Raw genomic sequence first — 51,888 nt, forward strand, 5'->3', positions numbered from 1 at the left:
ATAGTCTAAACTAGAATATTGTATTTGGTTAGAGATATTATAATAATTATATTAATGAATCCAGTTAGACATATAGTAGTCATAAAATATATGGAAAAATTGTAAAATTATTATATGCATATATTGTCACAAATTAATATGCATATATTGTCACAAATTAATATGCATATATTGTCACAAATTAATATGCATATATTGTCACAAATTAATATGCATATATTGTCACAAATTAATATGCATATATTGTCACAAATTAATTCTAACAGTCCAGCTAATGATTTCTAAACAAAGCATTGCGTAATTCCTAAAAGTCTCATTATTGATTTAATTCTTTAGTAAAAGCATGCTGGAATTCCCACTAGCGTGTATTCCAAATAACAGTAACAGTCTAACCAGAGTTCTTCCTGTATTTTTATTTTCCCAAAGATATACATAAAATGTCAACTTTTTGGAAAGTCGATAAAGCCTTTTTAGAAATTCGTGTCCACGCAATGTCCTTCCATCCATGAATGTACAAGCTGATTAAAAGAATTGTAATAAAAATAGTCATCAACACTTATTTTATTTTTCTTTCTCTACACTAAGAAATAAAAATAGAATCTGTTGTTGATTATTTCATTTGATTTTAGTAGAAAATATGCGTAAATGTTATTTCTGAGTTATAAGTAAAATATAATAATGACAAACGAATCGAAAAAGTCATTACATCAGCAACAAGGACACAATATTCTAGTCAAACTTATCTTAGTGAGCTGCTTACACTAACATTATGTCAGCCCAAAAGTTAGATTTCGTTTCTTAGTATAAATAGTGTAGATCATTCACTGTGGATTAACTCTGCCCTGAGATAGGTAAACAGAAGTTAAGAATCGAGCGCCAATATAGGGGAAGCGTGTCGTGTTACTCACTAAATCTAGAGAGCAGTTTGTTTTCCTTTCAACTTAATAATTGATGTAATGTTGATTTTTTAAAAACTTTTTTCACTTTAAAGTATTGTTTACCTACTATTTAGTGCAAACTTTTTCAACATATTTGAATGAGTTAAATATACAAATGCTCTGAATCTAGCAGATAATTCTTCTCGTTTTGTCAATTTCCTATATTTATGAATTATTATATTTTGATTTCTTTAATTATGCTAATTACTATCTAAAAGGCCAATGACCGAAGGAAAAATGAGCTTAGAGAAGCTTCTCACCAATATTGAAGCACAGCTTCAAGGGGACACCTGCAATGTTGAAGCTGTTGGAGAATTGATCCACAATTACAAAAGTAACAAAGTTGACTGGGAGAAGTATGCTTTCTCCAACCCTGCTGAAGGGTAAAACATCTTATTCATTTCAGTATTCATGGGATCGATTCATTATTTAACATTTACATAGGCCGTTATTGTTGAATCTTTGAAAGATAAATTATTTGCATATCATAGTTTGGAGAAAGTTTACACTACAAATACTACTCATAAATTTAGCAACCATAACAATGATAATGGAGTTGAATTAATTTTTACCTAACGTATATGAAGTCACATCTGTCTGTCTATCTGGTCAAAATCTTTGACACTTTATTTCTCATAATTCTATATTTTTGATGAAGTTAAAACTTTGCGCAATTATTCATTGTGGATGACATCCCATCAATCAATAAAAAATTTAACTAACTAGTGAAACAATTAGTGATGATTAATTTAATTTTTTATATGGAAAATGCATTTTATCAAACTTCAAGTCCACCATATTTTATTTGTTGTTGTTTTGAAGGTACAGCAGAAATTTAGTTGTGGAAAAACCTGGCCAATTCAATGCCTTGATTCTGTGCTGGCAACCTGGCAAAGGAAGCAAGATCCATGCCCACGAAGGATCAAACTGTTTCTTAAAGGTAACAAAAGATTTATGAACGAATATAGATCTAATCGAAGAGATGTAAATTTCCTTTTCTGGTTTTAATATCTGTAGGGCAGATGATGGAAAGGTCATCTGTTTCTGTGGCTCACGGTTAACGACCCTGTCATGTGGCCAGCAACTGCCTTTACTTCGCCAACTAATGCCAGGTACCGCATTAGAGTTTGAGTGGAGTTGGGGCGTCCTAAAAATTCCAAAATTCAAAATCCCAGTTATTACCGGGATTGGAACTTTCGGTTCGGAAGCAAAGTTCTTTACGACTCTGCCAGACCAATCTAATCTAAGTATATTTTTTTCCCTTCTATTTGGGGATTTTCACTAAACTAAGTAATACCAAGAAGGCTAAATGAAACACTAACATAGCTAAAAATAAAGAAGGAAAATCTTGGAAATATTGATTCTACAGTTCTAAAACTTGCAAAAGTAGTATAGGCCTTTGAACAAAAATATAGCTTATCAACACTACCTTTATTATTTACACCGGATACACCAGAAAAGTTATAGTTGTTTTTTATGATATTGTTATAAACCTGGTGGTGGCACAGATGGGGGTAGTGGTGTGTGTGTGTGTAGTCAGCCGACGCAAATCGCCCCAGGCCAGCGCTAGACGAGCGGTCAACCGTGACGAGTTACGACGATCGGCCGAGACGAGTGTCAACATGATGGTTCGGGAAGGATCGACGTCGTGAACAGAGCTCAGGAGCGTCACGAGAGTTGTAGTCATCTGACCACCTAGAAACATCGAGCGGCGTTCTGTCCTGTTCGAGAAGGCCAGTAAGGACCCTATATAAAGAGCGGAATTGTCGCAGTCAAGACGGTTCAGAAACACTGTCGACTACAGCACAGTTCAACGGTGTGGTTCTGTACGGAGCATTACGACGGTTCAGTGCGGAGTACTGTCAAGTATAGTTGAGACAAACGGCGTCTTGATCTTGGTCTGTGATCGAGTCCGACACAACTAGCCCAAGTGTGTGAAGTCAGTCCCGAACTGTTGAACCCAGTGCAAGCCCGGAACGAGACGGAGAGGCCTGTGCAAGACTTGATACGGCGAAACGGTGTTATCGGAGAGATATTTGTTATCGCAGAGCTAATTGTACTGTTCTACGTGCTGCCAATTGTACAGTATTGGCTGTTATTTATAGACATTAAACCTTTACGTTATTTTGGAGCCCTGAGTTGTCAAGTTCTTTAAGTTGGTGGTGTATGGTGCAGTTTGCAGAGAGCCTGGATAGTGAGATTCGTAACAATATAGATGAATATCTTTCTAATATATATAATTTTACTTATAAATATTGAATTCGTGTAAAAATTATACTAGTGCTGAGTATTTTTTAAAACCTAAACTGTCGGTTGACGATTTTTAAAAGTTCATAGTTTTCATTATCAACATTTTCAAATGAAACTATTTGCATTCGCTAAACTTTCCACCCAATATCTTGTTTGATATATTAAAAGCAGACGTTTTTTATTACGCTGTATGATATCCATAGTCGATATCATGTGTATATGTACTAATTGTACTTCTGATATTAGTTAGAGCTGCTTATAACCAGATGTTTGGTTATGCTCCACATTCTGTTTGCAGTCTTCAATAATTCCTTACTGTATAAAATACATAAACAACTCTAAAGAAACACCGCGTATATGTACCAACTTTAATAAATAATCAATAATTGTGAAACAAATTGTCTTCAGGTTCTTCAGGGGGAACTGAGGGAGGAGATGTTTGCTTGGCCAACTAAAGTAGGTCAGATGATACCGAGAGAAGAAAAGATTTATACCGATGGGGATCTTAACTTAATGACTGGTCAGTTTCTTTGTTAGTTTGTGTAACTTGAACCTGGGTTGTTGTTTTTTTTTTTTTATTTTATTTACTAGAATGTATAAACTTAAGAGGAGTCTAAAACATTCTAAAACAAAACTATTGCAAAAAAAAAAAAAATTATTTTAAAATTTTAAAGCAAAAAATGTAACACACTTAATAAATGCACAATAACACAGTTTATTAATTTAGCGCTTTAATTGGCTCTATGATACATTGTATAATGGGTATTAAAATACAGACGTAGACGGCGAAAGGGAAAATTTTAATCGTTCACCGTCTGACAATGATTATGTCTGCGTTGGTTGGGCTAAATATGTAGATCGTAGCTGGGGGTGCGTAACCACATGAAACATATATATATACTTCAATCTAACGATTGTAGTGTGCCTGTCGTTAGTAAGGGGCAACTAACGTCTGAATGATTGAGAGTTTCTGTATGACGATTTGTTGTGACACGGTTACTATGTGAGGTCAACCGTGACACACGGTCAAGTGTTGGGTATCGGTGAGTTAGGGGACTTAGGGGAAGTGACGAGTGTGTAAACAAGAAGGAAGAAAGTCAGCGAGTGAAGTTGGGTGTCTGTATATAACGTTGCCGTGTATATATGTTATGTTAAAATGTTTCGCAATTAAAAGGCACTTTAAACGTAAAAGGACTTGTTTCTTCACACGATTCTTTACATGGCTGCCTGGTCTTGTGGTTTGCGCGCTGGACTGACGTTTGGACTTATCGATGGTCCAACCCCGTCCGCTCCCATCCCTCGTCTTCCTGCGGGAGGTTTGGACTAGGAAGTAAATTGTCTTCAACTCTGAAAGAACACCCGAAACACATCAAACATTTAACAAATATAATCGTGGTTAAAAAAAATATAATAAATGAAATTAATAACTAGTAATAAAAAACAAAAAAAAAAAAAAACCAGTTTTGTTATGCTAAAATCAAATCAATTAAAAAATTTTTGCGAAAGACCTAATTCTCTATCAGACCTTGCGATCACCTGTTTCTTTGACCAACGGTTAATAAGCAGCGTGTCATGTGGCCAACACCACTAGAAATCGCTTTTACTTTCCCTAACTTAAATCAGTACCCATTAGAGTTGGTTGGACCCCCCTTATCTTAGTAAATTTACTATATAAAAGAAAATAATTAATTAATTATGATTTTTTGCTTGCTTCGTGTGTTGTTATCGAGCGTCTGCTTGTGTGCAAGATTGGATTTAACGATTGGATTTGTTAAAGTGATTTAAGACACTAATATGTCTTTTTTTTTTTTAAAGATGATAAAGGTTTGCACCGTGTTACCAACAACAACAAAAGCGAAATGACCATCTCTCTTCACATTTACTTGTAAGTACATCTGGTACTTTTATCATTAGCGCGTGTTTCAATGCTCAATGTTCTGTGAAATCTGGTCCCGTCTCCTCTATTTTCAACTGGGGAGTGAGGGGGTTGTATCTGGATTAATTAATTTTAAAAAAAAATTATCTTGAGTCACCATGTTCACCACCTTCACCTATTCCCTTAGACTGTTGGAGATATGAAGGAAGAAGAGTGGTCAGCGTGAAAACGCTGAGAGAAAAAAGCAGGTCTATCTGCAACTGACCTAACCCACCCATGCAACGTATGCGGCCGGCTTTTTAAAGTGAGGATTGGACTTTACAGTCATCTTCGAGTCCATAGGAAATGAGAAATGTGCTCATCTTCGACCACGAAGGAGGAGCTATATATAATCTGTTGGACCGTTGGGGCACCATACAAGATGTGGCGACAGTTTTTTCTCCATTCCTCTCTTTTACCTTGGATAGAACCTCTTTCAATGGCAGGCCAGTTCAGTCTTCCCATCACTTTCAACGTCTGTCTCTCCTTTTTTTTTTCCCTGGTACAGTTCCTTCAAGGAAGAGTTTTATTTTGCGTTTTTCGACAGTAATTAACAGATCAAGTTATCCGTCACTAAATGTCGCGTTCAAAGTCCGTCAACTATAGTGCGTCTCTAAGTTACATACGTCTAATGATAAAATAATAATGATAGTTCGTTTTTAATCTAGTTACTCCTTTGAGATTATAGCAGAGAATAAATGGTAACTGAAGCTGGTGAAAACTTAGTGTCAATGGCGTGTTTTGTATTTACTTTTATTTACCCAAAGAGCAATATTCTAAGACTGTAGTTGAAATGTCTAGGTTGGCATAGTATATTCCAGTCTCTAAATAGTATAAAGCAATCGTACAGTACACTCAATGATGCAACACTTTTTACTTGGATCACGTAGTCTACGCCTTTATGTTTTTTTTTCAGACCTCCCTTCAGGCACTGCTCCTGGTTTGAGGAGGAGACAGGACAGGAAGTACGTGCAGAAATGACCTTCACATCAATTGAAGGAAAGCGAACGGTGGGTTTAAAAATGCAATTTTACAAAGATGAATGGTATTAAATTAAAAAATTAAATTATTGTTTTTATATAGCGCTACTTGCTACGATGCTTATAGCATGCTCATTTAAGTGATCTATGATATGCAATAAGTAATTTTAGCTAATTGAAGTTGTTTTTTTTTAATTCTATTTTTCACGAAATAATTGTTTTAATAATGTTAAATTTCAGGAAGTAAAAGGACGTTACAATCCATTGGCTGGAACCTCCACCGAGCAGCAGCTTTCTATCATGTTTACTGATGTCAGCAAATGTTGTCCTGAGAAGTGTGGTAACCCAAAGTGTGCTAAACAGTGTGAAGACACTTGTTGTCCTAAGAAATGTGATCGCCCAAAGTGTGCTAAACAGTGTGAAGACACTTGTTGTCCTAAGAAATGCGATGGCCCCAAGTGTGCTAAACAGTGTGAAGACACGTGTTGTCCTAAAATGTGCGATGGCCCAAAATGTGCTAAACAGTGTGAAGACTCATGTTGCCCTGAGAAGTGCGGTGATGGCCCAAAGTGTGCTAAACAGTGTGAAGACACGTGTTGTCCTAAAAAGTGCGATGGCCCAAAATGTGCTAAACTGTGTGAAGACTCATGTTGCCCTGAGAAGTGCGGTGATGGCCCAAAGTGTGCTAAACTGTGTGAAGAATCATGTTGTCCTGAGAAGTGCGATGATTGCCCAAAGTGTGCTAAACATTGTGAAGACACGTGTTGTCCTGAGAAATGCGATGGCCCAAAGTGTGCTAAACAGTGTGAAGACACATGTTTTCCTAAAAAGTGCGATGGCCCAAAATGTGCTAAACAGTGTGAAGACTCATGTTGCCCTGAGAAGTGCGGTGATGGCCCAAAGTGTGCTAAACAGTGTGAAGACACGTGTTGTCCTAAAAAGTGCGATGGCCCAAAATGTGCTAAACTGTGTGAAGACTCATGTTGCCCTGAGAAGTGCGGTGATAGCCCAAAGTGTGCTAAACAGTGTAAAGACACGTGTTGTCCTAAAAAATGCGATGGCCCAAAATGTGCTAAACTGTGTGAAGACTCATGTTGCCCTGAGAAGTGCGGTGATGGCCCAAAGTGTGCTAAACATTGTGAAGACTCATGTTGTCCTGAGAAGTGCGATGATGGCCCAAAGTGTGCTAAACATTGTGAAGACACGTGTTGTCCTGAGAAATGCGATGGCCCGAAGTGTGCTAAACAGTGTGAAGACACATGTTGTCCTAAAAAGTGCGATGGCCCAAAATGTGCTAAACAGTGTGAAGACTCATGTTGCACTGAGAAGTGCGGTGATGGCCCAAAGTGTGCTAAACAGTGTGAAGACACATGTTGTCCTAAAAAGTGCGATGGCCCAAAATGTGCTAAACTGTGTGAAGACTCATGTTGCCCTGAGAAGTGCGGTGATGGCCCAAAGTGTGCTAAACATTGTGAAGACACGTGTTGTCCTGAGAAATGCGATGGCCCAAAGTGTGCTAAACATTGTGAAGACTCATGTTGTCCTGAGAAGTGCGATGATGGCCCAAAATGTGCTAAACTGTGTGAAGACTCATGTTGCCCTGAGAAGTGCGGTGATGGCCCAAAGTGTGCTAAACATTTTGAAGACTCGTGTTGTCCTGAGAAGTGCGATGATGGCCCAAAGTGTGCTAAACAGTGTGAAAACTCATGTTGTACTGAGAAGTGCGATGATGGCCCAAAGTGTGCTAAACATTGTGAAGACACGTGTTGTCCTGAGAAATGCGATGGCCCAAAGTGTGCTAAACAGTGTGAAGACACATGTTGTCCTAAAAAGTGCGATGGCCCAAAATGTGTTAAACAGTGTGAAGACTCATGTTGCCCTGAGAAGTGCGGTGATGGCCCAAAGTGTGCTAAACAGTGTGAAGACACGTGTTGTCCTAAAAAGTGCGATGGCCCAAAATGTGCTAAACTGTGTGAAGACTCATGTTGCCATGAGAAGTGCATTGATGGCCCAAAGTGTGCTAAACATTTTGAAGACTCGTGTTGTCCTGAGAAGTGCGATGATGGCCTAAAGGGTGCTAAACAGTGTGAAGACACGTGTTGTCACGAGAAGTGCGGTGACGGCCCAAAGTGTGCTAAACATTGTGAAGACTCATGTTGCCCTGAGAAGTGCGATGGTCCAAAGTGTGCTAAACAGTGTGAAGACTCATGTTGTCCTGAGAAGCATTGTGGCTAAAAATGAGCTAAACTGTGTCTCACCAAACGTTGTACTGATCTTTGTGTGTGCAAACGCTTAAAGTCCCATTTATTATTCATATTCTTAAAGATCATATTGGCTTTTATATTTTTTAACCTATACTGACTTTCAATTAAATTATTTGCTTTTTAAACTTTTATAATTTTTGTATTAAAAATTACAAATAAATATACTTTTTTTTTTATAATAACCTCAGATCTATAATTTTTTCCTATGTCTGATTCAGGCATTCACATTTCTATTTATATTACTTATAAAGTTGTTGTTTTTTAATTTAGAATAATTATAAATCCAATGAAGATAATTATAGGATAAAATAATCACTTATTAATAAAGATATTAAGAAACTTTGTCCTTTATTTAAGCTCAACTAAATCTTGATCTAAAATTTGAAATAAGTATTGTTTTAAAATGTATTAATGAATATTGAATGATCTATGTACTCTGATGCTAAACATTGACTTAAAAATAAAATTAGGAATCCAAATATTCTGCTTCCGTTTTTTTTTAATCACTACATGTGACATCGTGGTGTGGTCAAAAAAATTACATCATCTATTGTTAAAGAGAATGTTTATTAGTAATGGTTTAATAATTGCCAAAGGCAGTCTTTTTTTGGTGAGCTAAAAGGTGGTCGACGTAACAGAGGCGCCCCACGGAAACGCTTCAAAGACCAGCTTAGGCGTCAACTTTCCTTGGCTGACATAGAAGAGAGCACCTGACTGCATGCGGCGTCGGCGCGAGACAGCTGGAGGTCACTCACGAAGACCGCGGGATACACATTTGAGAACAAAAAGAAAATCTGCTGCCGAGGACAAACGCATACGACGAAAAGAAAATCTAAATCGACCACCTGGGGGCAATGGTTATGCTTGCCCCGAATGTGGCAAAATATGCAGATCACAGCTGGGGCTGAGCAGCCACGGGAAATACTGTATTCCTCACTAATCTTCGAACTCGAAGACAAGGCTTATAATAATTAATCTTGCCCATGCACGTAGTCTTTATAAGTACATATTGTAAATATCTTACGCGTCATGCATTTAGTCATGCATATTAACCAATGACTTAAATTCTGCCAAGTCACTGGTTTTCCTGGCTAGCTCAGGCAACCCATTCAATGCTCTAATAGCACTTGCGAAGAAGGAGTATTTGTACAAATTTGTCCTAGCATATGGGACGAGGAATGTACATCGTATTAGATTGGACCAAATGTAAACAACTTCTCTAACTATTTTACGTAAGAGAGAATATAGAAAGATACAACAAAGTGATAGTCCAGTGTCTATCGTCTCTCAAACTTGTACCGACTACCTTTCACCCCCTCCTCCTCTTTCCCATCAGCTCACGATCGTACAGTCTGAGAAGCGCTGTTTCAGTTTAAGGTCGTCTGGTTCTAATGCAGGACGCGGTGGCTGAGTGGTTAAGCGTTTGGCTTCTGAATGTTGTGTCCTGGGTTAGGAATATGTCATTTTTAACCAGAATATTATTGGTTCCACGACAATTCGTTCACTGACATTTCGTTCACCGACGAATCGTTCACGACTTTTCGTTCACGCCACTATTCGTTCACCGGATATTTCGTTCACCCGAAAATTCGTTCACCCGACACTTCGTTCACGCGACTATTCGTTCACCCGACATATCCTCACCGACAACTTTCTTACAGACAACTTGTTCACCGACAGTTGGTTCACGACAAATCATTCACACGACACATCGTTAACTGACAATTCGTCCACAGACTAATTGTTCACAGATAAAGCGTTCACTGGATAGTAACATATTGTTATTATTACTTATTATTATATATTGTTATAACCCTGCCATGCGCACCGCCATCCAACTTGATCCAAGCTAGTGCAGAATTTGCGCACTGTTAAAGACTGGACTCCAACATTAGTTGGGTAACAATTCCTTCCTCTTCACCGCAAAAAAAAAAAAATAATAAAATTCAGTCGAGTCCCTTTGGACGGATATACAGAACAGACGTAGATTTTGCTTCACTGGTTTAAAAAAGTTCCCCTTTCAGAGCTTGCGATCTATGGGGCAGATGATGTTATGGTCATCTGTTTCTTTGGCCAGCGGTTAACGAGCAGGGCTTGGTGACTGAGCGATTAACAGCTTACTTCTGAGTCCTGGGTTCGAATCTCGGTGAAGACTGGTCTATAAATCTAGACCTAGGTCTAGTCTACATTTAATTGATAACATATCAGTCCTTTTAAAAGATTAATCATGAAATGAATGGATCTAGAAATCTAGATCTAAATGTTCATTGATTGTTTTTGAATTGTTCCCTTTTGATTGACCACAGGTATACAAGGTCAGGACACTGTACGGTAAAAATATATTCCAAAATATTTTCTTACAATTCAAGGAGTGTTTGGATTAAGAAAAATAAAAAAAACATTTCAATGTGTATTTTACTACAGGAGTTAATAAAGAAATGGAATACATATTTAATCATTAGTCATTAATATATTTTTCTTTTTATAAATATGACATAATATTTTTTTACCAGAGCGCGAATCCATTAATGAAGCTAGATCTATCAATAAAAAAAAACAACTTAGATATTTTATTTTAAAAATTAAAAGATTCCCTATCAGATAAGAAAAAATAAAACTAGCAAGATCTAAAATACATGATGTCGGATTTTCAATATTTTTTCTAGTTGTTGCGATCTAAAAGGGATGGATGGACAAACAGATAGAGAGACAGACGAACGTACGGACATAAATCTAAAAGCGGCTTTTCCCTTTTCAAGTGGCCGCCAAATACTACACATATCGATAAAACAAAATGTAATTTTTGTTAACAAACACATAACGAGCGCACACCAACGAATAGAAGTAAGGGAGGGAAGAAAGTCGGGTCCCTATTTGTAAAAGGAAATATTTATTTAGCCAACAGACTTTAGTGTTGAAGTAATCAATAGATCCAAGAAACTATTCTCTTCTAATAATTCCTTCTCAAAACAACTTCAATCTGATTTAGTTCGACTATTTATAGCACTGACATAAGTGTATCTTAGAAACTATGCGATAAGAGGCCTACTTAAGGCCAGATAACAATTTGAATTGAGTCAAAGTGTTAATAACATTAGTCTACGTATTATTTAGTTGGATGAATTTTTTTTTTCTTTGATTTTTCCTACGCTCATTTCTTGAGCTCTGCGGCACGGACACGCAGTCACATGCGCAACTAGCGGAAACCCTTCATTTTAAGAAGACGAGCGGTAGGACATAACAGAAAGACGTGTGCGGATGCAACTCCACAACCTGTAAGTCTGGGCAAATTCGTACAGGTGCATCGTCTTCCCTGGTGTCATGAAAGTATGAATCAGCCTTGAAAGCAATGACTTAGCGCAGAGTGTAAGTCTATAATTAACTTGCAAATTAGAATAACTCGTGGATAAGTTTGCGACGTAATTATCTTTGGAAAAGCAAGTCTGTAATTTATAACATAACTCACCTTTTGAGACTAGACAAAAAAAAAAACAGCATATTGTTTTACTAATTAATTTTTTTAGCATAAGAGTGCTAATTATTTGCCTTAAGTGTCTTGTCATCATAATCTCTGTTGATTTATCATTAGGTAACTTTAAAAACAAATGAAACATTCAATGAAACATTCAAAGATGAGATGTGTTAGTATTGTAAATGTGTTTTCAATGTGTTAATCTGTCTGGTTGTTTACACTGTAGAGATAGAGGAATCAGATCTGTCCCATGAAACCAATGCATTATGGGGCTACAAGAACTTATTTGGAGACTGATGAAAGATCAGGATCGAGAGGAATATACTGAACTCTTAAGAACCTGCAACATCCCCGTTCAGGAATGGAGGAGATACGCGTTTCTAGGACACAGACAGGGGTGAGTGTACGCCTACACTATATTGTGTAGTATCCAAACAAGAATGAGTGGACTTTTATAAATGGAGAATCGAATACTGTGTAAGAATAAGCCATCATTGTATTTGATAATAGAGTAGTCCACTGTATCGACACACTGTATTAGCAGAGTTTAAGTCATTGACCAACATGCATGACTAGATTAACACATGAAATGCGTAGGACGAAATTATCTTCTATTCGGAAGTAACGTCTGTGATAGATAAGATAAAATTAGATTTGATAAGATAAACTTTTTATTTGTCCTACACCTTTGTCGTTATTAGATTTTTTAGACTGTCAAGGTAATTTTTACAGGTCTAGCTAGGGGATATCATTAACCAGTTTCCCCACCTAGGCAGGCTAATATATTAATTTAAGAACAAAATGGTAAACGAACTGTAAATAAATGGTCGTTTAACAATAACAATATTTAATACCAACATACGAATAGATACTGAGTGTTATTCTGTTGGATCGTTGGGGATCCACGCAAGATTTGTCCACCGTCTATCTCCATTCATCTCTGTCTTTTGCCTTGGATAGAGCCTCTTTTAATGGCAGGCCCGTCCATTCTTTTTTGTTGTCTTCCATCGATTTCTCTGTCTGCCTCTTTTATTTTTCCTGGTAATGTTCCCTGAAGGAAGGTCTTTGCTAGACCTTGTAATTTGACCATAGAGTTTTAGTTTGCGTTTTTTTTAGTTAGTAGGTCATCGTGGGGTCCCATCGCTTCAGTAACGCTGTCTTTAATCTCTTCGTTTGTGATCCAGTCTTTAAATGTGATACCTAGGATCCTTATGTAGCATCATTGCCAGGGCCCTCCTCTCTAGCTCTGCAGTCAGCGTCCAAGACTCGCAAGCATATAAGAATGTGGCCATGATCAAAGAACGAACGCATCACTCTGATTTTGGTGTCGAGGGCTATGCATTCGTCTTTCCATAAACAGTGTAAATGAAAATAATAAGCTAGTAGAACTAACTATAAGTAGAAGAATGTTGAGCTAATTCTGGATTCTGAACGTTAATGAGAGGGTGCGTTTGACTGTAGCAACAAACAGCTAGCGAAACTCTACCTTGCTGTCTTAGAACTTAACTTTCACACAAACCTTGAATAAAGCTTAAAAACCTCTTTGCTTTTCAAATAAATTTGGCATCTGTTCACACACATTTCTTTGTTCAAAAAAGAAATATGAATATTCTAATTTACAACACCATTTATATATCAATATTTCAAACAATTTAAAAATCAAACTTCTAACTGCATAACAGCCGAACAGTACATACAAAATTCTATCCCTCTATTCTTTCGTTATAACTTTTTATTCAATCATTTGAGACTTTTGTCCAAAATGTCACAAGTTTATTATGTGAGTTTGTTCCACAGCTTGTTATTTTATTGAGCTTAGAATGCAGCTGAATAGTCCTTAGTCCCAGTTTAAACACTCATTGTGACTACAGGTTTATCTAACATCTAGTTCGTTGTTTTTTTTATTATGTCAGCGCATACAGATATATCTTGCTTTGTTTGATTAGGCTGTGTCTCAAACTTGGCTTATCACGCGTGACTGTTTACGGTCATTAGACTGCTGCCTTTTCTAGCAATATATTTGTTTTTACAAAGCTTATATCAACTCACTCTGTCTGTCTGGTAGAAATTTCGAACATGAGTTTTCTCCCACTTCCCATTCTCGGATCAAGTTGAAACTTTGCACAATTATTCATTGCACCTGACAAAACTGGAATCAATCAAAACAATACATTTGTTAATTAATTATTAGTAATGAAATATTTTGTTTGATATCAAAATAAGGAGAACCAAGTGCTTCTTAATGAGAGATTTGGATGCACATATGGATTTATACCCCTTGTTACGATTTGTCTCGTTTTTTCTCCCACCTCCTATTCTCAGATCAAGATAAATGTTTCGTAATTATTCATAATTGACGACAATATAAGAATTAATAAAAAAAAAAACTAACCAATAAAATAATCTATTAGAATTAATTAATAAATTCTGTTTCATACAGAAGAAAGGGAACTAAACCCTGCCATCTTGAAATTAATGGCAGTAATTAGTGGTTCTATCCGTTAAATAAGCTTTATTTTAATTGAGTATACTTTCCCCTTTTCCTTGTTTAACTTGTTATGTTACACATTCTATTTGTTGGTCGATGTTTTTAATCTGTATCTTCTCTTTATTGTTAGGTGTAGCAGAAATTTGATTTATGAGGACAAGGACAGGTTCGCCTTGACCTTGTGCTGCTGGGATCCAGGCTATCAGAATGAAATTCATGATCACAATGATTCAGCGTGCTATTTCAAGGTCCAGTCAAGTAATATCGTAACAAGCAAAAAAACAGGAAACTTTTGTTTAAAATATTCTTTTAAAATTAAGCTTATCTAAGGGGGAAAACTCCGTACTTACAACTATATCTCAATAATGTAGAAGTTATTTCCCTTTTTCATAATTTTTAAAGAGAGTTATTTAAGGAGACACAACTCTACATATTTAGCCATTTCTGTGAATACTAAAGGATTAATTTCTCTTGTTGGTATCAAACAAAATAATTACTGACCAGTTATTAATTGACTAATGAGTTCTTTTTTGTATGGATGCATGCTTGTCTATGCCAATAAACAAAGTACCCCTTACTAGTCTTATTAACTTTGATCCAATAACATTCTTTTCTGACATCTTTCCTATAACAAAATATGAAATATCTTCTGGTAGTAAAAGGTTAATCTAGATTCTAGCTAAATACAATTTTACACAGCAAACACGCGTGTCTTAATTAAAACAAATTCTTCCCTTTTAAGAACACGATAGTATGTTCACATTGCTGGCAAAAAATAAATAATAATATTACGAGAAACTTATGTTAAAAATCAATCACTTATTCAAAAATCAACATTTACCCTTTTTCTAAAGCATTTCTAACTATTTTGTGAGCTACTAAAATGGAAACCTCGCCTGTAACAATTAAGTTTAATTATACTTGTATCAATTTTCTGTCTCTAGTGGTTTCAATGGTTAGGTAGAATGTCTTTGATATTAAATAATATTTCTATTACTATTATTATATTTCTAAGGTTAATCACTTTTCAATTGCTTATGATTTAATACTTGTGGATTATTAGAACTTACAAATAAAAACCTAAAAAAAAAAGCCCACAAAAGAGACAAGATGGCCCAAAAAAGAGGCACATAAAGCCCAAAAAAGAGGCAAAGAAAAGAGACCTAAGGCCCAAGGATTCCTATGATGATAAAGCTAAAATTGAATAGCGCAAATTCTGAGGTTTCATTTTTTAAAAAGTGTAATTATACAATTATACTAGTCTACGGCGGCGTAGTATACGCCGCTACTTTGCCGGTCACAGCAACCTATGCGACTGCATAAGTATATATATACATATTGAAGCGGCCTAAATCAAGAGGGAAAAAAAGAAAGCTGCCCTGTCCGCTAGCCCTAAATCAGAGGCATACACATGTAAGAATTGTGGCAAAGTCTGCCGTTCTAGAATTGGCTTGATTAGCCACACCAGATTCTGCCCCGTCTCAAGATTAAGCCAAAACCAGTGACTCATTTGGGCGCATCCATTGCCTTTCGAGACAAAAGGAGCCATATATATATATATATATATATGTATGTATGTGTGTGTGTATGTATTTACATATAATGTATATAATATATAATTCAATTAAGTTTTTAATTGAGTTTTAAGTGAAACAGATGAGTGTGGTCTTCCCAAAGCAAGCGTAGTTCATTATAAAAGTTAAACATAGTTATAATGAAGAAACAGAGAGGGTGACAGAAAGAGAGATATTAAATATCTTATCTTATATAATACAGACGTTACTTAAAAAAAAAGAAGATGATTACGTCCTACGCGTCATGCATTTAGTCATGCATATTGACCAATGACCTAAATTCTGTTAAGTCACTGGTTTTCCTGGTTAGCTCAGGCAACCCATTTCATGCTCTAATAGCACTAGGGAAGAAGGACCATTTGTACAAATTTGTCTCAGAATATGGGACGAGGAATGTGCCTTTATCTTTGTGTCTTTCTGAGTATTTTTTTAAATTTTGTTTTTGTATTTGAAGATTGAGGTGTGAATTTAGTTAGATAATATTTTGATAGGATGTACCCGCAAAGCTACTCGTGAGGTAGTGCAGGTTGTGTTATTTATTTTCTGAAACCATCTTGTTTTTTTATAAAGCTGACATCTCACTTTGTCTGTCTCTCTGTCTGTCTGGTAAAAAGTTGAAACCTTTTTTTTCACACAACTACAACTATTCATTGTGCATAACCAAACATGAAACAATAAAAAAATAAAATTAGTTCATTAATTATTACGTTTGATATCGAAATGAGGGGAAGCTACTCAATAAGATTTTTTTTTTCATTTTTATTAATTTATTCCCCATGTTCTGTTTGGTCACGTTTTTCTACCACACTCGGATCAAGTTGAAATTTTGAATAATTATTAACAGTCGATGACAAAACACGAATCAATAAAAAAAATTCAAAAAGTAGTTAATCAATTAGTAGTAATTAAATTATTATGTTTTATATAGCCAAAAGGGAGCTAACCCTTGTCATTTTGAAATAAATATCAGTAATTAGTGGGTGTTTCCCTTAGATAAGCTTTTCTGTTAATTTTTTTTTTCTTTTGCTTGTTTATTGTATTGGTTTTTAATACTTTAATATGCCTAATCTGTTTGTGTTAAGATTCTACACGGAATTATGCAAGAAACACATTTCCAGGACAATGAACGTAAAGCAGACAAGGAGTACGGAGTGGGTGACGTCTGTCACATGTCCAGTAGGTACCAACTGTTTTACGGAAATAATCCTTGTCATGCGTTAAATGTGAAAGATTTTTTTTTTATTAATTCAATTTTTTTTTCGTTTATATTTGTTTTTATTTCTCCCAAGGACGTGGCGGAACTCATCAAATGACGAATGTGAGTAAGACGGAACGAGCTGTTTCACTGCATCTCTACATGTACGTTTTTTGTTACATCCCGGTGTTTGGAAGATGGGCGAATGAATTACTTTTCGGCCTTCTCGTCTCTGTTACGCTAAGAGTGTAAACAAAAAAATGGCGCCTAATATGTAACATAAGTATTTGTAACAATTATCAGACTTCTTTCTAGCCAGCGTCTTTCTGCTCAGCAGATTGACTCCCTCCCCCCCCCTTTTCTGTTTGTCTGAAATTCTCTCTTTTTGTTCTGCAACAGTGCTCAGCACTTAAGTTTTGTTCTCAAATAAACAACACTTACTTGTGTAGTTTATGGTGTGGTGGCTGAGCGGTAAGCGCTTAAGCTTCCAAGCCTGTCGTCCCAGATTCAAATCCTGGTGAAGACGGATTTTAAATTTCGAGATTTTCGGACGCCTCTAAGTCCACCCAGCTCTTAGGGTTAGAGAAAACTAAACGCGGTTGGTCGTTGTGCTGGCACAGAAACAGATGACCTTTACATTCACTTCTAGATAAAGCGTCCGTTTATGCGCCAGGTAGGCTACTCACTTCTAGATTAAGTATTCATTTGTGTACCAGGTAGGCTATTTACTTCTAGATTGAGCGTCCATTTATGTGCCAGGTAGGCTATTCACTTTTACGTTTATTTCACACAGCCCTCCATTTAATACTTACCAAGTCTTCAATCAATCAAGTCCACATGGTGAACATCGTGAAGCTACATTTGTATCAAGATATGGATTTTCTGTGAGTACCTGGCATTTCTACTAACTGTATCATTTTGTCTGCTATAATTATCTAGTCTCATTATAATTATAGCAATCCGTAATTTAAAGACATGACAGTTAGTAGCTTTCTATTTTATATTTACAACCCTTTATATTTTTATTTTATATTTTGTTTTTACTTGAGATTGTCATTGGCCAAACTTCTATATACAATCAGCTCTACTGAATGAGAATTTTAACCCATTTCGTACATTTCAAGATTGCAATGAGATCAAGCTATATTTTAGCTCCTAGAATACAATTTAGGAAACATTGCAGAAAAACTGGATTTTCAATATAGTTAGCACAGAATAAAATGAAGACGATAAAAATAAGAATATGAAGTTATTGTTTCTAAGAAATCTCGAAGAACTCAAAAAATAATTTGATTCAGAAAACTGTAACCAAATTTAGTAATTAGACTTTTGAAATGATAACAATACAACATTTTTTTTTTAATTTTTTTACTATTTTAGATGGATCAAGAGAACAATCAGCTGGGTGATTTTTAACGCAATGTCATATATTTTTTTTTATTTTTGTTTTTTATGTTGATATCGCAATAATTGATAACAAAAAGTAAAAACAATTAGTGTGCTTTCTTTTTCTGCGTTTGTAATATTTTCTAGCTTTTCAATAAAAGAATTATATCTAAAATTTATTGTTATTTTTCTTGCAGTGGTTTCTTAATTAAAAACAAAACAACAAAGCAACTCTTCATAATGAAAAAGAAAGATAGCTGTGGCATTTTACTTCTCGAGAAATAATATTTTCCATTTGCAACTTTTTGCGTGACTAAAGAGACCAATCCTTGATACACAGCTGCGGTCACAGGTTGGTCATATGTAATCACCAGGCGTCGTTGTATTTTCACCTTTCTTTCTACTTCTCTTGTGTATGGGATCTGCAATCCGGGACCCTTTATTTATGCTCTCTATCTCCATGTGAATTTATCCAGTGCCACTTTGTTCAAGATGTAAGTGTCGATTTTGAAGAGGTTCATGTCGCGTTTGCATATATCCTTATACAGTAAAAGTGCCTTCTGTTAGATCAGCATACAGGATGTCTGTGGAAGTCGACCTTCTGGCATTATAGGAACGTGGAGAAGACGATATAGAGAGAAATAAAGATTTTTAAAAAGTTAGAGTCAGCTTGGTTACATCGACGTTGAAACGTATGATTAATCACAATATATCAGAAAAAAAGTTATAAACAAATTCTCATGTAACCCCATCCATTTATGAAGTTCATGAATCGACTATCAAATGTAAATCTATCAGATTAGCCTATCACAAAATATTTTCAAGCCAATGATCGAAATGTAATATCTTGGAATGCAGGGCGCGAACCCCCCGGGGAGATAAAGAGAGGGAGGTGTCCATTTCTTTTTTTCTTTTTTCAAGGCTCGCAATATCTTTATCGATCCATGGTACATAACAAGTATAATGACATTATTATGTCTGACGAATTAAAATGTTTTTAATTCTTCTACTTTTTAAATGTTGATCGTTTATGCGAGACGCGTCTGCAACAATATCGACTCAAAATATTTGTGAAGGAGGCATTTAAAAACGTCTCTTCTAACGTGATTCCTCTCGACTTTCTCGTGTAAAAAAATGGCCCAAATTCTCTTGAGTGTTGTACATCGTTGATTAGATAGCTTTTTTTGTGTGGCAAAATATAAAAATGTCGGCCACGTTTTACTTAACAGTAAGATGATAATACTGACAATCACGCCCATCACAGACGTACGTTCGCTATTTGTAACTTAAATGTTCACACATAATTGTATAGGCCAGTGCTGCCTCTTTTTCCATTACACTTCATTTTTATCAGCGACTTTTTGCAAAGCTTATATCAAGTCTGACTGGTACCAATCTTGTTCAATTATTTCTCAGATTACTTTGATACTTTGCAGAATTATATTCTTTGTCGAAGACAATACATGATTCAATGAATGTTAGGTTTAAAAAAGGATTTTGTTTACCCCTCCAGACTCCCCCCCCCCCACACATACACATACACACACACGGAGATAAAAATCCTGGTTAAGCGAATGTATCTACTCTCTTTATATGATTCTAATGATAGGTCTTTATATCAAGGCCTAGAATGAGATGCGCAAAATGTTTCTGAACATTCATTTATTAAACTCCTAAATAATATAATGCAAACATGTTCAAGATAATTATTTTCTAGTTCTCTAGCCAAATTTAAATTTATTTCTTTTTATACTTTGAAAACTTAACGGTCAAACTAGGTTTGGACAACGAACTAATAATTCTTTCTTCAACGATATACATTGATGACCCTTTACAAAACAATTAGATCAATTAGATAATCATTTTATGACATCAGTTAGGTCAGGTTCGCATCTAACTTCACCTTCACTTTCACCTATCCCTTAACATGCTGGATAGTTGGGTCACCACACAAACATCTGTCAACCTTCTTTCTCCGTAATTCTCTGTCATTTTCCTTTGATAGAATTTCATTATGGTTGTTTTTTTTCTTAAAATATTGAAACCTGCCTTTTTACCTGCCTGGGTGGACCACTTCGGGGGCCGATTTTGATTTTGTGTTTTCACACAAACTGTTTTTGTTACCTTGTTTGTTTTTTTTTGTTTTTGTTGTTTTTTGAGATTACTTACTAATTTATTAAATATAAATGTTTCTGGGCATTTAAATAAAAAGTGGTAAAATGTTTACTATTACAACTTTTGACGCAGAATATGTTAATAACTCAAATTTGAAAACCATGACAGTTTTCCTTTAAAAATCACGCCTCTCATCTACCCCTCTACACATTCACGTGGACCTGTTGACCAGAATCTCAGCCTTTCGTGCAACCCATGTTTGAGCAAAACTAGAAATGGACCTCATTCACTAATCGTAAACAAACAACATTTAGTAACGTGATCTTATTGATAAAACAATGGAAAAAACTGTCACGTGACAACCATCATGAATTAAACATGAGATCGTAAATTATATAGAAGATATAGAGCACCACGTGGCTAAATGTTGTTTGTTTACGATTGGTGAATGAGGTCCATTGAGTTTTACATACACAAACACCGTTAGACACTGTCTCTATCATCCCTTGAGAAGGAAGGGGACATTAGGCTTCTAAATTTTTAAAAAATCTTTCGTATTTCCTGGTATTTTAAAATGAACGATCCCCCCACTGGGAATGTGATCGACAAAAAAAGTAGGCCAATAATTTCAATATCTCAGTTGTCTAGCTTGATATCTATTGCAGGGAAATTAAATAACTTAAGAGAGACGGACAGAAAGAGCGAGAGAGAGAGAGAGAGAGAGAGAGAGGCAAGGGAATGGAATAGAGAGAAAGAAGGAAGGGGAGAGGGTGTGAGAGAGAAAGAGGGAAGGGGAAGGGGTGAGAGAGAGAAAGAGGGAAGGGGAGAGGGTGTGAGAGAGAAAGAGGGAAGGGGTGAGAGAGAGAAAGAGGGAAGGGGTGAGGGTTTGAGAGAGAAAGAGGGAAGGGGAAGGGGTGAGAGAGAGAGAAAGAGGGAAGGGGAGAGGGTTTGAGAGAGAAAGAGGGAAGGGGAAGGGGTGAGAGAGAGAAAGAGGGAAGAGGAGAGGGTTTGAGAAAGAAAGAGGGAAGGGGAAGGGGTGAGAGAAAGAAAGAGGGAAGGTGAGAGGGCTGAGAGAGAAAAAGCGGAGAAGAGAGATAGAGAGATAAAAAGGGATGGGGAGACAGAACGAAAATGACAAAGAGAGAGAGAGAGAGAGATCCATATAGAAGGCATATATTATTCAAGTATAACGGTTTCATGGTGTAGTCAGTTTTAAAATGATGACGTAATTTCCAATAAATCGAAGGGTCACATTTACAAAGAAATACTTCGATCATTCTTTTAAATAAATGCTTCACTAGCTTCACAGTGTCAACTCGACGTGAAGTTAGACATACATCTCTCACTGATCGGAATGGCAAGGTAATGTAGAGCAAACTTGTCTTTTATTTTTTTTACTTATTTTTGCTTTCAAAAATAGGTATCTTTCGCCAGTGGCATTTTTTTTTTTTACTTTAATAAACGGGCCTCGTTTTAACGATCCTAATGCGCCGACACATACACGCCCTCATATTTTGGGGCCTGTTATTTCTAGTAGCACTTTCAGTACGAAATTTAATGTTTACAAGGCAATCTTTGACCTGTGCGCTCTATAGGAAGAATCTGGGGTTCTTTTTACGGTTCCATCATAGGTGCCTTTTCTCTATAATAGTCATACATTGGCATGGTCGCCCGCAGGATTTATCGCACCTATGCCACCTATGGCTCAAAGCCGTAGCTTCAACTTTGTTATTACATACAGTATTACAGAAAAGAATTGTTGCCTCCCCCCGTACCTATATGATATTAAGTTCACTGTAAATATTTGTTATTTGAAATAAAAACAAAACTAACGTGAAAACTTATTTACTGTTTATCCGTGCGGCTCGTACATCCCAGCGGTCGATCAAACAAAAAAAGCAAACATTGCCATACTGTCAATAAATTTACTACTGAATTGCTTCTCGTCTCGATGGACAAGCCGGCAATGAACGCGTATCTGGCAGTTCTGATATTGTTCTGTACGTTGCAATTCTTGAATCGTTTTAGGATGAAGACAAAACAGGTTGAACTGAGCATTAGTATTGCTTGAAAAGCGAGACGTTAATAAAGAAACCAACGAATCAAGATACGGAATGTAAAGTCGAGTTCTGTAATAATCCCAAAATGCAAACTTGTGGTTTTTGCTTGGTGTATCTGTCGACTGCAAAGTCTCGGCAGCAACAACTCATTACAAAGTTTGTCTGCCAGCAGTGTCAACCTTACTCAAGATGCTATCCCTGAAGTGTTCCTCAGCATGGTCAAGTTGGTTTTTGATTATGTCATTAATGTGACTGCTGATGTGCTGTTGAGCGGCCGCTTGTGCTAAGACAGACTGAAACGGAAACTGGTTCAAGAACGGGTGAATAATTGACGACAATTACAAGAAAAATCAGAAACACGCGAGAAGCAGGCACTGATTACACATATGTGCAGATTGTCTGGTTTCACTTACAATCGTTATTTTAAAACAGTCAAAGATCGTCTCAAAGTTGTGACTTAAAGCGCGAATCAATTCGTGTTTCTCTGTTCATCGTGTCTCACACAAAAGAGGTAAATTTAGCACCAACGCTCTCGCTTGGGACAGTTACGGAAGAAATAGATAATCTTCTGGATGACACCAACAGCATTACGTATATCTGAAACGTCTTCAGGTCGATGATAACAAGTTTAAGTCCGTCGGACGCGCAACGGACACGGTCTGCTTTTAGATATTTTTCACGAATCCTAGCCTAAACAAAGTTCTGAATGCTACCCATCACGGGGTCAGCCATTGTAGCCTTGGTCGAGTAATTTAATTTAACAATGTGTAGACTGTACATAATGTATTCGCTGACACTGACGTTAGATACAGGCACTGCGTCTCTCTTCACAACAGGAACAAAACCAAATAATTCTTCTCGAATACAAACGCCATCAACAAATCCAACACTCAAACTCATCAATTCAATGCCAGAGATATTTGCAGTTTCATTACCGAAATACCAAGAAAACGCATTTAATTCATGCTGTTGCGAGTGCTCCGTCGATACAAATCAACGTTTTAGCTCAGATGGCATGGGAAGAACTCTCTTCTATCGTAAACTAGTGGATGTGTTTAACTTGCTATCTAATTAAGCACTAACAATGACCTCAAATCCGCAAGATGTAAATACATTGACCAAGATAACTGCACTACTCAATCTTGTTCAAAGAAATTTTCCCATACATCAAATCAAAAGATAGCTGGCAAGGATTTGTCATCCAAGACAAAAAAAAAAAAAAACTTTTATCATATTCTAGGCCTTTACTAAATATAATGATAACTATGATTGTGTGCAAGTGAAAACAAATCGTCACGACTAACGTGATATAGAATATTGAATTGCAAACCTATAATAAAGCGCACATGGTCGGACATGGACTACAGATGAGCCTATTCTAGATTATTACAATAAAAGCTTATCCTTATTAACTTGTGGAAGCACTGCATGTTAACTTGCTTCCTAGCAGATGTTAATTGATATGAAAGTGTAAAAAAGCTGGCTAAAATTTTGGTTATTCAGAATTCATAGGGGTGCACGTACATGGTCAGCCATCAATTCCCGATAAGCCTAGACTAGTCTACTACTACTGTACTTCAGTCACCAGCACTACTTGTTCAGTTGTTAATTAGATTTTGATTTATCTGATGGTGCAAAATATGGCTAGAATTTGGCTGCCCAGAATGCACGTTTAATATCTATTTACTAGTCGACCCGCGGCGTAGCATACGTGGCTATTTAGTGACGGGTGAACACTTCCTGAAAGACACAGTTGTACAAATTGGGTGCGTTTGGGCAAACGACTGTGAATGAATGAAAAGAAGGAACTCTGGAGAGAGCAACATTCAATTGTCCATGACTGAAAACAGGTTTTGGAAGATACAGGCATATCTTTTGGAACGTTTGGCCTTGTGCTTTATTTATTTTCACGGCAAAGGCTAATCTAACAAGGAATCGTCTGCGCATAAAGGTAAAAAGCAAATTTGAAACTGATGGAGTCAGGGATGCCGGGGAATAATGACAGTTTGTGAGGTAGCAGTTGCGATAGTTTTACACTCCATTACGTGTTCTCCCCCCCCCCCTTTTGCGCTCTCTGTCTCCGCGAAAGTTACATGGGGTAACTCTAGTCTGACTTGCAGAAATAAAAGAGTTTTCTTTTCATGACTTTTTCATCGAGGCTTAGAGAATTGGCGTGCGTGCGTGTCCTGCATGATTGGACCAGGAAGAGAATTACATACATAAAAAAATGTTGTCAGCACAATTCTATAAAACTTTAGTTGCGATCTTACAAATTGAGGTGAGAGGCATTTTTAATATTTAAAAATCGGTTGTATTTGTACTGAAGCTACTCCATATACGAGTAGCCTATTTTTCTAGTAAAAAACGACATTGCTACCAATGATTAAAAAATACAACTAAGTGTTGTTTTATATTTTAGGCATATTTTCTTTACGTGAAATACACTAGTCACAAAATTTATTCAAAAGTTATTTTGAAGCAGATCTTTTAATCTCTCTTCCCCCACAGCAATTCTAGAGTTGGCCACCTTCTGACGTAAGTAGAACAAATGTTTCTTGGGTAAGGTACAACGGTTCTATTGACGTCTTATTGTTTGAACTAACCCGCCACAAGTTAACTTTCTGAATACGATGATCAAGCAGACGACAAGCTTACATGCTCTAAATGCCTTGGATGTCTCTCACAGTTTCAGTATAAACCCGTCCCAACCCTTCTAAAACTAATTCTCTTTGAGTTGTAATGTTAGTGCGTTGTAAACGCCAAGAAAAAGAGTTGCTGAAAGTCAGAAATGCAGGACAATGCTTAGCGCCAGGGCTTCGTAACATTACAACTTGCCTCCAGACCTCTTATCAGAAAAATGGGTGGGAACGTAACACTTTTGGTTGTAAAAGTTTGAGAAACACTTAGACTTAGGCCCTTCCTCCACAAAGATCGATCTAATTTCTAAGGCGACTACCATAGCAATTCACAGCTGATGCTCACAGACATGCTTTAGATGGACGGCCTTGTTTACACTTTCCTTCTCTCGGCTTCCATGTTAAGACTTTGGTAATACTGTCTCGTCTTGAATAATGACATGACCAACAAATCTTATACGACGTTCGGTCACCACCTCCCATAGAAAGGGGAATTCCCTAGCGGGAAAGAATATCTCTAAGATGATCTCGGTATGGCTTTTCCTAGGATCCTTCTCAGTAATCACTGATGTCACAATTTTGTACTTGAGAGGTCTTCATGCTAATTGGTTAGTTCGTTCAGATAGGTCGTAATTTTTAAAAGACGACTTCTGCTTTTCCTATTGGCATGCATCTCCATCACTTTAGATAACTCTGCATAAATACGCATTAACTTTGAGTGCGTCTCTATCAAGGCTCTTGTATAAAAATAATTTTCCATTGCAAAAATTAAATAGCTAACGATGGGGTTGTTTTTTTTTTTTTTTTTTTTTTTTGGGAGGGGGGGGGTGGAGGGTGGAGGAAACCTTATAGCGATGCACCAGTTGTTTTGTTTTTCGCCGGAGGTTGAGAAATGCTGCTTTTTTTATTCTCATTTATATATATATATATATATATATGAAATATATATGTGTGTGTGTGCTGTACGCACGTTTTTGCATAGGGTTAGGGTTTACTGGGCGTTAGGGTTCGGAAAAAAATCGCCCCCCCCCCACTTGAAAGTTCTGGATCCGCCAGTGATTAGATTCAGATCTAGTATTTGAAATGTTAGGTACGACTGAAAGAAAATGTGTATTAATTACTTTCTCAAGCTTAAATTTTATGAAAATTCAAAACTGTGTACTGTAATTAATCTTTTTTCCCCTCTTTCTTCATCTTATAGTGATATCACATTTTCTTTACCATACGGCTTTTCATAAAGATTATTATACAAAATCTTGGGTAATTTCAGTACTACCAGTCGGTATATAAAGGCCGGCTTGACTACAAAATCTATTGGCTGTAAGCTTAAAATTAAAGTTCCTTAGGAAGACAATGCTAGTTTGTCGTGTATATTTACATCTCATTGCATTCTAGCCATTTCTAACAGCGTTTATTAAATAGATGACTTATACTTTTATACATTTAATACAAGACTTCAAGAACTCATTTTGAGTCTCAGGGAAAAGGTCATACAACGTTCAGATGGCATTGATGAACTGTTAACCAACTTCCAGATTACATTCGAGGATTGCAAAAAGTATGCTTTTGTCAAAGATTCAAAAGGGTAAGAGGACACTTTGTTTGTAGAGTTAATTTAGCAAATACAAAAATGTTCATTTGGTGATATGACAAAAATCACAAGATGACTGCATGGATTTAATTTTAGTTGTTACTTTAAACACTTTCGTGTAATTTATTTCAAAAAGCTGTTTTAAGGTACTATTATATATCTGAGGCTCCGTTATTGTCGAAACTGATACCTGGAACGTGAAGTGATTCCGCCGGCGCCTAAATGGCCTCGGACAACCTGTCCACTCCTGGCCTCCACGTGTAGCTCAGATATTGGGTCAGGTGGAACTCTTTAGCACTAGCATGAGGAAAAATAGGGTATCTTGCGCCTAAAATGAGAAAGTTGAGGCAGGAGGGTCTCGTAAGACTCTTGTTAATCTAGGATGGTTACAATATGGTAAAGGTGTCCGACCCAGGGCAGCTGTCTAATGGTAAGTAGTACTTCTACAATGTCTATACCGCCTTTTGCACTTAAATAAAACACATCAACAGAACCTAGCAGAAGTAACCATTAATTCATTCGTTTATTACAAATGTATAATCAAATTCTATTAATAAATTAATCTCCTAATAGTTCCAGCCACTTATACGGATCCATCCTAAATTTTCGAAAAATAAATTACACCGTCGAATCCAGTTAAAAGGGCAGACATATCAAGCTCAGAAGTGATCCGATTAATCTGATTCGACTGCATTGCTTCCTAGTTTAGTTGACAGACTTTTATATTTAAAGGTGCAGCCGAAATCTCATTTTTGATGAGCCTGAAGTGTGTCGTCTCACTTTGAGTGTATGGAAACCAGGTTTTCAAAATAGAATACACGACCACGGCCAATCTCATTGCTACTTCAAGGTAAAGTGGATTTCTATATACATGTAATTGTGTATGTTTAATTTTATATGTAAATTATATATGCTACTTATTGATATTTTAACCTTTCATTTTGTTTTGTCACCTACCCTGCCTGGTCGTGAGGTTTGCGCGCTGGACTGTCGTTCGGATTTATGGACGGTCGAGGGCATGGGCGTAGCCAGGGGGGGGTTTTTGGGGTTCAAACCCCCCCCGAAATGAAATCCCCCCCCCCTGGGGGGGGATCGGAATTTAGTGAATGATTTTTTGCTTTGATTTTGTTTATTTAAGTTGAGATTTTAATACTAAACCATCAATTGCCCCAGTACAACCAATGGGGTTTGGAGTTTAAAACCCCTTACCAGGTGGTTTTGAGTTTAAAACCCCCTACCAGGGGGGTCCGAGTTTAAAACCCCCTACTAGGGGTTTTGTGTTTAAAACCCCCTACTAGGGGTTTTGAATTTTAAACCCCCTATTTGGGGTTTTTGCAGTTACCCCCCCCTCTTCTATAAAACAAAACAAAACAAAAATGCAAACGAAAATCCACTAATTCCAAGAGCACAGTTAAGGGAGATTTTGATTTTAAAACCCCCTCCAAAATTTACGATAAACCCCCTCTTCAATATATAAAAAAGTTAATTACGCACTCAAAATGTTATGAGCGTAGCTAAATGGGTTTTGACTTTAGTTTAAACCCCACTTCAGCGGGGTTTGAAGGTAAAAAAATACCTCTTTAATAATAAAAAAACAAAGCAAATTATACACTCAAAATGTTTTGAGTGTAGTCAAAGGGGTTTTGAGTTTAAACTCCCCTCCAGTGGAGTTTGAAGCTAAAAAGTACCTCTTCAATATAAATAAAAGCAAATTACTCACACTAAAATCTATGAACGCAGCCAAAGGGGTTTTGAGTTTAAACCCATCGCCAGGGGGGATTTGAAGCTAAAAAATACATCTTCAGTGTAAGAAAAAAAGCAAATTACGCACTCAAAATGCTATGAGCGTTGCCAAAAGGGGTTTTGAGTTTAAACCCCCATTCAGAGGGGTTTAATGCTAAAAATACCTCTTCAATATATTAAAAAAAAAAGCAAATTACACACTAAAATTATTTGAGCGTAGTCAATCCAATAGGGGGTTTTGAGTTTAAACCCCTCTTCTACAGATGGCGTTTGTTTAAAGTTTAAAACCCCTCCAGATGGTTTTGATTTTAAGATCCCCCTACAGAGCATTTTGAGGTGGAAAACCCCCAACAGATGATTTTGACGATATAACTTCTCTTTTCAATATAAAATCTAAAGCAAACTACAGTCACTTAATTCCAAGAGCGTATTCAAGAGTGGTTACACATTTTACCAGGGGTTCCTTTAATAAACTGTAGTGAATAGTCATCTGCCGAAATTGAAAAATACTAAATGTGGCTCAACAAAGATGGCTAAGACAGATTTTAGTAGTCAGTTATAGAGATCGGGTTTAAATCAAGGAAATCCTATGCCGAACTGGGAGTCGAACCTTTAGTAAGATTGTGAGAGAGCGACGCATGAGGTTTGCGGGACATGTTCTCCGACAAAATGAATTACGCATAAGAAGAGTTGCAATGATATCCTAGTACAACTTGACGCCACTCATTCATTGAGGTCCTCATGGCAGGTGGGAAGAGGCTTCAGACATTACCAGTGACAGATTTTTATGGAAACAGCTTGACGTCAAATGCTCCGAACGGCGCGGTAGGGTCTAAGTCAGTAAGAATAGCACATTAGGTTTTTGAAATAAAACTTTTTAATAGCAGGAAAATGCACTGTAGATACCTCAGAATATGCATTTTGTTGGCTTTCATTACCAGAAATAGTGATTGGCGGCGGGGCTTCGCCCCGCGCTGGGGGAGCTCCTAGCGCTCCCCCAGACCTCCTTGCTAGTATTGGCGGGGAATCTACAACTTTTCCACTAACTCATGGAAGAACCTATTCTAGGGCACAATAAACGTCTTCCGAAAGAATGAATGGTCAGAATGCAATAAAGATTATTTACACACACACACACACACACACACATAAATACATATAAAAAAAAAATCTCGGGGGGGGGTCGGGTGGGGGGAGAAAAAATCCCCCCCCAAACCCCCCCCCGAAAAAAAATCCTGGCTACGCCCATGGTCGAGGGTTCAAACCCTGCCCGCTCTCATCCCCCGTCGTCCTGCGGGAGGTTTGGACTAGGAAGTAAACTATCTTCAACTCTGAAGGAACATCCGAAACATTTAAAACATTTTACAAACATTTTCACCCTCCCAGTAATTTATTTAAAAATATATATTTATAAAAGTAGCAATGATTTTTGGAAAACTAAATAACGTGTTGTAACGGTTGTGTATTTGGAAAGGCTCTGATACGCTGTCCTTAAGCTATTTTTGTCATATACCAGTTTTAGAAACACTGTAATATTTGGTGAATAGTAGTCACTGAACTATTCCGTGCGGTCAGCACGAGATTTTGTTTGGTCGGATACTGACCACGAGGTGGACACCTCAGTTGTTTTTAGACTCCCGTAGAGAGAAGAGTGCTATGGATATTTTTTGACAGCAGAGTTGTGTATAAGTATTGAAGTATTGAAGTTATTATAATTGATTTGAATTCAAGAGTTATTTCTTTTAGATATGTAATTTGTGTGATGGCTGAAGTCGCCAATATCTTTTGTGCTTCATTTTATGTATAATAAAATCATGTCTGCTATCCTGGAGTTTATTAATAATTCGGAATGTTTGTGGTTGGAGAGTTCAGTATGTTAATGTTCTCACGCACCTGCAAATCTAGTGCGTCTGAGAAAGTATTTAGTTAAGAACATTACAGTAATACCACAAGAGGTATCTACAACACTGAGACATTCGCGTCATCACGCCTACAACAAAAACCAGGCCGTGACAATTGTATCATATATTACCTTGAATGCTGACGCGAATGTCGTGGATTCTGATTTAGGCTGTGTCTGGACCATTACAACAAATATTAATATACACCGAGTAACACACTCGTCAACAGACAATAAGTTTATTGGACAAAATAATTAACAATTAATTGACAATTATTCCAGCCATAAAGGCGTAGTACACATTAGGAGGCGCGGTGGCTGAGCGGTAAAGCGCTTGGCTTTTGAACCGGGGGAACATTGATCTAAAAAGAAAATGGCTGAGAAAAGAGGTAGATATATCTTGAGCAGACCTTACCCACATTCATAAACAACTAATCTTTTAACCAAGAAATATATCAAGTGCTAAAATCAGTGTTCAGCTGTTCTCTAATTGTCTTTGGCTCATTTTATCTTCTAAGCCAGTGTTTCCCTAACAGTGTTCCTCGGAACCTGAATACTAATAGGTTACCACGTGACTTAATCACTCTAAATTAAAAATAAGCAAAGTGTTCAGCTAAATACTCGGAATGTGCGAGTGTTCCGTTAAGGGATAAGTTTGGGAAACATTGTTCTATGCAATATATAGCCATGGGTAAAAATACAAAATCCGCACATAATAGAAATGGGTTCAGTAGCGAGTGATAAATTACCTTACAAATGTCTTATGTTTAAGAGTTATACGTATACAACTTTGGTTTACTTTTTTTTTACTAAGGTTATACTTGGCTTATTAGAAGAAACCCATTTCCGAGACGGACGTCACGTTGCTGATAGTGTATACAAGGAGGGTCAAGTGTGTCACATGACCGGTCAGTTACAGTGTTTTTATGTATTTATTTATGGACTGTAATAGCGTGTTTCTGATGTAACCACTAGCACAGGTGGGACGGCTGGATTGGTTCTTTCGGGTAAAGAGATTTTGATGAAACTAGTTTATATATCGATATAGATCTGTCAAAGTTGAAGGGGAGAGCAACGAGTCGAGTGACAGTAAGACGTGTATTCTAGTAGAGTGGGTTATGTTTCTTTAAAATTGTTCAAGATTATTTTTAACTTGTGCTTCTACATACGTTTATATTGAAGTTGAAAGCTATGAATATTTTGAAAAGCTTATTCAGTTTTAAAAATAAATGTATTCGTGTTTATTTTCAGTTCTACACACCCCACATAGTTATCCTTCACCACATTGGTAGTACTCTTTCTTCAATACTGCAATCATATTGCGTAAAATAAATGTATTTGACGTCTGTAACTTACGAGGAGGTTGCAACTGTCAAAGTGACATATCGACGGAAGAAATGTGTGGAGTTGATGGTGTCGCTGACGATGCATGTATCGAGATTCAAAATTTAGCAAATTTAAAACATGTGCGCTCCTTACCTTTTGCAATTCATGTCTGAGCACATCTTGCAAAATTCTTTCCCAAACTTTTTCATTGCACTGCACTATGCTTTGACCATTCCTGCTACTAGCACGATCGATAGAATGTCCTAGTATTAATATCTTTCTGTGATTTAGATCAGGCATGTCAAACTCATTAAGGTGCATGGGCCACATAAAAAAACTTACTATGACCTGTAGGGCCGCAGCCAAAAATCAGTTGCAAAACTGCCAACTAGTTTTATTAAAATTAGAAACAATACAATAGAATACAATAATTAATGGAATACCTGTCCCTTAGCTAAATTTGTAGTTTCATTTTGTTCATTAAAAACTACTGTAATTAAGCATTATATTCGTTGCGCAGAAATAATTGAACTCCCATCTTTCTTGATCTATTTTTGTCCTTAGTTTTTCTTTTATTACTGATTCTTATCATTCTGGGAAATTAAATTGTCAGTAAACTAGTGTAAATTGTCTTGTGACTGCAGACAGCACGAAATTACCTGAATATGCAGGGGGCCAAGCAGTCACTACAATAAAATAGAATTACAATATTAATCACTGATAATTTTTCTGTAAGTCTAACTCTAACATATTGGCTTTTTTTTAAGGATGTGATTAAAAGAAATTTTTCATTTATTTGTTTCCAAACATCTGATCATTAAAAAGATTAAAGATGAAAGATGAAAATTAGTGGTTACTGTTAAACGCTTAATAATTTAACATTATTTTAATAATTCTTGTTGTGACCAAAGTGGCACAAGAACGCCGTGTTTGACATGCCTGACTTAGATCCTACCGTGCCGTTTGGTGCATAGCGCGGCTAGCTGTCTCTTTTTACATCTGAAACTGGTATTAATAATAGTTGAGTCATCATAACAGTTTTTTATGGATTGGGTTGTTGTGGATTACGGTAGATCACAGCCAATAAGGTTTTTGAATAAGATAATTAGGAAGCGCGGTGGCTGAGCGGTAAAGCGCTTGGCTACCGAACCGGGGTTCGAATTCTGGTAAAGACTGGGATTTTTAATTTCGGGAACTTCGGGCATCTCTGAGTCTACCCAGCTCTAATGGGTACCTGACATTAGTAGGGGAAAAGTAATAGTAGGGGAAAAGTAAAGGCGGTCGGTCGTTGTGCTGGCCACATGACATCCTCGTTAGCCGTAGGCCACAGAATCCCTATAGACCACAAGGTCTGAAAGGGGAAAATTTTTTTTATACAATTGCTAACTCTTTTGACTATTCAGACTTGATGAAAGACTTTACAAAAACGAAAGTACGGAACTTCACTAAATATAGTCAGAAGATAGTTATTTGGTGTTTTTCAAACCCATAATAATGCGATGGCAGATGGCAGATGCAAAATGTGTATATTAAAAGCATACGCTTTTCGCTTTTGAAATCTAAGTTTATACATTTTGTACAATTAAACTAAAAAAAAACTGTTCTTAACATGATAAAAGAATTGATAGGAATATTGCATTAATCCACAGATTATCAACGGTGTGGATATACCTCAGTTGTAAGGGGCCTGGTTTTCAAACTAAGAGGTTTAGGGTTTGAATCCGTGGAAAAGTTTAATGTTAAATTTTGGAATTTTAAGTCTCGAGTCCACACAACTCTAATGGGATGTAAAGGCGGTTGATTGTTGTGTTGGCCACATGAGACCCATAGAAGTAAAGAGACACATTACAATGCACATTTAGTCTTAATGCATTATGAATAAACAAAACCTATAATGATTGTCTATCGGTGTTAATAGTGTTATTTTCGTTTGTTCAGTTTTGACTAGAAAAATTAAACTGCAATTTAAATTCTAATTAGACACAGGAGCCTGTCATCAAATGAAAAACAACCATGATGGCTACTCTGTTTCTCTTCATGTCTACATGTAAGTATTACAAAGAGAGAGAAACATTAAAATCATTGAAGAGCTATAGATATTAATCTAACTTTCCAGTCGTAATTCATTCATTGCAGGCCATTAAGTTTAGACCTTCATCTGTTTCTATCATTATTTTCCCGCCATTTTTAAGGTTTATAAAGTTTTTTTTTAAAAAGATACTTTTTGTGGGGCATTTTATTAAAGCCAATGTGATCTTTTTATAACGATAACAGTAGCAAATTTGTAATAATTTTAAGAAGAATAACATTTTAATTTTTCATCCTCACTGCTATGAAAGACCATACCACCTTTATACAATTTATAGAGCGATTGTTTGTTTTTTAATAACTAATGAACATAAGATTTAAATAAAATGGAACATTTAATACCACGAGCCATTCCCCCCCCCCCAATTCCTTTTCCCCTTTACCCAATACAGAGTCCTGGTTAGGCGAATTAATTAATTTACTACAGTTTATTATAAGATTCCAATGATCAGCCGTTGTTGAGATCCGTGTCGATGTTCCACCAAACCAACTAAAAGGTTCCAGGTTCCTCCATGACGTTGTGACTTGAATAGAGGTTTTGTAAAAAAAATAATTTTGAATTTAATTCTAAACAGTGATTTTGTGTTTTCATGTAGACCGCCTTTTGATAGGTGTAACACGTACGATGAAGCAGGTGGAGCTGCCATACCCGTAACGCCCTCGTTTATTTCACGCTACGGGTTTGCGGTAAGTAGCAACAAGAACATTTAAGTCTTTTTGAAAACGCTCTAATGTTTCTTAAGCTTTTTTTTTAGTAAGGTAAAAATATTTATTAGCTGTACGCACCGGCGACGCCCGTTAATTTGTTCCTAGACTTTATACTGTTCGTTATGGCCGGATCACCTCCCTTCTTTTGTATTTAATAAACAGGCCGCATTCGAACGATCAACCTAGCACTTTATTTAGCCCTTCAATGAGTGTATTTCTTACAATGAAAGTTCACGGCTAATGTAAAAAAAACGTTTCCTCATTGTTTCAACTTATTTTTGTAAAGCTTATAATTAACTCTCTGTCTGGCAACAATTTTGAAGCAGTTCTTTCTCCAACTTCCCGTTCTCGGAGCACGTTGAAACTTTGCACAAGAACTTATTGTCAATGACATCACATGAATTCAATTAAAAAAAATAATTAGTAGTTATTAATTAATTGTTTTTTTATATTTAAAAAAAAGGGGAAACAATCTTTCGGTATTGAGAGATGCAGCAGTAAATTTGCGCTTCCTCTCTTATAGAACCTTTGCTTTTAACAAAGTATTTTTTTAGATTTTACTTGTTTTAAACCCTCTAAAATCAAACATTCATTGCCTGATCCAAGAAATACGCTTTAGTTTTTCTTAAAACTATTCAGTTTTTCTTGCATAATAATTCAACAGAAGCATTTCAATGAAATGTCTAATAGCTAGAAAGAGAGACAAGAATTTGGACAAGGGATCTTAGTTTCCCATTGTTTTTGTTTTACAAATCTATTGTTCAAAACATGGACTCTAATAACTTTCGTTTCGCTTCTTTCTTTTTAGGTGGACCGAGAAAGCAGACGTTTACTTGATGTATTGAACATTAGGCCTATAATCCAAATGTAATTTATGCGCTTTGAAATGTACTTTCTTATTATGTTCTGTATCATGTGAATCTTATAAACATTCTGATTCTGAAATACAGTTTATTTCACACACACACATACACACACAAAACGATAACCATTTATCTGCTTTGAATAGTAGTTCTCAAAACTGTGGTCCGTGGACCCCTGAAACGAGCTTAAGGGTCCACAAAAAGATAAAAATTGTATAGAATTAAAATAACGTCTTTGTTTACAGCCAGTATCTCCGATCGGATAACTTGAATCATTATCCATCCACCCCTCACTACTGTATAATGTGTCTATTGCGTACTATTCTTTGACGAATTAAACTCAAGATTTGAAGTCATTCTTTACTTGGATTTTCCCTAATGGGTATGGAACCCTGGTGCTCGTGGACAAACTCATATCCCAATCACAGATGAAACCATTCTAATACAGGAGCAGTTTATAAAAATATCCCAAGACAGAAACTTGGACAAAGACTTGAACAAGGATACCACAATTTTTACAATTTTATAGCCAGCATTATGGATCATTGTACAAAGGTTGTTGACTGTCTTTTGTTTTGTAGAGAATGGATTCAGTGCCGGTATAAACCTCGTAAAAAAATAAAAAAAAAACGACTAGAAATTAGTGCTCGAGAAGATTTGCGGTTTTTATTTACAGACACTGACCCGTACATATTCTAAATACACTTCTACAATCACAATCTCATCACCTCTGTGCAAGTATTTATTTTTAAGCCTATAATTTCAATAAACACTCCCTTCAACCAAATGACTTTACTTTTTTTTTTTATTTATAAACAAAAGTTATTATTTCAATCAACACTCCCTCGTCTAATCTTTTTTTTTTCTAATTAATATATTATGCTTCTGACTATATAATGGGATCCCATGGTTAAAAAGTTTGGGAACCTCTGACTTAGGACAACTTATTTGGTTGCCTTATAAGTAGCACAATAGGTCTCTGTAACAACCCTTCACTTGTGGTGCAACAGCAGAGTTGCCTACAAGTACGCATCTTGCGTATTTTGTACGCAAATGGACTCGAAAATAAGCGTTTATAAACTGAAAATACGCATTTCCCTCTAAAGCAGAAAAAAAAAACAACAAGTAGTTCTTGCTAATCATATATATAGATCAGTGAAGCAATGCCTGGAAATGGACAATTCCTATTAGATCTACCTCGAGATACATCTAGTATCGCTTTTTTTTTTTCACCCGTGCTTACGCGCGAAGATTTAAATATTTAAGATTTAAATATTACCAGGTCTAGATCTTACTGATCTAAATAAAGCGGAGTTCCTTTCAATGTGTCAGCTTATATGAAGTCTTCAAACTAATTGGGAATTAATTGATTGGTTAGTTCTAATTCATCTAGACTCGATCTAGAACCAGAGATATGTCAGGCACCTATAGTAGAATGTACGTTAGAATTGAGATCTAGATCTAATTGTTTAATCTAAATATAGATCTAGATTTTTCTAGATTTAGAATAAATCTAAATTCTAGATCTAAATCTAATTCTAGTCTACATTCTAGCTCTAGATATGACCAGCTGTGAAATAGACTTAGATTTATATTTACTACCCTTTATATTTATTTTTATATTTTGTTATTACTTAAGATTGTCATTTAGAAAAAACAATAAAATGTCATTTGCCAAACTTCTATGCACAATCATCTCTACTGAATCAGAAATTTAAACCCATTTCGTAAATTTCAAGATTGCAATGAGATCAAGGTATGATACACAGGTCAGGAAAACTGGATTTTCAATATAGTTAGCACAGAAAAAAAGTTAAGAATATGACAATAAGAATATGAAGTTATTGTTTCTCAGAAGCCTCGATTGTGCTCAAAAAGTAAAATGATTCAGAAAACTGTAACCACATTTAGTAATTACACTTTTGAAATAAATGATAACAATGCAACAATTATTACCCTCACACATACATAGACGGATGAAGAGAACTATCGTCTGGGTGATTTCTAACACATTGTCATTAATACATTTTTTTATATTTTTGTTTTTTTATGTTGATATTGCAATAATTGATAACAAAAAGTAAAAACAATTTGTGTGCTTTCTTTTTCTGCGTTTGTAATATTTTCTAACTTTTCAATAAAAGAACTATATCTAAAAAAATATTGTTATTTTTCTTGCAGTGGTTTCTTAATTAAAAAAAACAACAACAAAGGTTACAAAGCAACTCTTCATAACAATGAAAAAGAAAGATAGCTGTGGCATTTTACGTCTCGAGAGACAATCTTTTCCATTTGCAACTTTTGCGTGACTAAAGAGACCAATCCTTGATACACAGCTGCGGTCACAGGTTGGGCATATGTAATCACCAGGCGCCGTTGCATTTTCATCCTTGTTTCTGCTTCTGTTGTGTATGACATCTGCAATCCGGGACCCTTCCTTTGTGCTCTCTATCTCCATGTGAATTTATCCAGTGCCACTATTTTCAAGCTGTTAGTGTCGATTTTGAAGAGGTTCGAATCGCGTTTACATACATCAGTATACGTAAAAGTGGACGACCAGCTGCTCTCCTGTCTTCTATTAGATCACCATACAGGATATCCGTGTAGACCTTCTGGCATTCAAGGAAAGTGCCGAAGCTAACCAGAAAGATAAATATAGATAAAGAATAAGAATATAATAGAGAGAAATAAAAGATTTTTAAAAAAATTAGTGTCAGCTTGGTTACATCGATGTTGAAACTTTTGAATTATTACAATATATTAGAAAGATGTTATAAACAAATTCTGATGTAACCCCTGTGGGTTAGTCGAACTCACACGTACTACACACACATAGACCTATTATTGTTGTGCACGCTTGGGTTTCAGAGTTTTACGAACGTCCCTCACGATTTGGTTAAACGCTGATCCTAGACTGGTTCAAATCACATAATTTTGGTATCTGGTATCAAACATTAATCTATTTCACCACAATGGCATTTAAGGCAGACGTATCGTATGGTATCGTGGACGTATCGTATGTATATTTTATATTGATTTTCTCCTACGCATGTCTCGAGACTACTTTGACACCCCGAACCACACTCAGAGTTCACAAATGTACGGATGAAATATAATATTAATGACTTACTTCAAACTACGAATGACCCGGAACATTATGCTAAGATCTCATCCATCTATGAAGTTCATCCATCTATGAAGTTCATAAATCGACTATCAGATTAGATGGGGAGAGGAGCCGCGAAGTCCTAAAAAAAAAAAGGGGGGGGGAGTCCATTCCTTTTTTTTTATTTTTTTTGTGTTTTCAAGCCTTGCCAAAAAAAGTTATATTTGCAAAATATTTATCGATCCATGGTACATAACAAGTAAACTGACATTTTTACCGACGTGTAAAGAATGAAAATCTATATATATAATTCTCTTCATAGCTCAAGAGTTTGGACACGCAAAAAGTAAAAGAAAGATCGCTCTTTTATTTCTACAAGACGGACTATGTTACCCTACGAAAAAAAAAAGAGGGGGGGGGGGAGAACAATTAGTATTCACCCGTCACAAAATAGCAGGGCCGGACTAAACCGTTGTGACCAAGAAAGATAATTTTTTTTTTTATTTCTACATCACGTAAATTTAGCGGCAAAAAAAAGGAGGGGTGGGGGAGAACAAGTAATCTACTCTGTATTCACCCGTCACTAAATAGCAGGGCCAGACTCAACCGTTCTGGGCCCCTATGCGAAACGGATTTCGCGGGGTCAAGTTTGTGTAGGGATACGGGATAATAAGTGAAATTTAAGAGTTTGTATTTGAAAATAAATTCGTATTTGCATTTTATTCATTCTCTAATACGTACAGAATTACTTTACGAGCCTTGCGTGTAGCGAAGTCATACAGTATATCTTAAAAATTATGTTTCCTACATAGATCACGCTCCATAGCAAAAATTACCAAATGTTTAAATCTATGTTCGAGCACTGGTGACGTCAAGTTATTCTTCATTAGTTTGAGGCGCGATTAAGGGTATTGTTATAATGCCTTTTTTTTTTTTATCGCGCGTATGATTGGCGTTTTCCATACTGAATGACACCCCAAAATGACAATCAATTTTGTCTATATATCAGGAGATTTTTACGAGTTTTCAATAGATTTTAATAATTTCCGGGTATTTCTAGGACTTTTTCGTATATTTTGCAATTTCAGGAGATTTACAGGAGCTCCTGGTAAATTAGAGGGCTGCAGAAAATCTAAGTTATAAAATGGTTTAATTTAATAATTTACACATAGAATTAGCGCGGGGCCTATGAAAGTGCGGTGCCCACTGCTGTCGCATAGGTTGCATTGCCTTACGGCCGGCCCTGCTAAAAAGCTGCGTATACTATGCCGCGGGTCAACTATTTGTGTGTGTGTGTCTGAACGTCTTCAACGTAAAAAAAAAATGTTTCGTATTACCTGGTATTTTAAATTGAACGATCTCCCACTCGGAATGTGATCGACAAAAAAGTAGGCCAAAAATTTCAATATCTCAGATGTCTTGCTTGATAATTATTTCACGGAAATTAAATTACTTAAGAGAGACGGACAGAAACAGAGAGAAAGAGATGTAAGGGAATGGAGGGAGAAACAGGGGGAAGGAAAAGGGGGACGAGAGAAAGAGGGAAGGGGAGAGGGGAGAAAAAAGAGCAAAGGTGAAAAAAGAAAGAAAGGAGAGAGAGGTAGAAAATGAGGGAAGGAGAAAAAGAGAAAGGTGCATGAGAGGGGGAGAGAGACAAGGAGAGAAAAAGAGGGAAGGGGAGAGAGAGAAAGAGGGAAGTGGGGAGACAGAAAAGAGGGGAAGGGGGAGAGAGAGAGAGAGAAGGAGGGAAAGAGAGAGAGAAAAAGAGGGAAGGGGAGAAAGAAAGAGAGAAGGGGAGAGAGAGAGAAAAAATGAAGGGTGGAAGAGAGAAAGAGAGAAGGGGGAGAGAGAAGCGGATAGAGTATGAGGGAAGGGGAGAGAGAAAGAGGGAAGGGGAGAGAGAAATTTGGAAGGAGAGAGAGAAATTTGGAAGGGGAGAGAGAGAAAGAGGGAAGGCGAGAGAGAGAAAAAGGGGAAGGGGAGAGAGAAGGGGAGAGAGTATGAGGGGAGATAGAAAGAGGGAAGGGGAGAAAGAAAGAGAGAAGGGGAGAGAGAGAGAAAGAATGAATGGTGGAAGAGAGAAAGAGGAAAGGGGGAGAGAGAAAGAGGGAAGGGGAGAGAGAAAGAGGGAAGGGGGAGAGAGAATAAGGGAAGGGGAGAGAGAAGGGGATATAGTATGATGGAAGGGGAGAGAGAAAGAGAGAAGGGGAGAGAGAGAGAAAAAATGAAGGGTGGAAGAGAGAAAGAGAGAAGGGGGAGAGAGAAGCGGATAGAGTATGAGGGAAGGGGAGAGAGAAAGAGGGAAGGGGAGAGAGAAATTTGGAAGGAGAGAGAGAAATTTGGAAGGGGAGAGAGAGAAAGAGGGAAGGCGAGAGAGAGAAAAAGGGGAAGGGGAGAGAGAAGGGGAGAGAGTATGAGGGGAGATAGAAAGAGGGAAGGGGAGAAAGAAAGAGAGAAGGGGAGAGAGAGAGAAAGAATGAATGGTGGAAGAGAGAAAGAGGGAAGGGGGAGAGAGAAAAAGGGAAGGGGAGAGAGAAAGAGGGAAGGGGGAGAGAGAATAAGGGAAGGGGAGAGAGAGAAATTTGGAAGGGGAGAGAGAGAAAGAGGGAATGCGAGAGAGAGAAAAAGGGAAGGGGAGAGAGAAGGAGATATAGTATGATGGAAGGGGAGAGAGAAAGAGGGAAGGGAAGAGAGAAAGAGGGAAGGCGAGTGAGAAAAAGAGGGAAGGGGAGAGAGAGAAAGAGGGAAGGGGAGAGAGAAGGGGATAGAGTATGAGGGAAGGGGAGAGAGAAAGAGGGAAGGAGAGAGAGAAAGAGGGAAGGGGAGAGAGAAATTTGGAAGGGGAGAGAGAGAAAGAGGGAAGGGGAGAGAGAGAAAGAGGGAAGGGGAGAGAGAGAAAGAGGGAAGGGAAGAGAGAGAAAGAGGGAAGGGGAGAGAGAGGGAAGGGGAGAGAGAGAAAGAGGGAAGGGGAGATAGAGAAAAAGGGAAGGGGAGAGAGAAAGAGGGAAGGCGAGAAAGAGAAAGAGGGAAGGGGAGAGATAAATTAGGAAGGGGAGAGAGAGAAAGAGGGAAGGGGAGAGAGAGAAAGAGGGAAGGGGAGAGAGAGAAAGAGGGAAGGGGAGAGAGAGGGAAGGGTAGAGAGAGAAAGAGGGAAGGGGAGAGAGAGAAAGAGGGAAGGGGAGAGAGAAAGAGGGAAGGCGAGAGAGAGAAAGAGGGAAGGGGAGAGAGAGAAAGAGGGAAGGGGAGAGAGAAAGCGGGAAGGCGAGAGAGAGAAAAAGGGAAGGGGAGAGAGAAGGGGATAGAGTATGGGGGAAGGGGAGAGAGAAAGAGGGAAGGGGAGAGAGAAAAAGGGAAAGGGATAGAGAGAAAGAGGGAAGGGAAGAGAGAGAAAGAGGGAAGGGGAGAGAGAAATTTGGAAGGGGAGAGAGAGAAAGAGGGAAGGGGGAGAGTGAAAGAGGTAAGGGGAGATAGAAAGAGTGAAGGGAAGAGAGAGAAAGAGGAAATGGGGAGAGTGAAAGAGGGAAGGGGAGAGAGAGAGAAAGAGGGAAGGGGAGAAAGAGGGAAAGAGGGAAGGGAAGAAAGAGGGAAGGGGAGAGAGAGAGAAAGTGGGAAGGGGAGAGAGAGAAAGAGGGAAGGGGAGAGATAGAAAGAGGGAAGGGGAGACTGAAAGAGGGAAGGGGAGAGAGAGAAAGAGGAAAGGGGAGAGAGAGAAAGAGGGAAGGGGAGAGAGTGAAATAGGGAAGGGGGAGAGTGAAAGAGAAGGGGAGAGAGAGAAAGAGGGAAGGGTAGAGAGAGAAAGAGGGAAGGGGAGAGAGAAAGAGGGAAGGGGAGAGAGAAAGAGGGAAGGGGAGAGAGAGAAAGAGGGAAGGGGGAGAGTGAAAGAGGGAAGGGTAGAGAGAGAAAGAGGTAAGGGCAGAGAGAGAAAGACGGAAGGGGAGAGAGAGAAAGAGGGAAGGGGGAGAGTGAAAGAGGGAAGGGTAGATAGAAAGAGGGAAGGGAAGAGAGAGAAAGAGGGAAGGGAAGAGAGAGAAAGAGGGAAGGGGAGAGAGAAAGAGGGAAGGGGGAGAGAGAAGAAAAGAGTCAGAAAGAAGGAATATATCTGTCAAGTATAAAGTTTAAAAAGAGGTAGGATTTCGGTTTCGTGGTATAGTTTTTAAACATGATGACGTAATTTCTAATAAATCGAAGGGTCACATTTACAAAGAAATACGTCGATCATTCTTTAAACTACATGCTGCACTTGCTTCACGGTGTCAACTCGACGTGAAGTTAGAGGTACATCTCTCACTGACGAACATGGCAAGGTAAAGAAGTTCAAACTTATGTTTTATTGTTGGTATTTTGTTTTATTTTTGGCTTTCGAATATTGGCATCTTTCGCCAGTGCCGTATTAAGGGGATGGCCTCCCAGGGTACAGGAGAGTAGGGGGCGCTAAAATATCAAAACACAACATAAAGTTTCATATGTTCCCTGTCTCTAAGTTCGTGAATTTATTTTGATACATTATTTATGAGTTTAGTACTGATTACTTGTGACTGTTCTAATGCAAATAGACATTCATAGACTATTGAGTCATTGGCGGCTCCGACAGGCATTGCTACACTCGGCACCTGTCACCACCCTCAGTACGCCACTGACATTTGCGCTTGGCGCTTATGATTGCCTTTTTGTAAAAACCGATTTCGGAATAATGTGTATCCAATCACATCATCTTTACCTTAAGACTTTTTATTCAATTTATGATATTAAAAACTTAGGTTACTTCAGCATTAACGTCAGACAATTTAAAATGGCCGACTTACCAAAACTCTATTAGTTATAAAATTAAAGTATCTCTTAGGAATGTAGGCTTGAAGAGGGGGTTTATAGTAAATTTCGGAGGGGGTTTTATAATCAAAATCTTCTTTAACTGTGCTCTTGGAATTTGGAGGTTGTCGTTTGCATTTTTTTAAATTTTGTTTTATAGAAGAGGGGGATTTAACTGCAAAACTCTTTTAAACTCAAACCCCCCTGGTAGGGGGTTTTAAACTCGAACCCCACTGGTAGGGGGTTTTAAACTCGAACCCTCCCTGGTACGGGGTTGTAAACTCAAAACCCCTTGGTTGTGCTGGAGCAAGTGATGGTTTAGTATTAAAATCTCAACTAAAATAAACAAAATCAAAGCAAAAAATCAGCCACTAAATTCCGATCCCCCCCCTGCGGGGGTGATTTCATTTCAAGGAGGGTTTGAACACCCATCCCCCCCCCCGCCCCGGATACGCCCATTTAGATAACGTGTACATTTATTTAAATGTTAGTCTTTAAGAACTCATTTAAAGTTTCTGGGATTTATAACCTTTATACATTTATTTTAACTCTTTAATGTTGAAAAACCTTTTCGATAACCTTTATACATTTATTTTAACTCTTTAATGTTGAAAACCTTTTCGATAACCTTTATACATTTATTTTAACTCTTTAATGTTGAAAAACCTATTTGATAACCTTTATACATTTATTTTAACTCTTTGATGTTGAAAAACCTATTTGATAACCTTTATACATTTATTTTAACTCTTTAATGTTAAAAAAAACCTATTTACAGATTGATACCATATATATATTTATTTTGATATTAGACTTCAAAAACTTATTTGGGCTCTCAACGAAAAACTACGAGAAGATCCAGATGCTGATATTGGTGATCTGTTAACCACATCCCGGATAGACTTCGATGATTGCGTTAGTTATGCCTATGTGAGAGAGTCAATAGGGTAAGAGAACAGTTTGCGTTTCTACATGTGTTTAAACACTTCGTGTTATAGGTTTCACTAAGTAGTTTTGAGGTTCTAGTGGTTCATAAGGTTGTTATTGTCGAAAGTGTTACTAAATATAAGCCCTCCGCTACCTATCAAATGCTTCATGTTACAAGCGTCTCAAATAGACTCTGACAACCAGTTCAACTCATTACCCTTCACGTGTGGCTCAGATAAATGGAATCGTTCACACAGGAATTAGAAGCAGCAATTAGGGTATCCTGAGACTAAACCAAAATAACTTTAGGCACTAGGCTTTTGTTAATCTAATATGACTACCATACGGTCCATACCGGATATGTGTCTGAAGAGGTCATACTTACCATTATCTTATAAGATAAGATAATGGTAAGTAGTACTTCTACACTGTCCTTACTGCCGTTTGCAGAAAATGGTCTTATATATTATGCATACATCGACAGAACTTGGAATAAGTAAAATTAATTGCTTAATTAGTTTAATATCAATGCACAATCAAATGCTGTTAATCGATCTACTGGTAATCATTCCAGTCACCTAGTCAGATTCATCAAAAAGAACCAAATCGAATCCTACTTTACATTTGAATTCGGTTAATACAGCAAACAATTGTCGTGAAATAATTTAGCTTAGCGACGCACTACGGGAGACGAGCTTTGAACGCGACATACTAGTAACGTCATATAACCATTGATAGTGTAGGAATTCTTTTTTATTATTGGCAGTTGGCATAGAGCTTCTACAGTGACACCTTTTAGCGACAGAGACTTAACACTGTATCCCATTCTGTATTAAACGACTCTGGTCATTTACGCTGAATTTGTTACGTCGGGTTTAGCAACAGCGTTTAAAATGCATTCGCAACATTATACGCATCTAGCTTCAAGGTTTGAAGATAAATCACACAACCAGAAACGAAAAAAACGTAAAACGAAAGTAACGTAAAACGCAGGAGCCGTTACACAAGCGACTAGGGCCGAAAAGTTCCGATTAGATCCGATTAAAAGGATTCGATTGCATTGTTTAGAAGTGAAGCTGACAGTCTTTCATTTTTTCAAAGGTGCAATAGAAATCTGATCTACGATGAACCTGACTTGTTCCGTCTCACATTGAATGTATGGAGGCCCGCAGCTCAAAATGGCATGCACGATCATGGCCAGTCTAAGTGTTACTTCAAGGTAAAGTGGATGATATCTATATGTAAATTGTACCTAAAATAAATACTATATATGTTACTTTTATATGTAAATTATGTATACTGCTTATTAATATTTTAAACTATCCTTATGTTTCGTTACATTTCCTTCCAGGTATCTATGGTAATTATATTAATTATATTACATTTCTTTTCAGGTATCTATGGTAATTATATTAATTATATTACATTTCCTTCCAGGTATCTATTGTAATTATATTAATTTTTTTAAATTGTAATAATCATGGAAAACTCTAGTGCCTGTGTGGCATAAACTACTTTGTTAGATACCCAATGGGCTCGCGTTCAAAGTCCAAATCGAGCTGAATTGTGTCTAATGAGGGTATGAAAATATCACAGAAACCCTCTCTCAGATACCCCTAAAAGTCATGGTACGGGTTGACAGAGATGTTATATCACTGGCGGATCACTGGCGGATCCAGGTGGGGGGGGGGCGGTAAGCCCAAATAATCTTTTCCTAGTTGCTTTTTTCCAACCTTTACTCAATCTGATATTTTTCTAGTTAAACTAGATATAACTCACAATTTATACCTGAATTTTATTGAATATTATCTATCGAAAATTTTTTTTTTCGGCGGCAATCCTCAAAGCCTTATTCTAAATATGTGAGGTATCTTATCTTTTCAAGGAACAAATTGGTTTTATTTGCAATGCATTAAGGGCCTATAAATTCATAGAAGAATATTTTTCAAGTACAAAATTATTCAAAAGGTCCTTTTTAAATAGGATGAATAATCAGCTTTAGGTAAGGAGAATGCGTTTCTTCAGTGAAGAATGCAACAAGATGCTTTTTGGCTAAGCCCCGAACCCCACTGATTAATAATAAGCTGTAGATGTCAGGAGAATGGTATATGAAGAATGCAAAAAAAACACTTTTGGCGTTGGGGCTTCGCCCCGAACTCAATTTATAAATAATGAGTTGTAGATATCAGGCGAATGCGTTTCTGCAGTAAAGAATTAAATAAAACGCTTTAGGCGTCGGGGCCCCGAACCCCACTGGAAAACCTTACAGCGCTCTCCCAGACTCTCAAGCTTGCAAGAGAAATGCCTCAATATGACTTTTTTTTTATTCGCCGAAGGTTGAGAAATACTGCCTTTTTATTCTCATATATATATATATATATATATATATATATATATATATATATATATACTAATAATAATAATAATAATAATAATCTTTATTATCCGTAAGGAAATTTGTCTTACAATTTGTGCATTACAACAAAGAAAAAACATTATAACTATAAGAAACCAAAGTGTACATTCACACCAGACTCACTCATAATTTACATGTGACAAAGTTTATACCAGATTGTTCTTATTTAATGATTTGATTGCCAGGGGAACAAAAGAGTGTTTGTGTCTGTTTGTCTTTGCTATCGGTGTCTTGTATCTCTTTTGTGATGGTAAAATCACAAAATCCTGACACAAAGGGTGATTCTTTATTTCGAGGATCTTGTTAGCTTTTTTAGAGATGTTTGTCTCAAACAACTGCTCAAATGGGGTTTGTTTTTTGCCAATGATTTTGCCAGCAGCATTTAGGATTCTGTTAAGTTTATTTTTATTTTTAATGCTCAGATTGCCATACCAGGCAGTGATATTGAAACTTAAAATATTGCAGATGTGAGCGTGATAAAACATAGCCAAGGCCTTTTCGCTAACATTAAACGAGGACAGTTTTCTTAGTAATCGTAATCTTTGCTGCCCTTTTTTGCTGATATATATGCTGTACGCACGTTTATACATAGGGTTAGGGTTTACTGGGCGATAGGGTTAGGGTTTGGAAAAAAATCGCCCCGCCCCCCCCCCCCCACTCCAAAGTTCTGGATTCGCTACTGTGTTATATTATCGTTGTTTCTGCATCGCGAATAAAAACAAAATTAAAACTAAAGTATAGTATTTGAGGGAGGGGAGGTGAGCAACGTTAGCACTTCACACCCCCCCCCCTCCATATTTACAATTTTATGATAAAACTAAAGAACTAACTCATACAAATTTGACCTACTTCCATATCTAGGTTCTATGTGGCAAATTAGTTGAAATTCATTATCATGTTGCTGATATTAAATACAGAGAAGGTCAAGTGCGCCCACTAATAGGTCAGCTACATACAGAGTTTATAGTACATGTATATAGCCTATATATTTATTTATTTATCTGTTTCGGATGTAACCATGTGAAAAGGTGGGCGGATACTTTTGGTTGTGCAGGCTGAATAAATTTCGATGAAACAACGAGGTGGCCTGCCGTAGTTCAAGTTATTGGCGGCGTGGAAGTTGAAGAAAGAAGACAACATGTGAGAGACGAGTGACAACAAGACGTGTTGTTTTTTAAAGAGCGAGTTTATATTTTATAAACTGTTCAAGATTATTTTGAGATTGAGTTTCTACATAGTTTTATAAAGACCTTCAATGCTGTGTATGTTTGCAAATAAACATTGTCTTAAGATTTGTTTAGAAAAGATAGATTTCTCTTTAGTTTATTTCAAGCTCTAAATTGTGAATGTATAATGCTGACATAGGATTTGTTATACTTACTGTATTGAACGGCAAAAGAACGTTATAAGATCAATTAATTTATTCCCTGAGGCCCGAGAGGGTGTTGCAATCATATACACGACGTGTCAATTGACGAAATGAACGGGCCAAAGGTATCACGAACTTATCTTACAGATTACAGACATTATTTCACAAAAAAATAATAATAATTACGTTCTACGCATTTCATGTGTCAATCTAGTCAAGCATGTTAATCGGTGCTTTGGTTTTCCTGGCTGATTCTGGCAACTTCTTCCCTACTCTTATGGCACTAGAGAAAAATGAGCACTTGTACGAATTTGTCCTAGCGTATGGAATAAGAAATATATTCATCAAAATTCACAATGTAGAGAATTCTACTAAATACTATTTGCCTTCTAACACAATTCATGTCTAAGCACATCTTGCGAGTGGTTGGCCATTAATGGGCATGTTAGGGTCAGTACTTGTGTTCTGAACTAGTTTTGGGGTCTTGCTTTGACTAATGTTTAAGCCAAACTTTGGCATGAAGCAGATAGTTTGTCAGCCAGGGTCAGAAGCAGAGTAGCAGATACAGCAACTATAGCTGCATCATCAGCGTAGAGGAGTTTTCTGATTAACTTCCTAACTTTGGTCTTTGCCCTCAATCTGGATACATTGAAGAGTTTTCCAGAGGATCTTGTATGGATGAATACATTTTGTTTGTTTCGCTGTTGGGATAAAAAGAATATGCCAAAACAGAGTAGGTGCTAGCACACATCCCTGCCTGACACCGCTGCTACCCTCAAAAGGTGCTGATTGGGTGAAATTTTACAGTAGCCTACATTTTGTTTCCTCGTGAAAACACTCAGTGAACTTTAGTAGTTTGGGAACGCATCCTATTTTTCTTAGAAGTTTGAAAAGGTCACTTCTGCTGAGCATGTCAAAGGCTTTCGTCAGATCAACTGATACGAATTTCTCCTGCAGTATTCATGTCAATAGGAATCTACAACTCTTGAATGCACTTTGAGACTCTGAGTAGACTCTTAAAGCTATAACTTGCAGCCTAAATAGTGCTATTCTAGTTAATATTTCGCCAACTATTCTGAGGAGAAAGATGCTCCTATAATTATTGCAATCACTCTGTTTCTGAATAGCCACACTTACTTAAGTCAACGAATAAGGAAAGTCTATGGTGATTTTTAGTCAGTGTTAAAAACTGTGATTTTAAATTGTTCTGTATTGATTTCATGACTAATAAATCAAATTTTAATATAAACTTTAATTAGACAAAAGTACCTGTCATCATATGCTAAACAATGATGATGGCTTCTCAGTTTCTCTTCATGTCTATATGTAAGTATTCTAAAGAAATAAATAGTAAAATCATGTAAGACCTACATATATAAATCTACCTTTAGTTCATTCATTGTTGTCTAGAAAGTGTTTGTCACTGCATCATATCTTTACATTCCTTTTATTTTCTAACCATTTTAAAGGTTTATATATAGATATATGCTTTTTGTTTTACATTTAAGCAAAGCAAAATTGATAATTTTTATTACGAGATCAGTAGCTAATTCGTAATGATTTTTGGTAAATAATCAAAATAATGCATATTCTTAATCTCTCTGTCTGTCTCTCTCTTTCTCTCTCTCTTTCTCTCTCTCTTTCTCTCTCTCTTTTTCTGTTTTTCTTTCCCTTTGATTTACCTTCAACTTTATTTTGACTCATTTTAAAAGAAATTTGATGTACAATATTTGAATGAACCTTTCGACGGCCTGTAAAATTGTTTAGTTTCTGTTGTCCAAAAGTCTTGCAGTTCTCATTCTCCATTTAAGTTGATGAAACCTAAATTAAGCTAGACACTTGAGACTTGAAGTGGCTAGTGATGACATCATGGCAGCAGTGCTCGAACTTTAGAGTTCAGAGTGCATACCACATAAAGAAGCATTTCTGGAGTGTATTTAAAATTTAGTAAGAAAAGAAATTGACTTCTTCTTTTTTTTTAAATCTATATTTGAATTGTTTTCTAAAGATTCCTTTTGTGTTTTCATGTAGACCACCATTTGATAGACACGATGTACCAGGTGGAGCTGCTATACCCGTAACGCCCTCGTTTGTTTCACGCTACGGGTTTCCGGTAAGTAGCAACAAGAACATGTCATTTGAGTCTTTTCGAAGAAGCTCTAACATTTGTCAAGCTATATTTTTTAACTTAAGCGACAAAAGTATATTACTATAGCACTACGAATTTATCATCAGATAGTGGAGTGAAACTATTTATAGATTTTAGAAGACGTCCTTGATCCAAAACAAAATTGTAAATGAACTCCCACTGTCAGGCAAACATGTTGTACATGTCATCTCACTTCCCATTCTCGGATCAGTGCAAACTTTGTGCAGTAATTCATTGTCAATGACATCACATGAATCAATTTTTAAAAATGTTTTCTAATAACTTAATCATTTATTGATAATTAATTTTGTTTATATAGAAAATGAAAAATCCATCTTGCAGTATTGAGAAATGTGGCAGTAGATATGCATTTCTTTCTCTTATATAAGTTTTTTTTTGTAAGTATTATTTTACATTTTGCTGATTTTAAACCCTCCAAATGGTTTGATCCAAGCAATATCTTTACTGAAGCGACCTTTTGTTTTTCTTACATGATAATTCAAAAGAAAACAGGACGTATAGGAGACTGCCTAAAGCAGTCTTTTTTGGGGAGCTAAAGTGTGGTCGACGTAACAGAGGTGCCCCACGGAAACGCTTTAAAGACCAGCTTAGGCGTCAACTTTCCTTGGCTGACATAGAAAAGAGCACCTGGTTACATGCAGCTTCAAAACGAGACAGATGGGAGTAAATCACTAAGGCCGCGGGATACACCTTTAAGACCGAAGAAAATTCACAGCCAAGGACAGACGCAGACGGCGAAAAGAAAATCTTAATCGACCACCGGCGGACAATGTTATGCTTGTAAAGATTGTGGCAAAATATGTAGGTCTCAGCTGGGGTTGCGTAGCCACGGGAAATACTGCATTCCTCATTAATCTCCGGACTCGAAGACAAGCCTTATATATTATTATTAATTAATTGCTTACCATAGTCAGAACTATAACTTTTTTTCACTTTCTTTTTCTAGGTGGACCGAAACAGCAGACTGTTACGAGCAAATGTCTTTATGGCGTAGTATACATCAACACCAAACGTCAAAATCATAGTTTTATAAACAATGTAATCTTTATGTAATAACAAAACACTGTAAACATTCTTTGTTTATATTCCTCTAGTTTCGGTTTCCTGTTTTCTTCTTTCAACACGCATTCGTACCATTCCGCATTCATTCCACGACACGCAAGTAACAAAGACGTTTATCTGATTCTTGGAATATTATAATCAAAATACAATTTTTCTCTTAGACGTGTACTTTCTTATTATTATTATTCTGTACCACATAACTATTATAAACATTCGATCTTGAAATTTAGTTTATTTTACTAAAAAAAAACAATAAACATTTATTTACTTTATAACGACTTACTTTTATTGTCTTGTAAAAAATTGAAATTGTTTTACCTGAAAAATATTCTAATATGAACTTACAGGCCCTTACTACATACAAATACAACCGATCTGTTCCATGAAAATATAAGAGACCCCCATATTTAAATTAAGGCTTTAAGGATCGCAGTCGAAAAAAAAAATATTCGAAAAATAATATTTTTAAAAAGGACATTTGTAAGCGATAGATTTTGTTCAATAAGTTTTGTTTAGTTACAGAACTATAATTCAAAGCTC

General features: G+C 36.7%; 4 protein-coding genes across 7 annotated transcripts; all 4 read left to right on the forward strand.

Annotated features, from left to right (window-relative positions):
* The first annotated feature begins 797 nt into the window (after positions 1 to 797).
* Positions 798 to 8,518, forward strand: LOC106078701 (keratin-associated protein 16-1-like). Its single transcript, XM_056020069.1, has 7 exons — positions 798 to 953; positions 1,157 to 1,321; positions 1,761 to 1,878; positions 3,597 to 3,708; positions 5,004 to 5,073; positions 6,020 to 6,113; positions 6,324 to 8,518. Coding segments are annotated over exons 1-7 (2,556 nt in total). The 5' UTR covers positions 798 to 951; the 3' UTR covers positions 8,319 to 8,518.
* A 2,895-nt stretch (positions 8,519 to 11,413) lies between these two features.
* LOC106079456 (cysteine dioxygenase-like) lies at positions 11,414 to 18,637 on the forward strand. 3 transcript variants are annotated; one of them, XM_056020075.1, is made up of 7 exons: positions 11,414 to 11,713; positions 12,046 to 12,216; positions 14,438 to 14,555; positions 16,964 to 17,061; positions 17,171 to 17,199; positions 17,870 to 17,960; positions 18,457 to 18,637. In XM_056020075.1, exons 2-7 carry the CDS (start codon positions 12,086 to 12,088, stop codon positions 18,533 to 18,535), a joined length of 546 nt encoding a protein of 181 aa, XP_055876050.1. In that variant the 5' UTR covers positions 11,414 to 11,713; positions 12,046 to 12,085; the 3' UTR covers positions 18,536 to 18,637. The 3 variants fall into 3 exon arrangements, 2 of the variants coding, with proteins under 2 accessions (XP_055876050.1, XP_055876054.1); XR_008776552.1 differs by having other exon boundaries at positions 11,416 to 11,713; positions 16,964 to 17,057; XM_056020079.1 differs by having other exon boundaries at positions 11,417 to 11,713; positions 16,964 to 17,057; positions 17,171 to 17,240.
* Positions 18,638 to 21,673: 3,036 nt separating this feature from the next.
* On the forward strand, positions 21,674 to 35,817 carry LOC106062153 (cysteine dioxygenase 1-like). 2 transcript variants are annotated; one of them, XM_056020093.1, is made up of 8 exons: positions 21,675 to 21,939; positions 25,146 to 25,172; positions 26,727 to 26,858; positions 27,597 to 27,714; positions 31,322 to 31,415; positions 33,814 to 33,880; positions 34,518 to 34,608; positions 35,438 to 35,816. In XM_056020093.1, the coding sequence occupies exons 1-8, from the start codon at positions 21,932 to 21,934 to the stop codon at positions 35,498 to 35,500; spliced, it is 600 nt and encodes a 199-aa protein (XP_055876068.1). In that variant the 5' UTR covers positions 21,675 to 21,931; the 3' UTR covers positions 35,501 to 35,816. The 2 variants fall into 2 exon arrangements, with proteins under 2 accessions (XP_055876077.1, XP_055876068.1); XM_056020102.1 differs by lacking the exon at positions 25,146 to 25,172 and having other exon boundaries at positions 21,674 to 21,939; positions 35,438 to 35,817.
* A 6,944-nt stretch (positions 35,818 to 42,761) lies between these two features.
* Positions 42,762 to 51,629, forward strand: LOC129924570 (uncharacterized). The gene is made up of 7 exons (XM_056020128.1): positions 42,762 to 42,902; positions 44,217 to 44,351; positions 45,433 to 45,550; positions 47,609 to 47,690; positions 49,376 to 49,442; positions 50,148 to 50,229; positions 51,233 to 51,629. The coding sequence occupies exons 1-7, from the start codon at positions 42,895 to 42,897 to the stop codon at positions 51,278 to 51,280; spliced, it is 540 nt and encodes a 179-aa protein (XP_055876103.1). The 5' UTR covers positions 42,762 to 42,894; the 3' UTR covers positions 51,281 to 51,629.
* Positions 51,630 to 51,888: the final 259 nt, after the last annotated feature.

The sequence above is a fragment of the Biomphalaria glabrata genome, chromosome 1 (genome assembly GCF_947242115.1).
Source record: "Biomphalaria glabrata chromosome 1, xgBioGlab47.1, whole genome shotgun sequence".
NCBI lineage: Eukaryota > Metazoa > Mollusca > Gastropoda > Planorbidae > Biomphalaria > Biomphalaria glabrata.

What these genes read in the sequence shown, in the direction of transcription:
- LOC106079456 (XM_056020075.1), top strand. Translation starts at nt 12,086, where the DNA reads ATGGGGCTACAAGAACTTATTTGGAGACTGATGAAAGATCAGGATCGA. An exon ending in TTTCTAGGACACAGACAGGG is followed by an intron (nt 12,217 to 14,437) that starts GTGAGTGTACGC and finishes CTTTATTGTTAG; the next exon opens with GTGTAGCAGAAATTTGATTT. An exon ending in GAACTCATCAAATGACGAAT is followed by an intron (nt 17,200 to 17,869) that starts GTGAGTAAGACG and finishes TATTTCACACAG; the next exon opens with CCCTCCATTTAATACTTACC.
- LOC106078701 (XM_056020069.1), top strand. An exon ending in GGATCTTAACTTAATGACTG is followed by an intron (nt 3,709 to 5,003) that starts GTCAGTTTCTTT and finishes TTTTTTTTAAAG; the next exon opens with ATGATAAAGGTTTGCACCGT. An exon ending in ATCTCTCTTCACATTTACTT is followed by an intron (nt 5,074 to 6,019) that starts GTAAGTACATCT and finishes TTTTTTTTTCAG; the next exon opens with ACCTCCCTTCAGGCACTGCT.
- LOC129924570 (XM_056020128.1), top strand. An exon ending in TATGTGAGAGAGTCAATAGG is followed by an intron (nt 44,352 to 45,432) that starts GTAAGAGAACAG and finishes ATTTTTTCAAAG; the next exon opens with GTGCAATAGAAATCTGATCT. An exon ending in TCAAGTGCGCCCACTAATAG is followed by an intron (nt 47,691 to 49,375) that starts GTCAGCTACATA and finishes AACTTTAATTAG; the next exon opens with ACAAAAGTACCTGTCATCAT.
- LOC106062153 (XM_056020093.1), top strand. An exon ending in AATCTCATTGCTACTTCAAG is followed by an intron (nt 27,715 to 31,321) that starts GTAAAGTGGATT and finishes TTTTTTACTAAG; the next exon opens with GTTATACTTGGCTTATTAGA. An exon ending in GTTTCTCTTCATGTCTACAT is followed by an intron (nt 33,881 to 34,517) that starts GTAAGTATTACA and finishes GTTTTCATGTAG; the next exon opens with ACCGCCTTTTGATAGGTGTA.